This window comes from Emydura macquarii, unplaced genomic scaffold (assembly GCF_026122565.2).
Source record: "Emydura macquarii macquarii isolate MOO-44397 ecotype Brisbane River unplaced genomic scaffold, CSIRO-AGI_Emac_v2 contig_3113, whole genome shotgun sequence".
Classification (NCBI taxonomy): Eukaryota; Metazoa; Chordata; order Testudines; family Chelidae; genus Emydura; species Emydura macquarii.
Genome location: NW_027133250.1, coordinates 6,431,189 through 6,501,355, shown reverse-complemented (window position 1 = coordinate 6,501,355; position 70,167 = coordinate 6,431,189). Strand labels below are relative to the sequence as shown.

Genomic DNA, 70,167 nt, shown 5'->3' with positions numbered 1-70,167 from the left:
ACGCTGAGCATTGAGTCAACCTATTCCAGCTTCGATCCCTGGGTCCTCCTTCCCCAGGCAAACCCACTGGATTTCACTGGGCATTTTGCCTGCATAAAGACGGCAGATTTAGGACCGCACCTGGGGGCAAGGGAAGCCTCTTTCTGTTCCTCGGTGAGTTTGTTGCACTGACGCCGTCGGTCTGCGCTGGAAGAGTTTGGCCGCCTGGGGGTGGCTATCAGGGCCGGCGGGAGGCGCGATCGAGGAGATGTCTCTGCTGGAACGCTGAGGGTTGTTTTGCAATGGCCATTCGTGATGTCCTGCCTTCATCTCCCCGGATCCTTTTCATTCACGGCTATTGAAAAGTGCAGCTCTCCATCCAGGTTGGAGACTCGCAGCTTTGCACAGTGCCGTCCAAAGACGAGCCAGCCGGCCGATTGCGGTGCCCGGAGTGCCCTACTGCCCTCTGGTTACGTGTCATTTGGACAGGAGACCCCCGAGGAAAGCACATGCTAACGCCAGAAGGGGCGGCAGAGATTCAGCAGGTGGCCCTCTTCCTGCCAAGTGGGGAGAGGACAAAGCCCCAGCCGGATGCGAGGTGACACGGTGCTGGGAAGGTGACAGCAGCTCATGTTGCACAGAGACTTTTCACAGCACGGCCGGCTTGGCACGGTACATTCACCGCTGGGGCGCCTCCCAGAGCTGGGGCGGGGGATTGGCTCTCGCTCGGTCTGGCGCCCCGTTCCATCAGTCACCCACAACATGGCCTCAATCTCGCTCAAGACCTCGGGGTGCTCCGCTGTCAGGACTCAGCCCTCTGGCCAGGTCACTCATCCTCCCCTTCCCAGGTCCCACTGGATGGGCTGTCCGTGTGCCATGCCAGGCAGCTCCCATTCCCAGTCCAGAGCCAGTGCCACTTTCCCAGGGACCAGTAGGGGAACCTGGCCTGCCCGCAACTCTGGGTTCCAGCCCAGGGACCCTAGGCCCAGCAACCAAAGTCTGTTCAATCTTGGGTCTTTCCCACCTCACTTCTCCCTCTCCTGGCCCCGCTCTGTTTGCCAGCCTGAGCTTCCTCTACTACTTCACCCCTCTTGGCTTTTCACCAGTCTCTGTAGCCCAGGGCAGGATCCCAGGATTTACTCGTCCCTTAGAACTCCTTGTCCCCCGCCAACTCCCTGTCTCTCTAGGGAGTATCTGGCGAGCTCCTCTGTGCAGCTCACACATCCTGCTTTCAACTTCCTGGCTTGATACAAGCCCGAGCCTGCCTCTGCCCAGCTGGCCTTCATTATCAGTTAGATGTTATCAGGCCCTGGCTCTCCTCCAGGGGCAGCCTACAAGGTTAATTGGCCCTTTTTAACCTGCTCCGGGCTTGTGTGGGGCGCACACTCCATCACACAGCTCTTGCCATTCTATTGCAAGCCTGGTGCTACTTGGAATTTCTCTTCAAGACCCAGCTCCTGGAGTCATGGGATCATGAGACTCTCAGCTTTCTGTCAAAAAAAGGAGGTGTCTAGCTTTCATGTTGGTGGAGAAAAACTGGTAAACACAAACCCCCAGAAGGCCAATTAACCCCCCTCAACATTTATTAGACTACGACAATCTCTTGAGTTCTAAGCCCATCTTTTTTTTTTTTCTTTTGCAGCTTGACTTGTTACTTTTGCATGCTTGGGGGGCCAGCAATCCTGGACTTACACAACCATTTGGGGCAGGACGCAAACAAGAATGCTGCCAAGTGAAGTTTTTGAAGGCATTTTGGGTAGGCAGAAGCGAAGTTACTCAAAATGGAATTTAGGCTGGGGGTTAACATCCGCACTGTTGCAAAAAGTAGGGTGGGATCTAGCTACCTGAGTGCCAGGCCACCGGAGAGCCTGGACACATACTCAGAGGCTTGTCCATGCGGCAAATTGGGCTGCCGCAGCTTCACTGCTAATGGTACTGGAGCCAGCTAGCGCAAAGCTAGTTCACGTATGTCTCCACCTGCAGCAAGCTCACCCCCCCGCTTGCAGTGCAGACCCCCGCTAAGATGCAAGGGTTCTGGCGACACTGGCCAGGATCACTTTTAAAACTGAAACGCAGCCTCTGTCTACCGGGTAGGAAGGAGGGGCAACCATTTTCAACTGCGGGTGAGTGGAACCCACAGTTGATGTTCATTGTCTGCCCTGGATCATCTCCCAGTGTAGACAGGGCTAGCTGGGCCTTCGGCAGCTTTGTGAACCCCAAGGGTCCATTGGCGGAGGGGGGGGGGGAGGGTCACATAACCAGTCTTGAATCTTTTAACCCTTCATTGTCAAAGGAGAGAGCCCGCTTCTGCTCTGACACATGGGTGCACGTCTCACTGCCCTGAAGCCAACAGCAATCTCCACCTGACGGGGCCTGAGGCGTTGAATGGGGGTAGTTTGGGAGGGGCGGGGGGTAGCGTGTGCCCCGCTTTTCCAGTGGCGGTTGGGTTGTTTGTCGCCCAGCTGGTTGCCCCCTTCTGCCACTGTCCGTCAGGACTGCGCTGTTTGGGCATGTGCCCCCTTGAAGGTTCCTCTACGACTGGCAGCTGGGAGGGATTCTGAGCCCCTCACCGTGCCTTAGGGTGGACGACACCTCCCAGAGCCCAGCTATGGGGTGCAAGGGGCTCTGTGCCTGGGTAACTGGGAGGCGCTGCGGGTCCAGGGGAGCACTGGCCTGGCCACCGCTGGGGTTCACACTCCTGCCAGGCAGCCCAGCACCAGCCGAGGTCAGGATTTGGCCCGTAGTGACCACGTGGGGGGAGGAAAACTCCTAGGGGCTCAGGCTGCCCTGGGGCTGCTAGGGGAATAGAGCCCCCTGGCCAGCCAGCTCAGGCTGGGAGAGCAACCCTCGGCCGGTGGCTTCAGAATTCAGTGAATGGGGGGGGGAGGGGGAGGGGACACGGACGACGACGACGACACGCCAGGCAGTGTCTTCCTAGCAGACAGGTGTGAATGTTAAAGAGACACGCGGCATTAAAGGGCCCCCCTGGTTCGTTCGGTTAGCATGCAGCGTGGTCTAGCGGAGAGAGCAGTGGGCTGGGCACCAGGAGACTGAAGTGTTATTCCCGGCTCTGCCAGGGGACTCATTTTCTCTCCTGCCCTTTGTCTGTTCAGTTTGGCTCTCACCCCGGGTCTGAGCAGCACCTAGCGCTCTGGGGCCCTGATTCCTAGGCACGGCTGGAATAGAAATACGAATGAGAGGCCAAGGAGCGAAATGGGCCCCAGCGGCAGAGCCCCCGTGACAATGGTCTGTCTGAGGCACTTGGCAGGGCAGCCCAGAAGCCCCTTGCCCTGGCCTGGCCCACGTTTACAGCTACCGGGCAGCTCCTCTTTGGAGACAAGCCCCCAGCCATCTTCTCAGCATCCGCCTGGCAGCGTCTGGGTTCCTTGATCAGATTGGATCCCTGCAGCACGGCTGGGGAGCAGAGCACCTGTGGGCGAGCGCTAGCTGCCTCAACAGCTTCCTCTGCATGCAGCGTTGGAGGGTTGCTGGTGATGCAATACGCGGCAGTGCTGCGGAGGGGAGGGTGCTTGGGAAGAGGCTGAGAACAGCTGAAATCACCAGCCCCTCGGCCACAGCCGCTTGGGGGATAAGCCAAGGGAGTTACAGCAGGGGAGAATGCAGCCTGCTCCTCACCAGGCCTTGTCACCCTCGGGCCGCGTGAGAAGCAGTGCCTTATTCATCTGCCGTAGCCGCACACGCCCGCTCAGTCACTTGGCGCAGTTTGCCTTGATGTGGTCACCAACTCACAGCCAACTGGGGCTAGCTGGGAGCCAGGCTGGCCTGGAGATACCCGTGACGTCATGGCACGGCTGAAGCACTAGCGGCGCCTTCCCCCGCTGAGCGCTGGCACCAGGCAGCCTGCATTAGCGGTATTTTCAGCGGAAGGTCACCTAGCCACCTCTCCACGGCCCCGATCAGTCCAAAGGGAAATACAGGCAAGGGGTGCACGATGAATAGGGCATAAGAGCACAGCGTGCCCGTTGTTAGATCGCTTTGCTCCATGCTGTAGGCGGAGGTATTGCCCGGCTGTCCCCTAGAAGGTGAGCAGCGGGGGGGAAGTTTTACCACGGAAGCCGGCGGGCTGGGAGTCGAGCGATTTGCGCCCTGCCCCTGACTCACCGTACAATCCTGGGGGGAGTCACGTCGCCGTTCTGTGCCTCAGTTTCCCCATCTGGAGGTGACAGTTATCTGCCCCAGCTGAGCGCTGGGAGGCTGAATTTGTTCGTGCCCACGGTGCACAGTGACAGCCGCAGGAGGAGAGGCCTGCAAAGCCGCTGCTGTTGAGCATTTTGCTAACATGGATTCAATTTCTCCCCCCACCCCCTGACACTCCCCTACGGTTATCCTTTTTAAAATGTACCCTAATTAACGCCCTGCTGGTGCAAAGGGGCTGAGCTGACACGGGAGAGGAAGGGTCCCTCCCCACCCCTAGAGCAGGTACAACCCGGGGGAGAGATTCCCCACACGGGAATAACCAGGAGGGGCCTCTCTAAGCAGGGGAGAGGGCAGCCTGTGTGAGCCCCGTAGGGCTGGGCGGCACGCTGAAGGGCCTCCATGCAAAAGGACCTTCCATAGCCACCCCCCTTCGCAAAAGTATAAGGAGGAGGGAACGCTCCAAAAGAACCGGGAGCAGGGAATTAGAGGAGCAAAGAATGCAAAAAAACAGGCAGGGCAAGGCAGGCAGAGCTTAATATGTGCCAGGGCCGAGCCCCGGCGCCTCTGGGCGTGCTGCGTCACTTACGACAGTTAAAATAACCGCTTGAGCCCTGAGCCTCTTTCATTACAAACTGAGCACCGAGGGCAGGTCACAGGGGCACAACGAGGGCCCAGGGAGGGGACCCGGGGCAGAACCCCGCCCAACGGCCACTGCTTCAAGAAGGAGCCAGCCATTGGTGGATGCTGCCCGGCGCGGGGGGCCCTGGGGAGTTCAGTCCCCCCCTGCCCGCACTCATTCCTTGACCTCCCGGCTAACTGCAGGGAGCCAACTCGCACCCACCGGGGGTGGCGCTGGTCACGTGGCCGCCCGTCCTCCGGCAACTGATGTGACCGGCCACCAGCTTCCTCCCCCCGCCCGTTCCCCCGACGGCCGCGAGCCGGGGAAGAGCTTGCCCCGGCTGGGCCGGATTTGCACTGAGAGGTGACACGATCTCCAGTCTCCCGCGAGGAACCCCCCCGTGGGGCTGCCAACGTAAAGGGGCTGCGTCACACAGGCGCTTCGGCATAGGCCTCGACTGGCCAAGCTCCGAGCGGGAGGAAGGCCCCCCCCCCGCAGTTTCTTAGCCCCCCCCCAAAGCGGCGAGCGCGCTAAGGTGGGCCACTGAGCGAGCATCTGAACTGCTCCGGTTTGAGGACAGGTCGCACGGAAATAAGCGCGCCAGGAAGGGGCGCCGGGGGGGCCGCATGCCGGCTCCACACAGGACGTGAGTGGGCGTCAGCGCCGCGGTGCCGCTAGCCCACTGCGCTAGCAGTAGCCCCGGCAGCTGCTTTCCTGGTAAATGCGGCAGCTGCGCGAGGGCACGTGGGTGGCTGGGGAGCGGCGGGGAGGGGAAGGCCGGGCGTGGGGGGGGGGGGAGGGTGTGGGTCGCGGGCTGGTCCGGCGGCAGGTGAGTGGGAGTGGAGGAACGGGGCTCGGAGGAGCAAACAGGACGCGGCAGAGATCAGATTACTCACCTCCAGCTGCAAAGTGTGGCGCGGCTAATAAAAGACTGAAGCTTCCTGTTGTTCCCTCATTAACACCCTCCCCCCCCCCCCCCCCACCCCCAGCTCCAGTGTACAACACCAGCTGCAGCGACAGAGGCACGAGAGACAGACAGACACACAGCCCCGGGACGGCGCGTGCTGAGCAGGCCTTTCCTTAACACCCACCGCCCGCAGCAGGGCCACGATGCAGTGGCGGAGGACGGCGGGAGCCTGGCACTGGAAAGCGGAGGTCGGAGGGGCTTGGGCCGAGGGGGACGCCCAGGCCTGGAAAAGCTGTGGGTGCTGCGCCGGGAGACCCACGACTCAGGAGAGCTCGAGCCGCATCGGCTGGGCCTGCGCCCGGCTCTGACCGCTGCTGTTTGTTGATCGTCTGCCTCCAGCGCTTTAAACATAATCCCCCCTCCCGCAGGGACTGGCCTTTAAACAACGAAATTCTCCCGGGTCTCCCTGCAGACCCAAAGCCTGCCTCAACTCGCTTGGCCCACGGCAGCTCCAGAGGTGTCTGCGGTGGCCGGGCTGTGGTCACAGTGTCCAAGGGTTGCTCCCTGCTGCATAGCTAGGGCTGAGGTCAGGGGGGCCATTCCTCCAGAAACACAGCACGGGGCTTAGCTGGCCCTTGGGGGCATCCGCGTGTGGGGGAAAAGGGAGAGAGGCCAGATCAATGAGCTGCCCACAGCTACCTTACCAACCTCAGCCGCTGAGCTGAGAGCCAGGTCAGTTATGGGGAGATTCACAAGCACACCCTGAATCACAGCACCTCATAGGACTGGGGAGGGGCCCTTCAAGATTCAGATCCAATGCTGGCCTCATCAGACCATCTCTCATTAATTTGGGAGTAGGTAGAGCTTCCAACCGAGATCGGGCCGCATTGTGCTAGGTGCTGTACATACACATCCTCCCTGCCCCAACTAGCTTACAATTGACAGGCAAGACAGGCAGAGGGTGAAATAAGGCCTACATCTTTAACAGTGAGGGTAACCAATCATTGGAAAAACTTACCAAGGGTCGTGGTGGATTCATCATCCCCGACAATGTTAAAATCAAGACTGGATGTTTCTCTAACAGAACTGTGCTAATAGTTATTTTGGGGACAGTCTCTGGCTTGCGTTCTGCAGGTCAGGCCTGATGATCACACGGGTCCCTTCTAACCAGGAATCTATGGAACAGACACAGAGGGAGGGGGTGACTTTTTCCAAGGTCACAAAGCAGGTCAGAGAACAGAGCCCACTCCTCCTGACTCATAGGTCAGGGCCCTTTCCACTAGGCTACACTGCCTCTCTAGATAGCAACCTGCTGCTAGCATCTCAGCTGAACTCAGGGGAAAGTTTGGCCCCAGCTCAGGGTGGCCCCTCCCTACACACAATCAAACGAACCAGGTGCTCGACCCACCCTCTACAACAGCTACACGCCAGCAGCTCTCCCCATCTCCCCTCCGCGCTGCAGGCTCTGACTCACCCTCCTCCCATCGCTTGCACCTGTCTCTCACACACACACTTCCTGTTGTGAATCACCTGGAGTTTCCAACCAGCCTGGGACATTTGAGCTTCTAACCTCAATTGCCAGGCTGTTTTCCTGGGGCAGGCGCATGCTCTTTTCTTCTTCTAGCCTAGCTTTAATTTAGAGGACAGCCGGCAGCAATTGTTCTGACCCGGTGGCTGGTGCAGAGACACAAGAGGGGAGAGAACCATCAGCTGTTGCCAGTGGGGAAAGGCCAGAGCAACCATGGAGTCTTTTAAAAATGACCCTTTGTAGCTACTGAAGGGAGCTGCCTGGTGCTGGCCCTGGCACTGACGGGGCAGACTGAGCACGGGCAGCTGCGCCCATGAGCCATAAAGCAGGGAGGGCCCAGGGGTTAGGGCAGACCGCAGGAGACATGGATTCAGTTCCCTGTACAGCCATGTGTGGATTTCAATAGAAGTCACTGGCTTAGAGGGGCCAGGTGAGTTCCCCCAGCTGAGCATTCGGCTGGCCTGTAGGACGGTGCTGGGGTTTTTGGCTATGACTGAGGGAGATGAGAGGCCAGGGAAAAGGGGGTTTCAGCTCCTCTCTCATTCTCTGATTAGGGCCTGTCTCACCAGTGCTTAATCCATGTCCCCAGTCACTGCCCTGCTAACAGACACCTGCCCTGCTCTGCTCCACTGCTCGTCCAACCTTCATTTCCCCCAAGGCTTCAAGAACAAGGTCTCACCGTTTCTGATGCCATCATACCCAGCCCGCACATTGGCACCATGGAAGCGTTGGTCAGTGGCCGGAGCCCAGGAGGCTGGGGGTCTGCTCTGCCCTAACTCATGGTGCGACCATGGGCAAGTCCCGTCCTGGCTCTGTGCCTGTTTCCTGGAAAGCCCTTTGGAAGGGCTTTGAGATCCAGCCGAAAGGGGCGGTCGGCAGGCGGGGGGCTCGGAGAATGGGGTGGGGATGGCTGGGGGGGCCCAGCTGATTTACATGGCCTGCCCCAGAGCAGGGGAAACGACGTGAGGCTGTGACCTCGAGCAGGGCATGTAACATGGAGAGCCCGGCGGCTCTGCTAACAAGCTTCACGGCCCCTATTCTGGCGCCGCAGGAACTGAGTCGCTGCAGGTGGGGATGAGGGAGGAAAGCGAGAGCTGTCGCTCTTTCCCCCGGGACCGTGCTTTGATTGCACTAACGCCCCACAGGGGAAGCCACAGACGTTTCAGCAGCCAGGGGAGACAGTCCACCCAGGGCAGGGATGGGAGAGGAAACGGGGCTAGGGCAGACACATGAACTCCAGCAGGTGCAAGGAAATTCCCCAGCCCCGTGGCAGTGAGAGCACCACGTCCCAGCTCTGTCCTGCCTCCCGGGCTCAGGGGCATGGTGGCACATGGGGCAGGCGCTGCCAGACACAGCAAGCTATTTGATTTCCTAGGCGCCGATGACCACTCACTCCCTGCTCCCTTGACGCCTGGAGCTGTGGACATGCAGCAGCGATCCTCGGCCCAGCCTCAGAGGCGGGCGGGCATCCAGGGCTCCCACCTCTTCCAAGAGGCAGGCAGTGGCCCCGAGGGAGTTGGCCGGGAGTCATATGGCTCGAATGGAACTGTGTTTGCATGCACTAGACAGCTGGGGGGGGCGGGGGATCCTGGCCCCCAGGAAGTGGGTGGGGAGTGTCAGCTCTTTGGCACTGACAGAGAAGCCACACTGCTGTGGATACACAAGAGACGCGCACGGGGCCAAATTCACCCCTGCTGTAAGTTCGCTGACTTCAGTGAAGGTGGAGTTTGCTGACTGGTTAAGGGCATTGTCACATATATCAGACAATTTAACTAAAGTCATGTGAAAAACCCTCCCAGGGGCTTTCCAGTCACCACCCTCCCATGGGTTCCCAGGCAGCAAGAGAGGCTGGGATTTTTATCTCTGACAGCTTAAGCCTCTGGTGCGTGAGCCGGGGGAGAAACTCTACTAGCTGGTCACTGTAGTAGGCTCTTATCCTCCCAGGTGAGCAGTCCCTAGAGAGGAACACAAAATACCTAGCCACCCGCCAATCATACAATGGGAATTACAAGCCCCTGCGGCCCTGGCCCTTGCTGGGATAGTTAGGCCAAGATGGGCTATTCTCCAGTGCTTTGGCCAATCCATTGTTCAGCATCCCACGCCCCAGCATGGCCCTGGGACATTCAGCCCCTTCTAAATCTCCTCTCTCCAGTGCTATGTGGCGTCCTTTGTCCCCATCCTAAACTGAGCATCAAGTAGAGAGCCAGGATGCCTCGGTTCTAGTCACCGCCACAGCGCTGTGTGATCTCAGGCAAGTCACATGCTCGCTCTGGGCCTCAGTTTCCCCTCCTGTAAAATGGGGATGGTGATGGAAAACAATCTGAAATGTACAGCCCGCAAAGCAATGTTACTACACTCCCTCGGATACATCTTTTCCCCCACATCGCCTGCTTAGGATGGACACCCTGGAACTACTTAAGCTCAGAAAGACACACAGGTAGGGTGGGATGGGGCAGCGAGTGTGGGAGGAGAAAGTAGAATCAAGAGCCAAGATGAGCTGAGGCAGTTTTTTACTATTCCTATTATAATATGTATTACGGTAGCAGTTGGAGGCTGAGCTGAGGTCAGGGGCCCATTGCGCTAGGTACTTAGCATAGGAGGGCCTCTAGACTCTGATTATGCCCCCAGCGGTACCCAGACACACAGTGCGGGAGGTGTTGGGAGGGTGGGAATCTAAAGGGGAAAGCAAAGAAACCACAAGCACTCACTCCAGGCGGCTGTGTGGCCTAGTGGATAAAGCACCGGACTAGCACGTAGGAGATTCTAGTCCTAGCTCTGCTGCTGGCTGACTTTAGGCAAATCACATCCCTCCCCGTGCCTCGGTTTCCCCATCTGCAAAATGGGGCTGACGATCCTGCCCTCCTTTGTCAAGTGCTTTGAGATCTGCTCTCGGTGGTGCAGCTGCTGGAGCCAGGGAAAAGGGTGCAGGCAAGTGCCACGCAAGCTTCCGTCCTTGTCTAGCCAATGCACTTCCACGCTGCCCTGCTACAACCCTGCCCTTTGTATCCAGAGTCCTTGGGGAGCTGAAACACCCGGCTGTAAGAGGACCACCGCCGGCGGGAAGCCAGGCTGCATCCCACCCAACTCACTGCATGGGTGACTCAAGCTGTAATTCATAGGCGCAGCTGTGACATGCACCAGCACTGATGCAAACTAGCCCACACACCCTGAGCACCTACTCCCCGGGGACTACTGCACCTGCTGAAAGACAAAATAACCTGCTTAACTCTGTAGCGGCTACAGGCCCGGAGATACCGGACCTCCCAGCCTATAAAATGGAAGCATTAAGCACCCTCAGGGGGAGATCTTTTAGAAACGGAGAGTAGTGTAGATGGGCACAAAAATCGGGCTGAGATCGTCCCCCATAGTTCAAAGGCAAGTCTAGATGGAGGAGGGAGTCCCCCTCCCTCCAGACCCATGGCAGAACAATGCAAGTCAATATCATTTTGATGGCGGACATAAAACCTAGGCCTGGGTTCTTGGGCCCCACACGGGTGCCAGGGGCATCTTCCTAATAGCAACAAAAAACACGGCAAGTGGTAATGGAGACGAATTGTGAGCCAGAGGCTTCTGGGCCGATCTCCTATTCGCCTGCACAAAATACAAACAAAGCCACACTCCCCTGCTATATCTGAATTGAACTCAAAGGCCTTTATTAAAAGACCCCTGCCTCTTAGCCATTTTGCCCCTTTGGCCACCTCCTTAGCCTGGTTCCTGGGCAGGGTGAGATCCCGGGAAACACCCGGGTTTTATTTCTAAACCACTCCAATAAATCGTATCACCTACAAATTCCTAGGAGGGTCTGGTTATTCACAAAGAGAGGCGGGGCGGGACTGGCCCGGTTTGCTAGTCTTTGCTGCATGTGGTAGAGTGGCTAGTGTAAGGGCGCCACCTGCTGTCGGTGCACCGACATCACCGCCCCGGGGACGCCAACGCCGGGGCCCAGACTCACAAGAATTCTAGGGCAATGAACGCGGGGGTCCTGCCGCGGGCCGTGAATCAAGAGGCAGACGCCCCAGTTGCCCCTCTTCAAGAGGGACAAGCTCAATTTGAAAACCAGTCACTGCAACGTTCCTCCGCCTCCAAAATAACCCATCCTCATCCCTACTTCTCTCCCCATTAGCAGCCTTTGCACGGAGGAGCAGAACCAGGACGCTCCCCTGCAGACACGACCTTGGAATTTCTGCTGCATTCACAGACAAGGCCTGGAAAGCTGACCTTGGGCAGAGAGGAAGATACAGGGGCCAGCAAAGAGGATGAGATCAACACCGAGGCGCTGATGGCAAAGAGGCCAGTCTCTGGCCTGGGTTGCAGGGGAGGGGGTGTGTGATTGGCCCTATAAATCCCCCACCCTCCTGGAGAGCGGTGCTCTAACTCCAACAGCAGCTGCATTGCAGTGGTGCTGGACGGCTGTCATCTACTAAGTGTGCTCCTGGGATGAAAGGAAGCCAGGGGGAGTCCCCTTTGCTGGGCCCCAGCCAAGGTAACTCCCACAGAGACTCAGGGCAGACAGGCTCCGGCCAGACTTTCGCAGGCGCGTTGGTGGGTGGTCGGTTTATGGCTCTTTTCCTCCTTCCACACACCAGTTTGGCCAAGAATCACAGCTCCTCACTGCTGAAAGGAAGAGCCCCAGGGGAGCAGTCACTGTGCAGGGGCTGTACTGTGATTAGACACTACTGCCCTCTGCTGGAAAGCATCAGACACTTCCACTGGGCATGTCATAGATCCTATACCGCTAACGGGGATTCACCTCTAGCTCCAGTGGCTGGAGTCTGTGCTCTCGGGGCAGGAGGAGCTCTGCTAGTGGCAAAGGGGCACAGATGGCAAGAGCTATGAAGACTCCAGGCAATCAGGGATTTGTTACCTCTGAACCCCCCTTAACTCATCACGTCTCTGCCCCAGGATGAAAGCCACGGGCACTTCGCACTCATGCACTGACCGGTCCAGGTCTTGCCACGGCAACACAAGTGAGCAGGGAGCCAGCCAGCACCTTTGGCTTCTGGAGACTGCCGTGCATCCCCCCTTTTATCTCGATTGAGCTCCTACAACATCACCCCCTCCCCACCCAGCCCCGCCACAGACTAGGAACTGCCTCAAACGCTGAGACACCAACACATCCGTCAGCCCAGACACAACATGCGCCCCGCCGTCGATAAATCAATCCTTTCATTTATTCAGTGCAGCCCAGGAGACGCTGGATCATTTCAGGAGGATCAAAATGGCACGGACCGATTAAGAACAAGTCCAGCCCCCCACCCACGTGAGCATCGGTTTCAAGGCCACCTCTCCGCCCAGGGGGGTTAAAACCACACACACGCCCTCCGGCAGCAGGCACCGCTGGCGCTGGGCCCCGAGGCGCTCGGTTTGTGCCGGGCCCCCTGTTGTGGCATCTGGGTGGCGGAACGACAGACTCTGCCCTGAAGAAAGGACCAGACTGTGGGGGGGAGGAGGGGAGGGGATGGCTACTGCTGTCCCAGGAGGGCTGGCCCTTTAAGGGAGCTGGGCTCAGCCCCACCTGTGCCTACTTAGCTGCCTTCTGGGTGGCGGGTTTGTTTGGGCAAGTGCAGGGACAGCTGGCTGTGTAGGATGTGATGGGAGCTCAGGGCCAGGGTGTCTTGTCAGGGGCAGCCTGCTGGGTGAGAGAGACCTACAGGGGCCGGGCAGAAGTAGGGAAGATGATGATCTCCCACCCAGCTAGAGAGCAAGGCCAGGCTGGACGTTGCTGCACCAAGGGGCAGGAGCAAACTCTTCAAAGGACACCAGAGGAAGGAAACAGACACGTCCACGGAGGGGCTGCAGGTGCCTGGGGAACCGTCGGTGAAATCCGAGGCAGTGGGGTACTGCCCGTGGCCGGGAATCCTGAAGCAGGGATGGGACCGCCTGGACCAGATCAGCAAGGGGCAGCTCCAGCAGGGGGCACAGGCACAGCCCTGGGCTAGCATTGCTCCCCCTTGGCCAGCCTGGGCTTGGGACAAGTCACTCCTCAGTGCTCCCCCCCCCCCCAGGCTGGGGGAGAGCAGAGCGTAAAGGAAAGTGCACCCTCTGCAGACAGCAGCCCAAGATGTGTTTCCTCCTCGCCTCGGGGCCAGGCTGAGCAGAAGGTGGAGCCATGCACGAGGGGGAGCCCATGGACAGCGAGTCATTATTCAGCTGCTGCTTTCCCAGCCCCCTTGGGAGAAAGGGGCCAGAGCCTCCCCCCCCCTCACTGCTGCCCCCAGGGCAAGTTAACAAACCCTCCTGGCCACGGGCAGGGAAGAGGTGCTAGATCCACCAGCCTGGACATGGCCTGTGTCCTTCGCTAGGGGTGTCTTGTTCCCCGGGTCGTACCCACATCAGAGCAGCCAGGATGCAGGAGACCTGGGGAGCAGGGAGAATTGGTGCTTTGGTGTCACTTTGCCAAGGGCTCTTCCCACGAGGGGGAGGCTAGAGGGGCAAGGCAGCTTTCCCAGCGTGGTCTAGCAAAGCCGGCGGGAGAGAGCAGAGCGGCTGGTGCCCGCCCGGAAGACCCTGCATCCCCAGCCCCTGTCCAGAGCCTACCCAAGCCAGTAGCAAAGGAGGCTGAAAACTTAGCGTTGCCTCGCGTTGTGGTGCTGCCGTTGCCCGGGGCCACTGGGTCGGCCCAGTCCTGCTAGCCCAAGGGTCACAGAAGCTGCAGTGAAGGAGGAAGACGGTCTCCCTGCCATGACCACAGAGCGAGGAAATACTCCATGCTGGGAACAAGCACGTTCCCCCTCTCTCCACTGCTCCAGCCTCCCCAGGAACCGAGCTGACCCCAGAAGCCAGCACGCAGGGAAGGGGTGTGTCGGTGCGAGCGGATCAGCACGAGGACCCAGCAGTGGTGCAGGATCAGCTCCAGGAGGCTCGCTCTGCTGGCCTCCCCTTCAAACAGAGCCAAGGGCAGCAGGGACAGGAGGTGACGGCAAAGCGACCAGGACGGAGGGGTGATCTCACAACCCTGGGGCCTCGTGGGGGATCAGCGCCAGAGCAAACCCGGGGGCAGCCCCCCTGCTATGGTGATGGTCCAGCTCTTCTCCCGAAATCCAGGGTGGGAAGGGATTGAAGGGGCCATTTGCCCGGGGCAGAACCCATCACATCTGTAAATCAAGTCGCCCAGCTGGGTCCAGAGATGCCCAGGAAAGGAAAAGCCACCTGCGCTCACTATGGTTGCTTAAAATTAGATACTAGGCTGCTTCCATCCCCATAGCAACCGCTCGCGGCTGTCGATCACCATGGCGGCCAGACACTCTCCCTTCATGACTCTTGTTCGGCTGTTGGGCCGATGGGACAGGCCACTCCGGTCCCCTTTAGGCTGCAGTGTCCCTTGGGGGTCTTGTGCAGGTACTGCTGGTGGTAATCCTCTGCGTAATAGAACTCCCCGGCCTCCTGGATAGCCGTGGTGATGGGCCCCAGCTGCCGTTTGTCCAGCTCCTGGCGAGAGGATACAGGAGGAAAGGATGTGAAGGTTAGCGCTCCTGAGGAGGGAGCGAGGTGGCGTTGCCAGCTGGAGCCAGGCGCCCGGGTTGACGGATCACACGCCCGCCGATGCCCCTCAGTCCGTCCCTGCCGGCCCAGTCCTGGACCTCGGGGCAGAGCTGTGACGTGAGCTGGGGGCTGTGGCTGTAGGGTGCTGCTGCTTTGTGCCAGCGGCGCCCCATAGCGCTTCCTCTGGGACCGCCGCGGGGACGCCAGGGGCAGGGAGCAGGAGAGGGAAGTTAGAACAGCCGCTGCTTCCCCGGCAGCTGTGACCCCAGAGTGGGCAGGCACTGGGCAGACACAGAAGCAGGCGGGGAAGCTGATCTCTGGGGCCCCGGGGGCGGGGGGCAGCGTTTTCTATTCCATCCCATTCAGTGACACTCTTGGCTCCTTTGGCCAAGAAGCCCAATGAGCTCCAGCAGCAATTAAGCCCGCAGCACCCCTGGGAGGTCGGCAGTAGGTCTGAGCCCTGTTTTCTGGTGGCATATGGCCTGGGACAAGTCAGTGGAAGGGCTGGGAATAGAAGCCAGGAGTCTTGACTCGCAGTCGCCTGCTCTGACCGCTAGGAAAGTCCCCCGCCAGGAAAGCCACCTTCAAAACAGAAGCAAGCGCTCGGAGGAGCTGGCCAGGAAGGGACCTGCCAGCCACTGCTAGTCTCACTGGGAGACCCCAGGTGTTCGTATCAAATGGCCCCTTCAGCCAACACAAACCCTCCCCGTCTAGGGCTCCCACAGCACCTGCCCTGCGCACCCAGCCCAGACACTCAGCGATGGGCGCAGCGGGAACATGTAAGAACAATGCAACCGGAGCGGACGAGCACCATCCAAGCAGCTAGAGAATACGTTTTTAGGACTACGGCTGCACGTGCTGCCTGGGGGGTGCCCCACGGGCTGCACCCCCCTTTCCTTAGACAGCCACTCCATCTCCGAGCTGACAGACAAGAGCCTTGTTTCTGGGGGACTCCTCCAACCCCCTGCTAGGCCCATACTGGGTACCAATGGGAGCTGGGCAGGGGTTGCAGTACACCAGACTGGCCACGAGGGGGCCGTGAGAGACCCATTTCCCTCACAGGTTCTAACCCAGTGAAATCTGGCTTTGCGGGTACCCAGCTAACACCCCCCCCAGGCACAAGCATTAAATAAGCAAAGCCCCCCATGCAGATCCGTTGCCCCTGTGTGGATGGGCTGAGACTGGCCTCAGGGGATCCCAGCAGGGCAGGAAAGAGAGAGAGAGGGAAGGCAGGACAGGCTGTGGGGTAGGAAGGGAGCAGTTCATCCCCACCGACGCCCCCCCCCCCCCCCTTGCAGGGTCTGAGCTCAGACCAAGCCACTCTCCTCCACGCACGCTCTGCAAACACCGAGTGTGCTGAGCAGAGAGAGCCGCCCGAAGCAGGCGAGAGAGGGCATCACTGGGGTGGGGGGGTCCCTCTCCAGTCTGCCATGAACAGACCCATTTGTGCATCTCGGCCGGCACGCCCGAAATGCCACCCGGCCTCTCGCCGAATGCCTGCTCCGCTACGCAGACCATTCCCTGCCAGCAGGAGCAGCTCATCCAACAGCATGGAACGGGCAGAAGCAAGGAGCGCGCCAGGGCGGAAATGCCGCTGCTGAAACGGGGCAGGCTAAAAATGCTTCTGCACCCGCCCGGGGAAGGAGAGACAAGTTCTCCCACGCTACCCCATGAACCGATTCCTACAGCGGCCCCAGGTGCCGGGGCGCTCAGGCCCCTGGGATGCGCCCCCTGAAATCCCAGCGCTCAACACGGCCCGCTGAGTAAGCCGTACGTGCAACTGCAACATGGACTCTCGGCGGCCGGCTTCGCTGACTTGTCACCGCACACCTGTGAGCCAGGACAGGGGTATATCCCCAGCGTTAGACTGGCGCACGGAGGCAGGTTCCTTGCCGCGATCGCAGTAACTCAGGGGTGAATGCACACTTCAGAACGGCCCCTCCCCGTCACTGCCTGGGGACCACACGTCACCCGTGGAGCCTGCCCTTCAGTGGCCAGGGGCAGGACCCTGCAGAGCAGCTCCTCGCTGTGCTTAGCAATTTCTGCCCCTCTGCTTTCCATGCGTGATGCTGGGCGTCTGGGGATTTCGCAGCCTGTGTGAGGCTCTGTCTCCCTCTAGTGACTGGACCACGTAAGAGGTTTACGCGTCTATTACTGTTGCTGCTCTTCCAACACAACCGGCCTTGCCCCTAGCAGAAGCAAAATGATTCCAGAGATCCACAGTTCAACCCTGGCTCTGCCCCCCACACTTACTGGGAAGAGCTCAGTTCTCCAGCAAAGGCTTATTTAGGGCAAGGGCTGGAGGGGGGAAAAGATAATGAGAACACGAGCACTGTTTTTCCACTAAGGGAGAAGCATGTCCTAGATCCATAGGGGAGTATTCCCACATTAGATCCCCAGTATTCCAGCTGGCATCCAGGAGAACCAGTAACCCCTCAAGGACCACCAGTCCCGGCTGTGCCACTCTTCATCCTGAATGATTTGCTCTTTGATGGCACCTTTCATCCATGGCCTTCAAAGGCCTCTACGAACAAGTCTCCCAAGCACCCGCTCTCTCTCCAGCCCATGTCACAGCAGCACCTCAACCACCCCTAGGTGGGAGCTGAGGATTGTTTCATTTTACAGAGAGGGAGGCTGACAGAGTCAGGAAAAGGAGAACCCAGGAGTCCCAGTTCTCAGAACCGGGAGCTCTGCTCAAACTCCCTTGCTAGTGCCCACAAGCCCCAATTTCCCAGGCTGCTGCTCTAACCACTAGGTAAAAGTGCCTTCCTGCCAGAGTGATGGGGAGTTTATTTTACTGCAGCAAAAACACACAACAATATCAGAAGATAATTAGTCAGATCAAAGCAGCGTCATTAAGAAGACAAAGGGGCCAGGAGTCTAACCTGGAGACCACTGTTAAATCTATAGCATGCAAATCCTTGTACAGAGCATGTATACATCGAGGTGCAGCGCTGTTCCCCCTGAACTTTCCTGTGCTGCTTGTCTTCACTGAGTATGTCTACACTGACCCAGATTTGAGCCCAAGCGCCACTTCTATCCACACAAAGGTCAGTCTGACTTGGCTAAGCAATCACCTAGGACCCTGCTGGGGGGGGGATCAGAACCCAAATCCCACTGCGACTCAGGTCTAAACCCATCATTTTGCAGTGTGGAACAGGTCAAGCCCCAGCTCTGAGTCACAAGGTCGGCGCAGTGCAGATGTGCTAGCATGGCTGTGAGAGCCGGGGCCAGCAATTGTAAACTCAGGTTTCCAGTGCAGTGTGGACACTTCAGCACGGGCTGGGAAACACCGAGTCCACAAACCCGGGTCCCATAATGCATCTAGACAGATTCTCAGACTGAAAGCTCTTTGGGGCAGGGTCCGTATCTCCCTATATCTATAAAGTACCTGGCACAATAGGGCACCCCTTCCTATCGGCCATTTGCGAAGGCCATTCAGTATCATTATCCCCATTTGGCAGATGAAGGGAAACTGAGGCAGAGAGGTCCCAGAGCCAATTTATGACAGAGACAGAATAGAACCCAGAACTCCAGCCCCCCCGCCCCGTGCTCTAGCTCCCGGACACAGCTACCTCTGAAAGGGCTGAATTGACTGCCCCAAGAAAAGGAGGAACGCCACCTGTTAGAGCCACCAGTGATTAGCCGGTGCTGGGTGGAGCAGTGGGGCTTATGTTAGGGCACAGGAGGACGAGGCTACGGGGGAAGGGAAGGGGCAGATGAGCAGCTGACTTAGAGGAGCGTGGGGTTTGTCTCCCATTGGGGGAGAGCCGCTGTGGCTCCCATCAGCGCTCGCCTGTCAGCCAGCTCTTTAATGCAATTAACGATGCTCCCCACATCAAAGGAGTCGGTGGCTCTGGAGACTTTCCAGTGGATGGTGGCGGGGAGGCGGGGGGAGGGGGAGACATGCGTTTCTCCGAGGCCCAGAACAATGCAGCTTATCGACAGGCAGAGTTAATTCACATGCGGCGGGGATGCCGCGTGCGGGAGCCGATAAGGAGGCCCAGTTAATTAACTGGAACCCAGCACGGCCTGAAGTTGGGGGAGGAGCTGTGGTGGTGAAGCAGAGGCAGGCCCGTTGCTACAGGCCACTGCAAACCAGCGGAGGGGGTTCAAACCCCGGCTGATGGCAGGCAGGCAGGCAGACAAAGAGATGGGGGGCCCTGGAGAGCGACAGCCTCTAGCTACGGCACCAGGGCATGTTCCCTCTCGCCCATGCCTCAGCCCTGCCCTCTAGAGGCAAGGATGGGTCCCACCCCACCCTGGGATCATTGTCCCTTTGGTGCTTTGCCAGATCTTCCCACGTGGTTTCCCTCAACCCACATCAGACCCCAGCTCCTCCCTGCTTGGTTAACCCTCCCTGTGACCAAGGGCAGAGGCCAGCACCTCGCTGCCTAGAGGGGGGCTTTGGGGATTCATGTGGAAGCAATGCAGGATGGGGAGGAGAGCTGAGTTCAGGGGCCAGCGAAGAGACCCCTCAAGCACAAAACCTTGGCTCTTAGCTACCGCTTTTCATCCCCCAAGCTCAGAGGAGAATTACAGAGGTGGGCATGGGCATTACCCCCGTTTTACAGACGGGGAAACCGAGGCACAGAGCAGGGTTGTGACTTGCCCCAGGTCACAGAGCCAGGAACAGAAGCCAGGACTGGGAAACATCATCGGCAGCACATCTGTCGCCACAGCAGCTGAGGAAGATGCCACAGGCTGTCCCTGGAGAGACGGCCAGCGCTGCGCCGGGGGGGAGGTGGTGTCAGGGCAGAGAGCCTCCCTAGCAGGAGGACAATGCTGCTGAGCCCCAGGGAAAGCTCTGGAGACACAGAATCCCAGATCGCATCTGCCAATGATGCTGCTCAGCTCCGTTAATCAATGCCAAGCTGTCGGTGAGTCCAGGACCAGGCAGAGCTGAGCTCCCAGGGCCCTTCCAGGGAACGGGGAGCGCCCGGTATTTTAGGCTCCATGGAGAAAAGGAATGTATAAATAAGAGACCGTTCCTGGGGGCAGCAAGCTGGCGCCCACCACTTGGGAATGAGGCGATGGAATATCCTCCCGCCCACAGAGGATATCTTTGCATGGCTAATAGGCTGTGAGAAGCAGAGTTGTTGGCACAGAGCCTCGTTACATGTCACCAGGGATCCCCCAGACGTGGATGGATTCAGAACTCCGTCCTGCTTCTGGAAATCCACAGTAATCCCCTGGAGATGGAGTGACTCTGGATCCAGGCCAGTGTGACAGCTCAGAGCTGGGGCCACCATCACCGTGGGAACAGAGCAGAATTCAGCCTATCACCACGTAGGAAGGCCTTAAATGCATGGGTTGGATTTTCCCGAGTGCGGAGGATACGCTGAGCAGCCATCCTGAGCTCCTGGCGCTCAGCACCTCGGAGAATCGGGTCCTACGTGGATCAATTTCATGGCAGGTGTCTCTGTGGCTTAGCCGTTAAGGGACCGATGGACAACTCTCTTAGGAGATTTCCCTGCAGAGAACAGCCAGGACTAAGCTGTACAATAGAAAAGGGGAGTTTTTTGTTGGGGGGGGGGGGGGCCGTTAGATGCTGGCAGACCCTGCACTTCCCCGCCTAACACTGGCCAGAGACAGCCCCAATCCTGGACTGGATGAAGCAGTCGTGGAAGGCTGCTGCAGGGAGTAGTATGTGGAAGGCGCGGGCTGAGGGCCATGGCCCGTTCTTTGTCACCCCCATGGGAAGCACCCATAGCGCTGCGTGCGAATGGGAAACGCAACAGAGGCGCCAGATCGTCTGTGCTCAGAAGGATGAGCCCCACGGGCAGATGCGACGGCTCGCTGCGTTCGGGGAGCTGGTAAAATCCCTCGCCTCGTTCTTTCCATCAGTTAGCATGTTAGCTTGTGGGTCAGGATCACCATCCCCTCTTTAGAGATGGGGAAGCAAACACAAAAAAGCAGTAACTTAGGCCTTGTCTACACAGAGGTTTTAACCCCTCATGTAGTTGCACCAGTGCCGGCCCCCAGTGTGGGCATGGTTCACACAGGTTCGGCGCTATCTATAGCAGGGTCTTCCCCAGCATCGATCCGAGGTGAGCTGCAGCCCTGGCACTCGCGGTTGTGCTAAGGTTTGTGCCAGCGGCCAGACAAGTCCTTGCCCAAGGTCCCACAGTAAAACTCAGCTCCCCTGGTTCCCAGCCCGGTGCCCTGCTGTCCCGGGATTTGCTCAACCCACAAGAGTCTGTGGCATCGCCCCAGCAGAGCCGGAGAGGTCGCCGTTGCAAACCAGCCCCTTGTTCTTGCAAGACTGTGGAGCCCATCAGAGATTCGCTCTGTCAGCTCTGCCCGCGACACATCATGCTCCTCCCCCCACCACACACACACACACACGCCACATCTGCCCGGCACGTGCAGGATTTAAGCAGGTCGCCCTTAATTGTCCCAGCGACGGAGGCTGGGGGCAAACCGCTTAAGGCAGTGAATCATTTTCAGGGGATGCTGCACCTGTTTCAGTCAATGACCTTCGCCGCCCCCCCTGAGCTGCCAGTTGCCGTGGCGGCAGGTTGTCAAGGAAACGGGCATCCTCCACCCCCTTCCTCATCAGAGAGGCAGGGAGGGCCTTAACGGGGTAATTCACTAACTAGGCCTCGCCTCCCTTCCCTCTCCATCACAGGACGCAGTTCAGAGGGCAGAGCCTAGCCACAGAAGGGAGGGGGAGCAGTTGGGGATGCACCAACACAGCCAAAGGAGGGGTAACAGCTCCTCACTCCCTCCACCAAGTCAGACTCCCAGCATTCATTGCACCCACACAGCAAGGTTCAAGGCAGCCCCAGCACGAGATGTCTCCTTTGGCACAACAGCAATGGCCCCAGACCCAGCACAGACGCCAGTGCAGGGGGCCGATACAGCTAGCAACGCCGCGCCAGCCGCCCAGCAGGGTTCAGCAGAATGGGAGCGCCCAATGCTTCAACACATTACATTTCTAGGCCTGGCAGCTGCAGACAAAGCTTCTCCAGTCCTTCAGCAGGCAGCCTGAAGCAGCAGCTCCAAGAGGTGCAAACAGCTCCCGAGACACTTGGTGTTAACTCTGGAGCCTACTGATGGTGATATACATGGCAACATGGTTAACTACTTCACCACGCATTTTAGCAGGAACATCTGGATGCTCTGGGATGCTGAGCAGCGTTTGGGATCAAGGTCAGAATTTGGATAGAGAAAGACATTGTGGTTTTCATGCTGGACCCCTGCCTGACCGTGAGCTGTTGATCTTGGGGACAGTAAGTCTGTGAGAAGAGCATCTCGTCTCCTTTACACCTGCAGGTGAGTGGAATACGGAGACCAGCTACCGACTATCAGCTGTCACTCAGCGAGGGACAAGATAATGTGCAAGAGACGCCAAGCAGCCTGGCTTGCCCTTTCTCCATCCCCATCCCCAGCCCAGAGGAACAGCCTCCGCTCCAAACCTGCCTGCTGATACATGGCCTTCGACCTCAGCGCAGCGTCTCTCTGCTGGGCTCCGAACGTGTGGATGACGGAGCGATACTGCGTGCCAACGTCCACCTCCTGCCGCATGCCTGGAAGACAGCAAGACGCACGTGAGGGGACAGCGGGTGTCACGTGTCCGGACACACCGGGAGTGCCCAAAAGAGGCGCCCAAACTTAACCTTCCCCCCCAAAAAAGAGCGTTCACACTGAACCAAAGGGCTAAACCCTTCCCTGCTGGCACAGCCTGTTGGATTCATTTGGCACAGTGTTGGCTGCTGATTTTTATTGGCAGCCTTTTGCGCCACCATTCAAACGAACTGTGACACAGTCTTAGCCGCCTGTGCGGGTTTCCAACCATTATGACGGCACCGAGATCAGGGACCTGACTGCGCTAGGCGCTGTACAGACACGTAATGAGACAGTCTCTGCCCCAGACAGCTTGCAACTAGACAAGACACAGGAAGCTCATTATCCCCATTTTACAGATGGGCAACTGAGGTCCCGAGAAATTTGGCTTGCCCGTGGTCAGCCTGTGGCAGAGTCAGGAATTAAACCCAGATGCCCTGAGTCCCAAGCCAGCCTTCCCCTCTGTGAGGGCTCCCTCAGAAATACAGAGGTTAGCGTAAGTGACTAGAGCACGTTGAGAGGGGCAAGGCGGACACCCTTGCCCATTGTCAGCTATCCACAGAAAAGGGATATGGGCAGAGCTCCCTCCCGCACACTTAACCTGGAGGGCATGGCCAAACAGACCAGACACCGGTCAGCCCTCGTAGCCTGTCCCACCTCATCAACTGAAGAGCCAATCAGGAGCCAGCATGGGGAGGTGGGCAGGACACCACTCAAGTGCTTAACCGACCATTGGGCAGGTCAGCATGGGCCCCGCGGGATGGGGGAGACTGAGGCACGCGGAGGGGAAGCACCTTCCCTGATGCAGTCGATAGACGAGCCAGGATCGGATGTGGGGAGTTCCTGTCTCTCAGGCCCCTAGGCCCTGCCTCTCTGCAAGGGGAGGGGCTGCCCGAGCCAGGCTCGCCATGCCATGAACCCCCTTTTTCCCCAAGGAGCCTTCAAAATGGGCTGCTCGGCTCACAGCGCTAACGAAAGGGGGATGGAGTCAGGCTAACCAGGACCCAGGCCCTCCAAGAGCTTTCCCTCCCCGGCCAGCCCTGCCTTTCCCAGCCATCTCCACCCTCTTCTTCCTCCCAGGTCCCCGCAGGCAGCAAAATATCAGCCATCAGCTCTGCTGCCCCCCGCCTCCAGTTCGGGGAGGGGCCCCAGGTTCTCGGAGGATCCTGCCATAACCCACCTAAAATAGCATCGTCACTGGGACTGGACTCCCAGCTGCTGGGAACCGGCAGAGCTCCCCGGGGAAATCAGTGCAGCCTTCCACCCAACCCCTCCACTGACCAGGAACCCCGGACGGGAGAGCTCTGCCCAGGCCAGGAAATCAAATCAGTGGCGAGTTCCCAGCGTGGCTGACCCTCCTTCCCTCCCCCCCCAGACGCAGCCACTCCAATTACTATTCCTGTCACGGGATGGACTGTTAATCACAGCTGTGTACAAATTTAACGCACCCTCTGAGCTCCCCGGCAGCCCAGCGGCTCCTGCCCGTTATTAATCTGCATAAATTACGGCGCGCAGGTTTGTCACTCACTGGGATGCTGCTCAGTGTGGTCATGGGACGCATTTGGGGGGAGGGAGGAGCTGGGAGTTATGGGGCAGAGGAGGGGTGAGGGGCCCCCATGAGCATCCTCACAGCCAGATGCTCCAGGAAAGAGGGGTTGGACCGGCCTTAGGGGCTTGGGGAAGGCAACACCAGGTCATGCTCCAGCACTGTTGCCAAGCCATGCAGAGCGGGGGGGAGATCTGACCATGGAGCTGTTCCCTGTCCCTGCTCATCCAGCTGACCCAGAGAGAGAGCCCGAATTGCATGGGGAAGGGGGCCAGAGTGGGAGGTGAGCAGGAGGGGCCGACGGTTGGGTGGGTGGTAGCAGGAAGGCTCCTGCCATCACACGCCGAGAGGGATGTGCCGAGCTTCGGACGGGTATTAAACTCTCCCTGTGCTGGAGCATCAGCATCCCATCTCCATGGCGCGGACGGGGGAGAAGATCTGGTTAAACAAGGCAAGTCCAGTTCATTGCAGGGGGGGGAGGGGGAGGAGAGCCGGGGATCCTGGCCCAGGAAGCACCTCAGAGTCAGGATGTGCTGAGAGTCGAGAAGCACCACAGATCAGGTCACTGCGATGGCGTAATGGGGACCGGGGCTCCTGGAGATTTGGCCACCCCAGCAATGTGCCCAGCATGGCTGGCAAACGGGCTCCAGCAGAGCCGCTCAGCAGGCCTGGTACAGCACAAGAGAGCTGGAGAACTCTCCTGCCGTCCTCGCGGGAGGCTACGCTGCCGGCCCCTCCGGCAGGCTGGTTACTCTGGGCTTCAGGGGCCCGTCTTGATGCGCTGCTTGCAGGCTGGTGGCTAGAGCAGTGGACTGGGAGTCAGGACCCGTGGGTTCTATTCCCAGCTCTACCCCTGCGCGACCTTGGGCAAGAAAGGGGCACCCCTCTGTGCCTCAGTTTCCCCATGTATCAGACTGAGGTATGTGCACTTAGTGCTGCAGACGAGCAAGTGTTACAGCAACTGAGGACAGCGCCCAGGGGCACCTGGCAGCAAGGAAGGGCTGGGTGAGGCTAGACGCATCACCACCCCTGCCCCTGCAGACCTGGGAGGCTACTGCATCTTGTGCAAGGGCTTGTAAATCCAGGCCAGGGTCCCTGCGCTCCTGCAGCTCTGAAGGGGTTTAACCACTCTCCTCTCCCCCTCCACCCCAGCGCTGGAGGGCCCCACTGCAGAATCAGTCGCTGGCTACGGGAGCCAGGGTTCGTGAGTGCAGGGGAGAAGCACTGGGCTGCTAGGCGCTATTCCAAGGGCAGCGGTCCATACAGAGAGCACGGGGCCTACAGCCAGGGGGGGCCATGCACAGCTGCATGGGAAACACCCTGAGCTGCCAGGGCACCAGGCAAAGGTAGAGCAGAGGCCAAAGCAGCTGTTTGGTGCCAATGGCCCTGCTCTGCCTGGACCCGCGGACCCCACAGGAACAAGTGCTCAGCCCCTCCCAACTCTGGGAGCGCACGGGGGGCCCTGTCTGCAGAACGCGGGGACGGTGCGGAACCTCAGCCGGCTTGACAGCGGGCAAGAAACACCCCCGCTGATGGCCTCAGCCTCCGGGGGCAGCCAGACTGGGGGCAAAGACACGAGAGGGCACGGGATTTCCCTCTGCAACTGGCCTGCCAGGTGTTTGGGGCCCTGGGGGGGCCGAGGGCCGGGAGCCAGCCTTCTACCAAGATGGCAGGGCCAAAAGTAGGCCATTTACATCAGGAGTCAGAGGGGCTGTGGGGGGACGGTGGGGGTAGAAGACACATCCATCCCCCTCCCCAGGGACATAGCTCAGGGAGACAGCGTGGTCCAGTGGGTAGGGCAGCAGACTGGGATTCAGGAGCACTGGGATCTATTCCCAGCTGTGCCTCGGACCTGCTGTGACACCACGGGCAAGTCTCCCACCCACCCTGCGCCTCCACTTCCCCGCCCCCCCGCGGGTGTTTCGATCCCAAGCTCTCCAGGGCGAGGGCTGGCCCCCGGGCGCTAGCAGAGCACAAACAAGCCAGCCTCTCTGCAGGAGAGTGCGACAATCACCCCGTGTAAACCCGGCTTTCCTTGGGGGGGACTAGGGGGTCCCTCCAATGCCATGGGGTCTGGAGCTGGCTCCAGCCACTCCCCCGCCCCAATACTGCCTGTGTGCAGGGCGGACGCACGTTGCCCGTTAAAACCCAAACCCGCAATTAGGAGCCGGAGGAGCCGCGCATGCAGAGACTGCTAATCTCCTCATTAATATGACACTTTGGTACAGCGGGGCCCAGCGCGGCCGCTGGACGTGAGAGGGGTTTCAAACAGCCCTCCCGCCTGCCCCCGCTTTATTGAATATCCCACCTCCCCACAGCTGAGCTCTTCCCTCCCCCCTCCGGCTTCAGGAGGCCCCTTGTCAACTTGTACCATCCCCGTCCGTTGGAGCCATGTAAAGAGCCAGAAAACCCTTTTGGAGGGAGCAGGGGAAGCTGGAACTGCTGTGCGTGAGACCATAGAAAGACAGACATCAACGGCACGGTCAGAAGAGGGATTAACGACAGCATCCCTTCTCTGTGTGCCCCCACCCCCTAAAACATGGTGACCTGTAGTGGTCAGATTAGATGGTTGTGATGATCCCTTCTGGCCTTAACATCAATGAGCAGCTCTGGATCTCAAAGGGGGGGGAGGTTTGTGGGTCCCAGAGGATCCTGGGCTTCCAACACGGCCCAGAGACGGAGAGCCATGCCTTATAGCTCACGCCAGTCAGGACTAGTAGTTAAGATACTGGACTAGGACTCAGGGGATCCGGGTTCGATTCTCAGCACTGCCCTCAACTCCCCGCGGGAGACCTTGAGCAAGTTACCAAATCCTTCTGTGCCTCAATTTCCCCTAGCTGCAAAATGAGGATAAAAATCCTTCCTTTCAGTCCAAGGAGCTACGACCGAAAACCAGACTCTAGACCACTGGTTCCCAAAGATTTTCCCTGTATGACCCCATTTTCAGCTGTGCGGTTTACACTCCCCCAGACAGCATGGAAGTTGCCGTTTCAAAATGGTGCCCTCCTCACAGCGTGACCTCACCCGAGCTGTACGTACAAGGTCACACCGCAAGGAGGCTGCCCTTTCGCGTTACAAAACGGTGTCCCCTGGATTGCATGACCTCACACACATACGAGGCGTGCGAGGTCATGCTGCATGGAGGGGGCCATTTTGTAGGGCAAAAATCGCTTCCCCCGTGCGAGGTGACCTCGTGCATACGGCGCGCGTGAAGTCACGCCGGGCGGAGGAGGAGGCCGTTTTGTGAAAGGGCGTCCCCGAGCGTGCAGAGATGGTCGTGACCCCATCTGCTGATGAAGCAACCCCACTTGGGGGTCACAACCCACAGTTTGAGTTAGTTACAGGTTAGTTACAGGGGCTGCCTCACTGACCCTAAGGACACAGCCTCCCTAATCTTACCTTGGGTGGGGTCGTGGTTCTCCCAGAAGACTTTGAGGAGGTCCTCGTAGCTGATCTTCCGCGGGTCATACACCACCCTGACCACTTCCGCGTGTCCAGTCAGACCTGGGGGCCAGGGAGAGAGGTTAAATAGCACCGTCAGCCCGGCCCTCTCTGATCAGCAGCAGCTCTGCCCCCTGCCACAGGAACCCATCCGCGAGCCAACACCGTAGGTGCCAGGCTACTGCATGAGACGCTGGCCCGTGAGAAACCAGCCCGAGATGCTGCCCGGCCCCAACGCTCCTTTCACAACGACAGCCTGCACAGGCTTTGGGTTCCAGTGAAACCTGGGTTCGATTCAAACCACGGTTCACAGATTCCACGGCCAACAGGGGACCCCTGTGATCGTCCAGTCTGACCTCCTATGCAAGACAGGCCAGGGAATGCCCCCAGAATAATCCCCCGAGCAGATCTTTGAGCCCAACGTCCAATCTGGATTTAAAAATTGCCGGTGACGGAGAATCCAAATCCACCACGACCCTTGGGAAACTGGGCCAGGGGTTAATGACCGTCCCTGCTGAAACCATACGCCCTCCTTCCGGGCTGTGTTCATCTAGCTTCAGCTTCCTCCCAGAAATCGAGCCCCTCCCTGCTCGAAAGGAGACACTGACCGTGGGGGGAAGGGGCCACTTGCCTTTCACACCACACGCGCACGCCAGTTCTGGCTCTGGTCACATGGAGTCCAGCAGTTCCAGGCCTAGCGCCCCTCACACAGTATGGGTTCATTGCTGCTCAGGAGTGGGGCAGAAGGAGCCAGGCCTGGAATGGCAGGGGACCGGAGGCGCCTGATAGAGCTGTCCAAGGGAAGGGAGTGCAGGACAGAAGGCATGTGAGGATGGGGGTATGGTGTGGGGCACCAAGTCTGCAGGGCAAAAAACGAGGCTGTATCTTGTCCTGCTAGGGAACAGCCGTTCAGATCTTCCTGCCCCAAGCCCCCTTTGTTCCCAACATCACCCTGAGCTTTCCCGCTGCCGCCAACAGCACAGGGCAGCAGACCCCTTCCCCCCCCAATTAACAGCATCACCAGTGGATAGATCACAGAGGCCCTCCCACGCTAGTACCACGCTGCCGCTGTCCAGCGATTACTTTTCACCCTTCTATGGCTCCTTTCATCCCAGACATGGAACCTACTTCACAGCACCGGAGGCAGGAGGGCATCTGTCCCATTTTACAGATGGAGACACTGAGGCACCGAACAGGGGAGCGATTCGCCCAAGGTCACACCCCAAGCCAGTGGCAGAGCCAGAATCATCGCGGACCACAACGCCCCGAGACCCAGTCTCCTGCGCTAACCACTAAACCGCACTCTCCTCAGAGCAGTGACGGGAACCCAGGCGTCCTGATTCCTAACCCCCTGCTGGAGCAGAAAGAGCCCCCTCTCTCTCCGAGGCAGGAATAGAAGCCAACGCCCTCGCCTCCAACCACTGGGCCATGCTCCCTTCCCAGAATTCCCAAGAGTCCTGATCTCTCCTCCTTCAACCACTAGCCTGTACCTCTCCTTCGTGTGGACTGTGCTTGGGACACTTGAGCAGTTCAGAGGGGGACCTGCAGCCAGGGCCGGGATATTTAAAGGTAGCTGAGGCTGCATTGGCTTCCCAGGAGTTGACACTGGGGTCTTTAGTCTCAGCACCCCACAACAGAGGTGGGTGGGGGAGGGGACATGGCATCTAGGGGAGGAAGGAGTAGGTGGGCAACCAAGCGATGGTGCTACATGCGCAGCCGAGTGAGCTGCGCCTGCTGTGAGGCGCCCTACATACAGCCGCCGGGGCGGGGATGAAATGGGGCAGCAGCCATGGCCAGGGGCTGTTCTGCAGCAGCTCCGTGGGAAGGGCACAAGTGCTGGCCCAGGATGGGGTCTGCCGCCACAGCGGGAGCATCAGAAGATTGCAGCTCTCCCTGCTATCCCCCCCGCCCTTTGGCAGCTGCTGCAGGGCAAGGTGAAGAGGCAGCAGCCGAAGCTCCCACAGGCTGCCGTACCCTATTATCCAGTGTAAGGCCCCTCCAAGTGCACAGCCCTGCCTCTGCTCCTGGCTGGGCAAAGCCTGCCGTCCTGCAGCAGAGAGACTGTCTGCTGTGCCCGGAAAAAGGGGCTTCACTTTTGTGCTTTGGTAGTGGCAAGCGTGTCCATGCAACACTGCTCCTGACTGCGTGGAAGCAGCAATGCCCAGCTGTGTGTCATAGGCCCTATAATGATGGAGAGTCTGCTTTAGAGCACTTAACAGGGGCCAGATCCAAAAGGGCAGGCAGTGTGCTCTGCAGGGTAGGGAACTGAACTGGAACTCAGAAGCCCTGAGTTCTCTGCCACTGACCCACTGTGTGACCACAGGCAAATCACCTCCTTGTCTGCTGCTGATTCCCCTTCTGCCCTTTGTCTGTCTTGCCTATTTAGATTGGAAGCTCTTCAGGAACTGTTTGTACAGCACCTCACACAATGGGGCTAGTACAATATAAACTAGAGGGTCACACATTTTGTTGCATAATGTACAGTACAAAACTAAAAAACCTAGAAGCAAAAACAAAACAAACATTCTGATATTGTCCAAACTATTTCCCCCACCCCAAATGTTCTGGTTTTTGCTCCAATTCAGAACTAGGCCAGGTTTCAAAATCTTTGTGAAAAGAAGCTTCCTCCCCCTGCACAGCTCTAGGAAGGCATTAATGCTGGAAGGCATAAATGGCTGCCACCAACCCGTCCTGTGATCTACAGACAGACAATTACCGAGGAGGATGAAGCTGATCGCTGACGGCAGGGGCTCCGTGCACCCCTCATTTTCCCCAATTCGTTTTTCCCTGATTTTCACCCAAATCAATAGGATTCTCCCCATTGATGCCTACAACATTCCCTCAAATTTTGGAATTGAGGAGGTGCAGCGTTCAAAAGTTACTGCATTGCATCCAAACAAACACCCAGAGAAATGCCATCGCATTGAGTGTAATAACACAACAAAAGCCCATTGAAGTCAGCCAGGGCCTTCTCATCCAGCACTTTGGGCTCTGAAGCAGGCCCCGGAAGAAGGAAGGTGCAAGTCCTGTCCCATAATGCAGCATTATGACAGCAGTGTCCCTCCGAGGGGCCCAGATTTCTCTCTCTCACACACATTTAGCTCACTGAGCACAAAGATTCAGCTCCAGGCAACAATTCCCGCACATTGCTACACCAGAGGGGGAAAGCCAGGCGAAGGCGGCAGCAGAGATGTTGTGGCCAGTGTGCAATGGCCTTTTCTGGGGTTTCTGACGCAGTCAGGGCAGCCGGGCTGGTGTTAGCGTTGGCAGCTGAAGCCACAAAAAGCGCTCAGCCGTCTCTCATGTTGTCCATTAACAGGATCTCCCCATTCCCTCGAGCGCTCGCTTTCCCTCACCACCCAGCAGCCAGAAAAGTCCACTTTCAGTAATAAACAGCAGGTAACATTTACAGCTCTTTGCATCCCTGGATCTGAGTAGAGCATCACAAAGCTGACTCACTTTTATTCCCGTACTGCAGATGGGGAAACAGAGGCACAGAACGGTGGTGCGACTCACCTAAAGCAACTCGGCCAGTCGGTGGCAGAGTCAGAAGCAGAACCCAGGCCTCCTGACGCCAAGGGCCCCTGCATTTCACGACAACTTTTTATTCCGTAGCTCCCAGCTGCACAACACGTCCAGCTCATAGTGCAGGTGGAGGGTGTAGGAGCAGAGATGCTAGCACTCCATGGAACAGGTAAGCATTTCTCAGCAGCAGTTCAGGGAGACACAGGCACTGTTCTCTTTGAGCTGGGCCCCCCATCCTTCACATTTGGCTCTTCCACAGAAAATCACCAACATAGCCATTGTCAGGTGGCAGCACAGAGGTGCTGGCACCAATTCTGGGGGGTGGGTTTTAAGCTGTGGATCCTCATCTACTTGGAGCCAGACAGACAACACTGATTTCGCAGGTCACTGAAGAGCTGTCAGATGACGACAGCTTGAGAAGGATGCTCCTGGGGTTAAGAGACTGGACAGGAACTCAGGAGATCTGAATTCAGTTCCGGCCTCTGCCACAGACTCTAAATGTGACCCTGCCCAAGTCACTGAATCACTCTGTGCCTCAGTTTCCCTTCTTCACACCAGGCGCCGGAAGGGTGAAACCCGGGATTCAGGCTGTAATTAGATGCCATTTTTGGCCCAGCACAGAGTGTGCAGAGAGAGGCCTGCACCTTCTGGTATCCTCAGCCCACCAACTGGCAAGAGGAAAAGCATCTCTCAATGCACAGCGGAGCTGTATCAGCGAGCAAGGGACCCGGCCCATGCCACTGAGCAGCAGAGGTTTCCAAGTGTTGCAAAGCCAGGGGAGGAGGGCGGGGGTGGAGAACATCAGTTCTTCCCTCCCCTCCCTGGCCAGCAAGGCCTGTTCTGCTTTGCAAAGGTTTTTCCGAGCCTTGTATCTGGCCGTACCCTTCTCAGGAAATCCCAGAACGCTGCTTCTGCCTCTGTGGGATCAGCCACTAGATCCAGGCCTCCCCCTGGGGCAGAACGATGGGCGGATGCCTCTCCACGCAAGACCACCAGCCTAACCCACCCACCTCAGATCCTGGGCTCTCTGATGAGGCTGTGGCTGGACTCCTGACGGCTCCACCCCTCTTCCCTCATCTCTCTCCTTCGTCCTCCCTGGAGCAGGGCCCAGCATCCCCGCCCGACGGGCAGGAGAGATGTTCTGTTGCACTGCTCCAGTCCTCCGGGCCAGCGGCAGAGCCAGGCACGTCCCCGTTCTTTGGCCACTCTCAAGCACCCAGCAGGGCAGAGGTGGACTCCACTCCCTGCTCCAAGGACGGTGCTGCCGGGGAGGCAATCGAATCACACTCAGAAGAGATCAAAGGTGACCCAGAAGGATGCTGGTGACGGGCCCGCAGGCAGGTCCTAATGAGCCTCCTGCTGCTCTGACAGGGGCACAGAGATGTGCTTCTGAAGAGGGGCAGAAGTGGGGGGACACAGCTCAAGGCAGAGAGCTGCAATTACCGCACGGCAAACGCTCCACGGGCAGGCGCGCTACGCACCATCCTGTTGCCTACTGGAGAGGGTCATGATCCGCTCCCATGAGCCTCAGCTCTCTCTGCTGACCGTGACGGCACAGAGGCCCCTCAAGGTCAGTGGGCCGAGCAAAGCTGGGGTTTCATGGATGAAAGCCCCCGCCTCTATTCCCGGTGCTGCAGCAGTGCAATTAGCAGGGCAGCCGTGCATCTGGCCAGGGACCATTGCACAAGTTCACTGCATTTTGCAGCTGGGAGGCACCGAGATCTTTGGCTAGAACGTGCCAGAGAAGGGGAAGGAATTAGGAGGTGTGTTTTCAGCTTCCACAGCTACGGCTACCGGTACAGACAAAGCCGGAGCTTGGAAGCAGCCTCGTAACTACTGTCCATTTCCTCGTGGCCAGCGCAGCGCTGGCAGGGGCTAGGAGAGAGATGGCTCAGCGTAAATGCCAAGATCTGAGACTCCGGTTTACATAAACCCTTCTGGGAAAGTCCTAACAGACATAAGAGGGGTGAAGTCATTAGGCTGCTGTAGAAATTACTCTAAATGTAATGGACAATGAGATCTTTCCTATAGGCGGTTTCTTTTTTAATCCACCCTGTCGAATTCTAATGTTCTACTCACTTCTGGGGGGGATTTTTCCATAAGGGAACATTCCCTTGGCTGAAATGAACAGGTGAGTGAATTGCAGGGCTGGGGAAAGGTGTTGGATCGACAGCCCTTGTGACGGACGTCCTCTCCTGCAACAAAGCAGGCAGAGCAGGGCAGGGGTTGTTCAAGTTTCCCCTGCCCCACCTCACCCCGCTGTCCCTCAAACCCCAGCATCGTCACCAAACCAGCCTGCCCTGCCACCACCCTTTAAGGCTGCCCTGGATCGTTCGGCCTATTGAACCTTCAGCCCCTCTACCGCCATCAAAGTGTTCAGGGAGCCAGCGGCACCAGCTGCAGTGGCGGTTTTGCAGTCTGAACACTCACCCCACTAGGAACTGGACTGAGAGCCAGCGAACTCATTTCATATGTGCTACCAAAGAGCACCGGAGAACTAAGATTTTCTGACCATCACCAACCTGGGCTGGATTGGAAGCAGCAGCCCTGACCTTCCGCTATGCATTCACGTCAGCTCACCTGAGCTGCCCAGCCCCACCAAACTACCGCCAGCGCCTCTGCACAGACAGAGGCACCCCTGCACGCCGCCTCTGGTCTCCCTGCGCAGCTGTTTAGTCGCTCTTTACACGCAGGGGGATAAGACGCTCCCCCCCCACTGCATTATGTTAATACCCAGAACTGAGACAACAGACGCAGATAATATTTCTTGCAGACAGATAATCCTCTGCACCAGTGTGCGGAATGTTTTTACAGATAAGGCATGAAACCGTCTGTTCAGATTTCTGACGAGTTGAGGTGGGGGAGAAGAGAAGAGGAAGTGGGGGGGATTAGCCTTCCTAATAAATACATTAGCACACTGATGGAAGCTGTGCCATGTCACACTGCAGCACCTCTTGCTGCTCATGAACAAAATCCCCCTCAATTGCATGCTAACAGCTGCTCTGGACAGCCGCTCTAGAATCTAGTGGAGGTTCTGGATAATGCAGGGCTAGGCAACCTACAGCTGGGGAAAGCCATCAGCAAATCAGAGACTGAGGCAGCAGCATCCCCACGTTACAGATGGGGAAACAGACATGGAGAAAATAAGGGACTTGCCCAAGGTCACATGGCGAGTCAGTGGCAGAGCTGGAAGTAGCCCCAGGTTTCTTTAACTTCCTAGCCCTGCTGAGTGGGTGATGCTCAAGGGAGGGGAGAGGAGAAAAGTCACAGAGTTGAATGGGAGGAACGGTCAGATTCCAGCCATTTTGCAAAGGAGACCACTAGAAAGACGTCTCTCTTCCCCATCCTCGCCATGCAAGGAGTTTAGATTCCAGTCAGTCAGCCTCATTCAAAAGCCCAGTCAGTGCTGGGTACCTGCTTCCATGGAATTGATTGGTGGTTCAGAGATCACTGTATACAAGATCTCCATGGCCTTTCCCCGAGCCACCGGCTGACAAACGGGGGAGGAGGGGGGGCACCAAGTCACCCACAGGACACGCTAATCTCAAAGGGAGAGCGCCAAGCAGCCCAGAGCCTGGGGCGTGAATCCTGCACTCGGCTTCTCAATGGCACAGTCCACCCAGTGGGTGCTGACTGTTCAATGAGCTTCAGAAGGTGCTGTCCGAGAAGGGGACCCATGGCTCAGAAGCTGGCAAGTGCCCTGGGAGAGGGGGAGGGTTGATGCTTGTTGTATAGCTCCATGTGCCTTTGAGTCAGGCCCTGGAGCCTATCACCCTGAAGATTTAGGACATGTTGTCATACCCACCCCCAACCCTATGGCTCAGCCCCACCTGGACTGGGACCGATGGTTAACAGTCAGCCAAGAGACACACCCTCGGCTGAAGGTCTCCTCAGCTGTATAATCAGGTGCAGGGGGGAGGGTGGTGCTTGAGTGGCTGCCTCTCCCCAAGACAACTCAGCTCAGCCAGGTATCGCTGGGTCTCTATCCCAATGGGAAGAGTCCTCTCACCCCCAAACTTCAGAGCAAGCTCCAGCAGCTCCAGACCAAGGGTCCTTCCTGTGTCCAAGGCCTTTTTATTCAGGTCACTACATCAGCCCATCTTGAAACGCCCCCCGTAGCCCCATTGGTCTGCATGGCTGGCTTAGCCGGGCATCGGGCCCAGCCTGGCTTCGTGTCTCTTTATTGCATTACCGCATCCCCACTCCTGTTTCCAGAGGGCTGTGTTAGAGGTTGGATCAGCGACTGGGGAAGGAGAGAGAAAAAACCACAAACTGGCCCCGCTGGACTTCACTGAACCGAAGCCAGTGTTTGGAAGATCACTGAGAACGTATCATCCAGCTCAGGGGAGCCTCCTGTTTTGGAAGCCCAGGAGGCACGTCTGCCTCTCCTGCCACCTACACTCCATGCCTGCAGCCTGGGCTCTGACAGCCGGGCGTCACAACTTAAATGTCAGGCTTGTAGTTCTGCCACTCTGCATACTACCTACCTCCCCCATCAGTGCTCAGATGCTCTGCCGCCTTGGAGCAGATCTGAACAGGGATGGCAGATCTCCAAGAGAAGCCAGGTGCTTTAGGAACCAGTGCTGGCGATTCAGCAGATGGCACTCTCCTTCCGAGTCTATGCCCTAACATGGAGATGGCAGTGTGTTGCCATCTTTTGCAGAAGACAAAGCAGAAATCCTGACTTGCCCCCTCCATGCACCCAATGGTCATTTTAAAATCCCGTGACACTTTTCACAAGCCAGGGTACAAACCCCGGTGTCACAACCAAACTGAACTGGTCAATTCCATTCCAACTTTCTAAATTCTCACTGCAATTTCAACTGAATACAGCACTTTACACTTCCTATCCTGAACCGTCCTGTTGCTGCATGCTGTTAACAGCAGCCATGTTCTACCCCAGAAGCAGCTGCAGTTCAGTGGTCGCTGAAGCAGTTACTGTACAGTTTGTAAAGCACTGAGACAGATGGCATTGTATAGACACATGTAGGATCATCAATAAGTCTCGCAACACTGGGGAAGTTCCAGAAGACTGGAAGAAAGCTGATGTCCAATATTTTAAAAGGGTAAATGGAATGACCCTAGTAATAACAGTCCTGTCAGTCAGACATCGATCCCAGGTACAATAATGAAGCAGCTGATATGGGACTCGATTAACAAAGAATTAAAGAAGGGTAATATAATCAATACCATTGAACACTGGTTTATGGAAAATAGCTCTTGTCAAACTAACTTGAGTTTTTTTAATGCAGTCACAAATTTGGTTGGTAAAGGTAGTAGTATTGATGTCATAATTTAGACTTCTATAAAGGCATTTGTCTTGGTATTGCAGGACATTTTGATTAAAATATGAGAAGGATATAAAATTAACACGGCACACATTAAAAACTGGCTAACTGATAGATCTCAAAATGTAACTGTAAATGGGAAATCATCAAGTGGGTGTGCTTCTGGTGGGATCCCACAGGGATTGGTTCTTGGCCCTACACTATTTAACATTTTCATCAGTGACCTGGAAGAAAACATAAAATCATCACTGGTAAAGTTTGCGGAGTACACAAAAATTGGGGCATGAAGAGGATGGGCCACTGATCCTTTGCTGGGCGCAAGCAAACAAAATGTATTTTAATAAAGCTAAATGTAGACGCATACATTTAGGAACACAGAATTAGGCCAAACGGGCATGACGGGTGACTCTGCCCTGGGAAGCAGTGACTGTCGAAAAGATTTGGGGAAGGTGGTAGATAATCAGCTGAACATGATCGCCCAGTGTGACGTTGTGGCCAAAAGAGCTAATGTGATCCGTGGATGCATACACAGGGGAATCTCAAGTAGGAGTGGAGAGGTTATTTTCCCTCTGTATATGGCACTAATGTGACTGCTGCAAGAATCCTGTGTCCAGTTCTGGTGTCCATAATTCAAGAAGGATGTTGACAAATTGGAGAGGTTCAGAAAAGAGCCTCACGGATGATTACAGGATTAGGAGACCTGTCTTAGAGTGACAGACTCGGAGAGCTCAGTGTATTTCGGTGACAAAGAGAAGGTTCAGGGATGGTTTGATTACAGTCTAGAAGTACCTACATGGGGAACAAATATTTGCTAATGGGCTTCTCAATCTAGCAGAGAAATCTAACACGATCCAACGGCTGGAAGCTGAAGCTAGACAATTTCAGACAGGATACAAGGCGTAAATTTTTAACAGGGACAGTAATTAACCAATGGAACCACGGAACAAGGGCTGTGGTGGATTCTCAACCACTGGTCATTTTAAAATCGAGATGGGATATTTTTCTAAAAGATCTGCTCTCGTTTGAACAGGAATTACTGCAGGGAAGTCCCGTGGCCTGTGTTATGGAGGAAGTCACTCTAGATGATCAGACTGGTCCCATCAAATCTATGAATCTCCATGCAATTGGAGATCACCCCCCAATGGTCTGGACAACAGGAACTCTCATGACTAAACAAAACTACAGCTCCCCAAGTAGAAGAGAAGCAAGGTGCTACCTGTACAGATTTCTTTGTAGGTGGGATTTGGGGTGAAGCCTCCTGCATAGCCCACCTGGGTGGAGAAGACGCCCGGCAACTTCCAGAACATTCTCTCAACTCCCCAAAAACATCCCATGCCTGAAAAGAACAAGAGACGGAAGGTGAATTCAATGCAAAGAGTTTAATCTGAAACCAGGGCACTTCAGTTCATCCTTCGCCCAACCCTTCCAGGACACAGCCTGCTTTGGGGCCGCTTCCTTTCCTGCTCTTCAACCCCCCCTGTGCGCAACTGCCACTGACTTCCAAGATCGCTCCACGCCCAGGCATCAGGGCAGCGTTTGGTCCCTAGTCCAGCAGGTGGCTTTTAACACCACAGGCATCTATGGGATGCGGGGAAGAGCTAGAGGGATGCTGTGTGCAACCAGCAAGGCGCTATAGATTCTCAGACCTGATCCAATTCTTCCACTGATCTGAAGGCGGGAGACCCACTTGGCCCTTAATAGCCTTCAGGACTCGGAATGGCAGAGCCCACCATGGAGTGGGCAGGACTGGTGACAGCAGCATAATGAGGGGGGGTGAGGAGAAGCAAGGATGGAGGGGCTGACCAGAGGTGACGGACCGAAACTGAGCAAAGGAGAATTGCCAGCAATAGCTTATCAGCAGGGAGATCTAGGCAACGGAGCAACATCCCAAGGGCAGGGGAGGCAGCTTCAGCTCTTGGGTTGCAGAATAGACTCAGGGGATGGCCAGATTCTGAGCAGGATACGGATTATGGTTGCCCAAAAGCTTCCCCCTGCTGCCAGCTCCAACCTCAGTGGTTTGTCCTACACACGGCTCATTCTGGTCCCAATGGACGGTTGCTGTTCTGGTCCCAACTTTAAGGGGAAGCAGGAGGGGGCAGCCAGCTCTCCCACCCAACCAACGCCCCACTGTCAAGCTAGAGAAAGGAGAGAGAACAATCCACACACCGAAAATGGCCATCTGCATTCCCTCTGGAAATGGTGGGAGCATCGAATTCCCGTTGACGGCATGTTTGGCTGCAGAAGGAGAGACAGACATGCATTAGCCCCTTTGCCATGTCTTCACTAGTCGTAATTCCTAGTTCTTATATAGCGTTCATCAGAAGATCTCAAAGCACTTTACCAAAGGTGGTCAGTATCCTTATCCCCATTTTACAGAGGGGGAAACTGAGGCACAGGGCAGTGAAGTGACTTGCCCATGGTCAATCAGCAGGCCAGGGACAGAGCCGGGAACAGAGCCCAGGTCTCCTGAGATCTAGTCCAGTGCCCTATCCACCTCAAATTATGGAAAACTTGCCACTAAAATGTTAGCTGCCTGCCTGCCCGAGAGGGACACAAGAACATAAGAACGGCCATACTGGGTCAGACCAATCATCTATCTAGCCCAGAATCCTGTCTTCCCACAATGGCCACTGCCAGGTGCTTCAGAGGGAATGAACAGAACAGGTAATCATCAAGTAATCCATCCCCCGTCACCCATTCCCAACTTCTGGCAAACAGGTTTGGGACACTTCAGAGCATAGTTTTGCATCCCTGACCATCCTGGCTAATAGCCATTAATGGACCTATCCTCCATGAACTTATCTAGATCTTTTTTTAACCCTGTTATAATCTTGGCCTTCACAACATCCTCTGGCAAGGAGTTCCATAGATTGACTGTGCGTTGTGTGAAGAAATACTTCCTTTTGTTCATTTTAAACCTGCTGCCTATTAATTTTATTTATTGACCCCCTAGTTCTTGTGTTATGAGAAGTAAATAACACTTATTTACTTTCTCCATACCAGTCATGATTTTACAGACCTCTATCATATCCCCCCTTAGTCATCTATTTTCCAAGATGAAAAGTCCCAGTCTTATTAATCACTTTACAAATGGAATCTGTATCATATCCCTATCCATATTCCTATCATCTTTGTTGCCCTTTTCTGTAACTTTTCCAATTCCAATACATCTTTTTTGAGATCGGGTGACCAGATCTGTATGCAGTTTTCAAGATGTGGGCGTACCATGGATTTATAAAGGAATCCCCACTCCCCAAGTAGATCCGAGAGTCATTCCAATCTGGGACGCCAAGCCCAGCAGTGGCCGATCCCAGACCCGTCAGCACCACCTGCCAGGAGAGACTTCATTGTGCTGCATATGGGGTGCTCAGGCTTCTCCCACGGTGCTGATCACACCTTAACGCAGATGGTCTCGTTGACACCGTTCGGCCTCGCACACCCTCCCACTGCACAACCACGTTGGAGAGACGTTTGGGGCCTGGCTCATCGCGACTGACCCACTGCCTAAACAGCCCCATTACTTAGCTGTTTCCATACAGTTTCCGGTGCCCTTGTGCTCTCTGCGTCTGGGTCAGCCGGCAGGAGGGAAAGGGCCAGGGCTCTCCACTCTGCCCCAGCCCTGCTTCCTGGTGGGGCGGATCTGAGAGGTAGACTGCCTGCGCTCAGATCCGCTCCACCAGGAAATCCCAGCTCTTTTCCAGCACCTGGCTCTCAGGGAGAGCCCCCAATTCCCGGCCCCCGCCCCCTTTCTCCAGCTTTCACAAGGCCAAGGAACTCTCCCTCCTCCAGCATCACACACAGTGCATCAGTCACTCAGCTAGGAGATACCTTTGTTACAGCGGCCAGACCAAACAGGCTGCCTGCTCCACACACAGGCCGTCCATACACAACGAAAACCCAGGACACGCAGCACGGGGCCCTGGAGCAGATTCTCTTTGCCGGTCGCCGGTCCATTGGCCTGTCCATTGCACACATGATCAGACCCTCGGGCAGCATGAAACTCACCCCTCAAGCCCTATTCGGAAGCCTTAAGGTGGACTCAAGATCTGTGCGCTCCCCAGCCTCCCGCTGCAGAGGGATGAATTTCATGCTCATAACTCAGCCGTTCCTATAAGGCCGGCGCCATGGAATAAGCACAAGCAAGCACAGAAACCGCAGCCCTTCAGAGTCATCTAAACCCCAGAATCCCAGGGGCTAAACTGCTGGATCCAGGCCAGAACGTCCGGAGACCCTGCGTGGGGACGGCACAGGCTGTATTAGCCAAGAGCCTTCGGGTCCCTCTGGGTCCAGCAGCCTCAGTCATGAATCCTCTTTCCATTCATTCCAACAGAACCCTGGCTCAGTGGCGCAGGGAGGGTCTCCAGCGTCCGGGGGCTAAGCCTACATTTGTGCTCGTGCCTCCTCCCCCCCGCGTAGGGAAGGAGGGGTCCCAGCGCTGCCCCCCAGCTGCCCTGGGACGGGGGAGTCTGTATCTGTGGAGGGGAGGGGAGGGGAGGGGAGGGGAGAGGAGGGAATGGGGGGGGTGGGGGGGTGGAAATGCAGGCTTGGCTCTGCCACTCCCTGCACATACCGGGCGCCCGCCTCCCCCGCTGCAGCCCCACAGTCCAGTGCCCGCTCAGATGGGGCAGCCTCCCCCCTCTCCTGGGGAGGGGGGCTGGGCCAGCCCTTCACAACACGCGGGGGAGGAGGTACTGAAGGGCGCCCCTCAGAGCCTCCTGCGCCCCCTGCCTCCCACCCGTCACGAAGGGCTAGCCCGGCGCCCCGCACTTACCCCCACAGCAGCCTCACAGCCTGGCACTGGCTTGGATGGGGGGGCAGCTTCACCCCCTGGCTTGGAGGGGACTGGGCCAGCCCTTCACAATGTGTGGGGCGGGGGTGCAGGAGTGGGAGTCGCTGCCCCGCAGCCTCCTGCCCCCTCTGCTGGTCACAGAAGGCTGTCCCAGCGCCCCCCCACACACATTTACCTGCTACTCCAGCCCTGCACTGGCTCGGACGGGGCGCTGGGTCTGCCCTTCATGATGGGTGGAGGACGGGGGGGGAGAGGGGTGTGTGAGCCCGCCCCATCTGAGCCAGCACTGGGCTGGAGAGGGGGTATGTGCGCTCCGGGACAGCCCTTCACAGCCTCCCTCCTCCCGCAGGCCGGCGCCCAGGGGCCCGCCCCCCATATCTACTACAGGGGCAGCCCTGCCAGAAATGCGCTCTGCTGCCAAAGGGTCTGAGTTCACAGGCACTGGGGGTCAGAGAAGGTGGTTGGAAGCACAGGACTGGAAGGGACTTCCTGGGTCACAGAACCCAGTCCCCTGCCGCGGCAGGGCATCCCGTCTGTAACAGTATCACGCTCCATCTTAGAACCAGTTCGGTTGTTTTGCCCGGATGCTGCCGCACGGCGCATCAGCCCCGTGACCCCGACCGCCTGCTAATCCCCAGCCCAGGAGCTGCTGTCACAAGCGGACGTGTAATAGGGTTATCCAACGCCCCCACCGCCAGCTGGGGATTAGGCCTGCATGACCCTGATCTGCTCCTTTGTTTCTTCCCCAGGTCTCTATTTTTAAGCCTTTGTATCTGCCTGGGGCCTCGTGCTCGGGACAGCTTGTGCAGAGAGCACTCCCCCAGACAGATGGGAGAATCTCTGTTCACAGACAGCCTGGGAGAGATCAGCTGAGCAGCACAGCCTCAATGCTCCTGCCCCGGCCTCCCTGGGTGATAAGCTGGAAGCTCCTCCTCGCAGGCAGGCAGATCACCATGCTTAATGGCCTCGAGCGCCCCGATCCCTTTTAATAGAGGGGCTGCTTCCAGAGGCAGCAGGGTGGCGGATGTCCAGCAGAGGAATGGGGAGAAGGGCGTGTCTATGGGGTTGCGTGGGAGGCAGAACCAGCTTCTCTCCCCAGGCCCCGGGGGGCAGGTCACTTCTTGGGAGCGGATTGAAGGATGCTCCGATTTGTTTGGGGGTACGTACGACGGAGCGAAGGATCGAGCTGCTTGGCACTAGATGATGCTGGCCGTGGACGGGCACCGTGCTGGCTTCCCCCACACAGCTCTCCTCAGTTCTGACCCACAGCCCCGCCAACCCCCAGCTATTCCAGCGCTAGCCCCCATCCCTCCCCCACCATCACCTTCACAGCTCTGCCCACGTCCCCCATTCCCAGCCTGCTGCACCGGTTATGCCAGTCCTGTGCCCCCGCTCCCCCAGCACTGCCGAGGCCCCGCAATCCTGACCCGAGCCTCTTTCTTCTCCAGTCCTGGCTCCCCAGCTATGCCGGTGACCCTCAATCCCGACCCGCAGCTTTCCCCCCCCACACACACACCATGCTAGTCCAGTCCCAGGCTCCTCACGCAGGCAACTCTGCAGCAATCGCTTTCCCCCAGCCCCTCCCACCTTCCCAGCAATGCTCCTTCATAGAGGTTTGTGTGTGTTCGGTTTGGTTTGTTCAAAGATCTGCTCTAGTTCCAAAGGAATGATTTTGAGGCCGTTCTCTGGCCTGTGTCATAGACGAGGGCCGACAAGACGATCACAGTGGGCCTCTCTGACCTTGGGAGCTATGCAGAGCACCCTGCCATTCTCGCCGCATGGACGCACCTGGTTCGGTGACGGGGCGAAACGCCGAGCACCATCCAACTGGTTTCACTTGCGTCCTAGACTTTGATGCGGAGCAAGGTCTGCGGAGGCTCACGACCGGAGCGTGAAGCCCCACAGAGCTTTCTTGGGTGGAGACTCCTCCTCCCCCCTCCGGCAAAAGGATCAATACATCAGGCACCGAGCTGCTGCCGTCACAAGGCAGAGCAGCCTTCTCCTAGACTTCGGTGTCCTTTTGCTCCAGCAGCAATAGCCCTGCTCCACACCCAAACCCCTTGAGTGGGTCACGCCTTCACTAAGGGACGGACCGTCTCTCGCCAGAGCCTTGCCCCCCCGAGAACGAGATCTGCAGGCAGCAGCGTGCACGGTACAGGTGCGGTCCCTGCCAGGCCCCTGCTCCACCTGCGCTGCTTTGTGGGCGCCAGCCGAAGGGGAGGGGGGGGGGCTCTTTCAAGGAATGGAGCAAAGGGGTCACCCCTGGGAACAGGCAGCCTGGCCTGGTGCCTGCCTTGGTCTGTGCGCCACCATCAATTCCAGCTCCACCCCCATCCCCCACACTCCTGATCCGTTTTGGCCAGAACACCTTGCCTCCCCCATCCCATCGCTTCCCTGACTCTAGTCCAATACGCCTCTGACCTCTGACCCCACTTCTCCCGCCCGCACCAGGGTTTAACACCACAGCCGGACAGGTCAGGGCACCACAAGAGGCAGGGTCATCTCCACACAGAGGCTTTCCTCACCCCGCCCCACCCTCCCTGCATCGTCTGGGTGGTGGGGGAGGTCTAGGAGGCAGAGAGCCGGTCTTATTGATCTGCAAGGCACCTGCCACGCTGTTGGCACGATAAGCAGGAAAAAACTGGAGCCTCTGGCGTCACAGTTCTCTCCCGAATGATCGCTCGGAGGCAGATCCTCAGCCAGCATTTATACCAGCTGGGAGGATCTGCCCTCCCTCACCCCCCAGTCCTACCGAGAGCTGGCGGGCGCAAGAGGGCAGCCCATGGAAACTACCAGGTGAAGAGACGTTGAACACACAGCAAAGCGATCAGAGATCCTTCGACTGCCGGTGGGTGAAGATGGATGAATGGGATCCTGCCACATCAGTGGAAAGAGCACACATGTTTGCATGTTACAGGAGGGCCATATTTCTGTAGTTACATGGGTCTGGACCTCCATATACGTCAGGGGCCCCTTTTACTGTACGAGCCCACGTTTGAGTTCACAGCTGAGGAATACATAAAATGCAGGCTGCTCATCTAGCATTCACACCGCATGTATTTTGTCTTCCATGGGCCCTTGGTGGGTGGGGGACAATATTAGATGGAGAAACTGAGGCACGGAGAGATCAAGGCCAACACTTTCACAGGCGTCCCACTGGTTTCAGTGCCTGCCGTGAGATAGTTGGGCCTGATTTTTCATCTCGTGCTGAGCAGCCATTGAAGCTGCTGGAAGCAGCAGGTACTCAGAAGTCAGGCCCAAGGGGCGCGCGAAATGAAGAGGCGCGTTTGGAGAGAGGGGGCTGATGCGACCTGCCCGCGCTCGGACAGCGAGTCAGCGGTAAAGCTGGGAGCACACCCCTCAGATGCCCGCCTCCTGATGCGGCGTGTTCCCCTCAGGCCCGCCCATCCTTCTTTACACCGGCAAGGGTTGAAAGAAAAGACCTTTGCCTTCAGCCGCCTCCTTCCCCGCCGTCTCGCATTTACACACCCGCACAGACGGACGGACGGACGGACAGAGCTCCGAACGACCTAGCAGCTACGCCACCAATTCCGCACGATGGGGAGAGCTCTGCCAGCAGTCCCTTTGCACCAGATACAGTCTTACTCTGTATCCGCCGCAGCCTCACCTGCTCTCCTAACGGAGACCCTCAGACTGAACCTAGGAGCCAAGGGGGGTGGTCTAGAGACCCTCCCCTCCAGCCAATCATCACTAAGGGAGCCCTGATGCCCTCCCAAGCGCCCACATTCAGTGAGGTGTCGCTGCGGGGTAGTAACAGCCAGCGCCGCCACGCAGTCCGGCCCCAAGGGAATAACCCAATCACACCCCCTTCCTCCACCAGACCCCGAACGGCCAGACGGATTCAGCAGCGAGAGGGGAATGGCTCAGACCATCTCTGCATGGAGGGGGCCCTACCGGGAGGCAGGCAGGGAACGTCGAGCTCTCGATTGACCTGAAAAGTCCCCTGCACCGGCCGCTCCTAGACGGACTGATCAGACTCTTCCTTCCCTGCTAATTGCGGCGCCTATTCCTGCCCTGGCTCCCCCTCCCCCCAAGGCTATCCCGATGGGCCAAGTGTCTATATATTCCCCCAATTGCCCAGGCAGGGGAACAAGGGCCATTCACGGTCCTCATCCCACGTTAGCAGGCTCCAGCAGACAGAATTCTTCCTGGTTCTAGCCACGGCCCCCCCACGTGCCACCAGTGCCGCTCCCAGTCCTGCGTGCCCGCCCATCCCAGGGCCAGGGCGGGTCCAGGGACCTTACGGCCAGGGCGTGTAATCACCACCCATCGCCAACCCCTTCGAATCAGGGACCGGGGAACACCCACCAAATCTAAGGAAGAACCTGACTTCACGCAACCCCGCCCCTCAGCAGTGAGGCCCACGCCCCATTCCCCAGCCCGAACCCCAACACCCCCGATCACATACCCGGACTGCAGCCATTTTATTCTGCTTCCAAAATACATAGACGCAGCGGAGGTGGGGAGGTCTGGTCCCGATTTTCCTAGCTGCCCTGGGCTACCTGCTAAAGACGTCGAAGGTTTAGTAGCCAAATGTGAATGGGCTGCAGAGAGTTGGGGGCCAGGGAGGGGAACAGACACAAAAGCACAGAGTTGGGCTCGGATCCGCGAGGCGTTTCGCTGGCAGCGCAGCCAGCCGGCTTGGCAGCTCCCAGACGATTCCTTCCCTGGCTCTGATGCTCTCCCCTTTTCTGAGGAGGACAGGCAGGCTACATAATTTCCTTGGCCCGGATTCAATTCAATCAGGGCAGGAGTGGGCTGCGTTCCCCAAACACCACTCCCGGCTCCGCGAGAAGAAAAAACAAAAAAACCACACACACAGCCACCGACAATACGTAGGAAGGCGAGATTTGTTTGTACCATCTCCCAAAAAAGCCAGGGCTTTGAGCCCCCTCTCCTCCCCCCTTCCTACCCTCGACCTCTGCTCCCCCTGCATTACCCCCACCCGCACACACCGCACCATCAGCTCCATGCCACCCTAGCCTTCCCTGGCATTGCTGCCAAACAGCCTTGGCAACCCTCCAGCCTGTGCCAGCTTTATTCTCTCGCTCTCTCTCTCTCTCACCCTCTGTCTCACGCCTTCCTTGCCAACCGCCATCCCAAATCCTAGTGTCTCTCTGTCCCCCCAACCCCCCTCCTTCCCCCTCCCCCTCTCTCGCTGGCTGTTTCCCCTGGTTTGCGGATCCAGGGACTGAGCCAACAAAGTAGGAAGAATCAAAAATTCACAGGAACTAGTTTTTGTTTGGTTTTAAAAGTAGAGAGAGAAAGGCAGCAACTTACCAACCTCGGAGGACGGGCTTCCCCCCTCCGCACGGGCCGATGCCCGTCTGACCCCTCCGAGATGCCCGCCTTGTGCCCACTGCCTCCAGGAGCTTCCGAATGTGGGGAAGGGGGCAAAGGGAGAGGGTGGGGCAGGAAGAAAGAAGGCGACAGAAGACCAGGCAAGGAAGAGGCTGACAGGCGCTGGAGATCTCGCATCTGAGCGGTGCCAGGCTCGTCTCCCCCCTGCCATCATGAGAACAACCGCGGGCAGAAAAAGCACCCACTATTTTATATGGCACCAGCCTGCTGAGGTGCAGAGCATCATGGGACAGGGAGAGGAAGAAAAAAGGAGGGGGGGTGGAAGAGGGAGACAGAGAAGGAATGAAAAATGACATGCAAGTTTCACCTCCTAGGCAGGCCACTCAGTGACTTCTGACAACAGGCTCAGACCTACCCAAGGGAACTGGAGAGAGGAAAAGCCAAGCTGCTGCCCGCCCCTCCTGGATGAAAGGAGACCAAGGCAGGCGCCCGAGATCTCCACAAAAGCCTGCCACCGGAGCTCACTTCATAGCAGCCTTGTCCTGCTGCAGCCCCACTCGCCCCCAGTTTGGAACTGGTGCTCGCAGATTCCCCCTTCTCCCACGAAGAGGGCTGCAGACACACGGCAGACAGAGGCGGAAGCGATTGGGCCCAGACACCGAACCCCTCATTCCCCCCGCAGCTCCCATTGCGAGCTCCTCTCTAAGCACCAGGCCATACACCTCTGCGTGTTGGTAGCCCCCGCCAAGGGCAGAAACAATAAAAGGCCCCATTTGATGCACACACGCACCCTGAGGGGAACGTAGCAGCTTTTTGGAAGAAAAAAATAGCACCAAGTCCAACTCACCTGCGATTCATCTGAGGAGGGACACGGTTTGTGACAGCATCAGTACCGCTATCCATTTACTATCTTCCTGCCCTTATTAATAGCATCGTCTGTTATTAACTAACAAAGGATTGTAGCAAAAAATCCAAACAGGGCCTGCTTTTCCAGCTCTGATGTTTGCTTGTATTTCACTGAACTTAGAAGTAGCCTGGTCAGTTTCACCCTGATTGCTAGTTAGTTTCACTCACCTGAGAAGAAGGCAGGTCCAGAAGCCCATTTCCCCAAAAGTTAAAAATCAGGAAAGCTTTTGCATTCATCGAGGGCCTGTGAGTTCAGCGCTTATGCTTTGGCTTTGTAGTACTTGGCAGTGTCCTTTCAACCCCTGCCTTCCTGCATTTTCACCTATCAGCCATGTTACCCAGCACCTTTCACTTTCCCATCTCTCAGTGGCTTTTGGTTGCAGTGTTGACAACTCTGTTGCAAGACATTAGGTGTTTCTTCATAAACCTCCAGCTTCTGGAGTCCTGTGATGATGTCAGACTCTCAGCTCTCTCCAAAAAAGATGTTTCTAGTCCTCAGAGGTGTGGAGAAACCCCCACCCCCCCCACCCCCACCCACACACTCACTCACTCCAGTGCTGGAAGGCAAATAAAGAGAACTCCACCATTTATTGGATTTTAAATATCAAGATTTTTAAAGCCTAGCTCATGATTCTGGAGCGGCCTGACTCATGCTTCTTCAATGCTCGGAGCTGGTAATGCTGCAACTGCTAAAGTGCAAGATTGAGTTGGCAGCGGGCTGGAATAAAGACTAGGAAAGCCAACTGACCAAAAAGGGGCAGAAATGGACATTTATGTGGATTACTAATAATGATCGCTCTGGATATTTTTTAGGAGGATAAAATTTGATGAAGGGACATTAGACCTCACACTCAGGGCTCCAACTGATCTCCAGTTACTAGGGATTAGGATGAGATTTAGTGGGGGTGGGGGGCAGATTATCTCACACCTGCCTGTTGTGGGGTGTTTATACTTTCTTCTGAAGCATCTGGTGCTGGCCACTATTGGAGACAGGACAATGGGCTAGGTGAACCCGGGGTCTGATCCATTTTGGCAGTTCCTGTGTTCCTGGAAATGCATTGGGTAATGGGACAGAGCGACAGTGACAAAGAGTCTGTGTTGGGGGAAGGGGAGAAAGCAATCCACTCCCCCCCCACCCCATTGCCAGGGATACAGTTATTAGAGCATCACCAGGACTCCACCAATCGACATCTGCTGACAACCAATCCAGAGCCCAAGTAAGACATGAGGCAGCTACCGACCATGGCAAACTCAGCCTTGGAGAGAGACAGCCAGAAGGGTAATGCCCTCACTGCCCCCTGCTGGCCAGTAATGGCAGGGTTAGGGCTTCACATTTAGGACGCCAGACACCACCACCACACCCACACTCACCTACCTTCCCATGGCTGAGGAGATTCCCCAGCGCATCTGGCAGCAGGAATGGGGGAGCTGTGGTTTTCCGACATGGGCAAACATCTGCGAGGCAAAGGGGCTGTGTTACAGCTGCCTGGGTCTGGAGAGAGTCCCATGTGAAGCCCCTCCAGCCTCGCCATAGGAGTAGGATCCAGCCTCCGGGAAGGGGGTGGGGGCCACCAACCACATTTCCCCTGGTGATCCGGAGAGCATGGCAACGGAAGTCTCCAGGGATGGAAGGCCCCCACCTCCAGCCCCATTCACTCGGATGGCCAAGCATGCACAAGTCCCCAGTCTGCGATGCACTGAATGGGCCTTGGAACCCACCAGTCAGAGGCCATTAGTCACTGGGGAAAGGTGTGGGGAAAAAGGTCACAAGGAAACACCAGCTGCAAAGGACTCTGGGCCACCGTCTGGTCTCATCCCTCATGTCAGGGAGCAGGGGGCGGAGATGCTGTCTTTGTTTGCCTCATCCTGCCTCCCTCACCCTCCACTCACTTCCAGCCCCCGGAAGCAGCCATAACCCATCTGACCAGAGGGTCGCCCCAACTCCCCTCCTCCACCGCATGGAGACACCCGGCCCACTGCCTAGGGCTGAGGCAGCCGTGCTTTCCTCCTGCCCCATTCCCCACTCAGGCCAGCAGTTCCCAGCCTGAAGCATAAACTAGGAGACTCCAGAGCTTAGCCGGCACCTTGCGCTGGGAAGCACAGACCAGTTGCACCCCTGCTTAAGCTGAGCCTTTCCCAAATCTCATCTGTACTGGTTATATGACAGTAGCCCCAGCAGGAAAAAAATCAAGGCTCCATTACGGCGGGCCCTGGCCATACACACTAGAGTTAATCTGACTCTCCGTGGGATGCCCAACCCTGACCACAGAGGTAGGGGGATCAGCCGGGTTTTGCATGGGGGGGCACGGGGAGGAGCCATTTCCCCCTCCCTTCTGATTGAAGGAAAGGGGGAGAGTAGGAAGAGCACATGGAGAGAGAAGAGGGTGTGGGGACCGGGTCACAGGGGACTGGAGACACTGGCAATGACTCTCTCTAAGACTGAGCCAGGCTGACACTAGTCCAGCCCCAACGCTGCTGCTCTCTTGTCATTGGCCAGGGCAGAGGTGGGCAAACCTTTTGGCCTGAGGGCCACATCTGCGTATAGAAATTGTATGGCGGGCCATACACAGGGATGGGTGGGGGGAACGGACAGGGTTGTGCGGCGGGGGAGCGGCCGCCATGCGGCATTGCTTGGGGTCAGGAGCAGCTCCGGCCAGGGCACTGCTGGGCCCACGTGGTGGGAGAAGGGTGGGGAGGGGGGGGGAAAATGTGGGGCTGGGAGGGGGGACTGGCCACCGCCGCGCCGCACAGCTTGTTCCACAACTTTTCCGCAGACCACCCATTGAGCTGCAGGGCCTGATGAAAAGCTCAGACGGGCCGGGCGTGGTTTGCCCACCCCTCTGTAGATTCCCTCCCACTCCAGGAAGCACCCTAGATGCCACAACATGCCCCGGCCACTGGTAGTGCAAGAGACCAAGGGCAAAAATCAGGCTACGATCTACCATCACTGCATATACCAGTCTGTCTGCCCCGTGTCAGCCCCTGCTGCCAGCTGAAAGGAGGAAACCATTTTAATACCCCACTACAGACCACACAGCAGGCAGGCCTGGCTTGCCCACTGCCACTCAAGACCTTCTGCTCAGCTCCATGATACACCTACCTGACCCTGCCTGCCCTGCCCAGCCTGGGCATGCCCAGGTGGGTCCTTCTGCATCCACACACAGCTGGGTGGGAAGGGGCTTTGACACATGCAGGGGTGGGGCTCCTGGCCGAGGCTCTTTAGCATAGTTAAGGGTCAGATGCTACCCCAGTTGGTTCCCTCTTTGGGGCTGTAGGTGGAAGATTTTGCACAGCCAGCTCAATGGAGTTTAAGAAGAAGACTAGTGCCCTCCAGCCCATTCCCCTCCTGCAGAGGTAGGGCAGAGCGTTATCTGCCTAACACCAAAGCACTTTGCAAAAGAGGCCAGTATCATTATCCCCATTTTACTGATGGGGAAACTGAGAGGCACCAAGAAGTGGGGCCGTGACTTGCCCAAGGTCTCCCTGCAGACCAGTGGCAGAGCCAAGAGCAGAACCCAGGTCTCCTGAGACCCCATCCAATGCTCTATTCACCAGGCCACACTGCCCCTCCATTGATAATGTATATGTTATTAATAAGCTCACCAACTACCTAAGACCGCTTTATACACCAGCCAGGTAAAGCCTGGCTTATCTCTTGGGAGGAGATGTGGGGTGAGAAGTGAGGGCGGCAGGAAGCTCAGAATCCCCACTGGCAGTTGGGCAAACTCAGGCACGGAAAGTGATAGAGCAACACGGCCAACGGCCCCCCCCGCAAGGCAGTGGCGGAGCTGAGAAGAGAGGCCAGGAACCCAGCCTCCTCCTCTAATCCCTCAGGTCAACACGCCCTCAGGTCTGTCTTGACCAGGCTTGAGGGGGGACGCGTTAGTGAGTACATTTGAACTAGCGCTCGTGTAACTCCCGAGCATCCTAACGTGCAGCGTAGCAGCACCGACGTGAAGCTTCACCTTGACCGGCTCTGCGCGCGTCAGAGTCGATGCGGCTTCACCTATTGTTTTAGAATATGCTTGCCACCCCTCTAAATCCTAGTCACGCCAGACCCTGGCACAATTTCCCAATGGTTTGTTTCCTTATGCTCCCCTGCCTGTCTGTCTGCACCTGCTGTCTCTGGTCTCACACGTATAGTGTAAGCTTCTTGGGGCAGGGACTGTGGTTTGGTTCTGTGTTTGTACGGCCCTAGTACAATGGGCGCCTCCGTCCATGACTGGAGCTGCTAGGCGCTTGGGCACTACACCTAATATATAATGTACAGCACCTTGCACAATGAGGTCCAGGTGTCCAAGACTGGCGTTTCTAGGCGCTCCTGCAATACCTAGGGGGGTAGGAGGCCAAGTGCTCACACATCTGGGACGGAGACACAATCCCAGGGTGCGTCGCCAACATCGCAAGCAAAGAAATCAAAGCTGTGTCCTTTCCAAGGGGGGCAGAGCTCATCCAGGGCCTAGGATACGCGTCCTGACGCTTTGGGGAGGGGGGGTCACGGTTTTAGAACCGCAGCCTGACGCTTTAGGAATGTCCTCTGGGAAGCATAAACCTGAAATCCCCCACCCTCCGGGGACACTGCCAAGCTCCAGCACTCCACCGCAGGGAGCACCCATTTAAGGCACCGCCCGGACCCGCATGCCACATGGGGCCGTTCCCCCAGAAAGCCACAATGATAGGGCTCCATGGGCACCGGAGGGGGGTGCTCCCTTGGGGCTCTCTCGTACACACCCCAGAGAGAGGATCACAGGCAGCCAGGTCTGCGGCCCAGCCCCCCTGCGTGCGCCCGCCACCCCTCGGCCTGGCGGGGTGCAGCCCGTCACCTGAGCGTGCCAAGTCTCCTGAATAATCTTCTTCCACAGACCCTTGGGAAGCGCTGGGGAGGAGGCAACGAGGGGGTAGGGGAGGAAAGCTTCTGGGCCTCCCTCTCATCCTTTCATTCCTCTGCTGTATCCTAGCAACACCATCTGTTGCCATGGCGAGCACAGCCCAACCTCCCTCCCCCCCCCCATCAGCACAATGGGAGCCCCACTGGCAGCAGGGCCTCATTACGCAGCACAGCCCCCGGCCTGCACCCAGAATACAAACAGGGGGCGACCCCTCGTCCTGAGAGGACCAGCTGGGAATTCAGCAGTCCCGAACCCCGCCCCCTTTTCCTCCAGAGCACGAGGGGGAGGGGAGGAAGGGAGGCAGCCTCTCTCGCATGGATGCTCGGCACACGGGGCCAGCTAACAGCACCAGGCACATTGGACGGGCCCCAGCGGGGGACACACTCTGGGACTCGGCTGCGCTGGGGGCCTCCTGCCAGTTCCTTCCCCCCAGGCCCGCTCCCTCGACAAGCCACTGCAAGAGCAGGTCCCTGAGCTCCCTGGCTCATGGAGGTACAGACGTGGGGGACAGCCCCGTCCCCCCGCTTCCATACCGCCAGGGAGGGGACCGTAGATAGGGCCAAAGAACCACCTCTGGCCACGTCCTCGCTCCTCCCGCCCTGCTCTGCCCTTGACCCCGGCCTTACTTGCCCATGGGGCTAACGGGTGTGGGGGGGAGGGCCCGGTGGAGCAGCTAACAGGATGTGGAGCTGTTCAGATGGCTTGGGGCCCCGGCCCACTGCACGCAGGATCCAGTGGAGAGCGTCCCCAGCACAGGAGGAATGGAAGGCTGCGTAAATGGCCCTGCACTCGGCGGGGGGTGGCTCTGGGCACGCCAGTGGCGCTGCGGGCTGCAGAGCCACCCCCAGGGAAGCTGCTGGAAGTTAGAGGTGGCCCAGGGACTCTCTCACTTCCAGCAGGGTCACACTGGCCCCCGGCCCAGGCAGAATCTGGGCGCAGCACCACCTTGGCCCTCGCCTCCTGCACCGCCGCTCTCAGGAGACGCCACGGCCCCTCTCCGAATCACCAGCTCATCAGCAGCCCAGGCGGTTACCAGCCAATGGTGGCTATACATTAAATGAGTTTCGGTGGGTCTCAGCCCGTTTCCAGCAGCCACCCACTCCCCGCGCAGAACCCTCGGTCCTAACTGAGCACCTCAGCATCAGCTCCGGGGGAGGGCCCAGCCGCAGAGCAATGAACGCGGGCCCTGGCCCATGCCACACAGGGATCAGCCTTTGCTATTTGACTTTCTTCAGGGAGGTGAAGGGGAGGTGGCTCTTATGGCCACAGCAGGGCTTTTGGTCTCTAATCAGGCCTTTCGTTAAGACTCGTTAGATCTCTGGCTGCCTCCCGGGGTGCCAGTGCTGGGAGCAGGACCCTGGCAGCTCTGATGTGGGCAATGCTGCAGGCAAAGGAACAGTGGCGGGGGAAACTCCCAGCTACAGCCCTGCCCTGGAGAGGAGGGTTGTTCTGGGCGACATGCGGGGAGGAGAAAGGGAAAGCCTCTGCCTCTGGCGCTCGGGGTCCAAGCAGATCCTAGCGCTGGGAAGGGAGCTCTTTGCTGTGGGGATAACCAGAGCCGAGGGACTCAGCCAGGCCTGGATTCCTTGCCTGCCAGCCCGCTTCCTCACATTGCCCCCTAGAGAGACGGAGACTGGCCGCTGCGGGGGGCAGCATCTTCCCTGCCAGGCACGTGGTCCAAACAAGACTCATCACCCTCACGTTGTCGCCAAAAGCATCAGCAGGGCTGCATGGCTCTCCCCCTCCTGCCCAGCGACGAGGAGTTCACACAGTGCCTTTCCCCTACAGCTCTGGCATAGAAACAGAGCCCAGGCATCACCTCCTATCCCCCCCATCCCCATGGCAGCAGCAACCTGACACTTTAGGACAGGAAGCAAAGGATGCCGCAGCCAAGCCACACGGCGAAGGGCATTTCGGGAACAAGGACAGCGTGCCAGCCTGGGCATTTTGGGGAGAGCCTGTGAAAATGAGTGTTCGTGAGTGTCCCCTCCAATGAACATGAAAGGTGGGCTTGTGGTGAAGGCACTGGACTGGCACTCAGGAGAGCCAGGTTTAATTCCCAGCTCTGCCAGTCTCATTGTGTGACTGTGGGCAAGTCACTGAATTCCCCCGTCTGTAAGTGGAGCTAATACCCCTTCCTTCCTCCCACTTTTTGTCTGTCTTGCCTATTTCCACTGTAGTCTCTTTGGGGATTCTCTCCGGTCTTTTGAAGGAGCCCCTCTCTTAATTTCTATGTACAGCACCTAGCACAACAGGACCCACCTCAGCTGGACCTCTAGATGCCACTGGAATACAAAGAACAGATAATACCGGTTCGTGTCTGCCATGATCACAGGGCTGCCCAGAAGATTTTGCGGGGGAGGTGTCAGCGAGATGATTCTATCGCGAACACACCAAATGCAACTGCCTCGTTTTATGTAAGCAGAGCGTGTTTCAAACCTTCAGGTCTCTCCCTGCCCCAGTCACTTGCTGCTAAATCAGAGCCCCACTGCTTGATCCTTTCAGCCATATGATCCATTTGAGTTCCCAATGCTCTTCAGGAGAAAAATGCCTAGAAGCTGGGTCAGGAGGCACTGGGGTGAATGAAGGAAGGGGGTAACGGGGAACCCTTTCCCCCCCCACAGTTCGTTGCATGGCAGTCTTACTGGCCAGTGGCTCACAGTGCCCAGGCCTATGGGGCGTTTCTTAAAGGGGCCCTGCAAAGAAAGTTATATGGCCTTGTGCCCCTGTTTCGCTTCATGTTGGAAGCAGTCCGAGTTGTTCTTTTAAAAAAAAAAAAAAAAAAAGTTTTTTCTTTCCTGCCTGCTTGCTTAGTTTCTAGCCTAGAAATATCAGGAAGACTCACATGATGTTTGAGTTAAACACAATATTGTCACAAGACTCTAAACAAACAACTCGCATCCCCTCTCTGGAGATCTTGTGCCTCATGCAAGTCATCCATAGAGTGTTTGTGGAGTAGGCAACACCTGAATTTTTAGTGATTAAAAAAACAAAAACAACACCACCACAAAAAACAGAACAAAATCTCCGTTGCAGGCCTTCTTTATACATTGTCAGGAAAAGAGCAGGGGTGGGGGCATTGGAGGAGAGAAGGGGCTGGATTGTCTGAGCTGACACACAGCAGACCCAGAGTTAGGTCACAACAGGAACAGTGATAATTAAAGCACAACACTCCTGCAGGAGAGACTCCCCCATCTGGGAGTACACGCTCAACTGCAAGCTCATTGGGGCAGGGACTGTCTCTTTGTACAACACTACTGATGTAGCGGATTGATTGACTGCACTCGTGGTTCGCTAATAAAAATGTTCAAGAGACCAAATAACCAAGCTTAGCCAATGTATTGCCTGAAGACAAAACAGTGCAGTACAAAAAGGAGATGTGTATACCCTGCCTCTCAGGAAGCAATTCCGATCTCGCAGTATGTTCACCTCACACAGGAGATGTGCTTCGAAGATACACCCTCAGAATTACTTTTATTTACAGTAGGGTTGTTTACAAGCTAAAAGCACCTTATACTTCACCTAAGATCCAACCCACCAGTTCGTAACATTTCCTTCTCTCTCATTTACCCCCATTCCAAACCAGCTGGGTGTAGAGGTACTTCCCAGCCGGTGCAAGGACACACCATTCATGCATCTCGTCTTTTGACAGGTTTCCTATTTTCCAATGCCAAAGCTGACTTCAGCTTTGCAAAGTGTTGTGAGATACGGGGCATGGGTGAGAGCAGGACTGTGGGAAAAGCATACAACATTCAGTCAACCCAATTTCCCAACACCTACGTATATATATCTCTCATATTAATACCATGTGCATAATACCTATTAATGTGGTGTATACTACGCCTACCTATATGTATTGGCTAACAGCGGCATCCTGGTCCATGCCCGGTGCTCCTAGGCACTCTCGTGGTCCCAGTAATAAATAATGATAATAAAAAAGGGAGTGCTACCTGGGGTGCATCTATGCAGCAAAAAAACAAACTCCAAAACATGGCTGCGAGTCTCAGAGCCCGGGTCAACTGATTGCAGCATTAGTCTCAGAGCTAAGAATTGCAGCGTCGAGGTTCAGGCTCCTGGAGCCTCGGCTCTAAGACCGTCTCCTCCTTCACCGGGTTTCCAGCCTGAGCCCGGACGTCTACGCTATTAGTTTTCACCTGGCAGCAGGAGCCCGGGTCAGCAGAGTCAGGCTCTGAGACTCACTGCTGCAGGATTAAATGGTGTGGTTTGGCTTTCACCATTCAGGGCTATCCCTAAACAGTAACGAGACCTCTGCGACAGAGCGCACAGGGCTGGGTCTCCAATCCGACCCGTGCGGGCAGAGCCTGAGAAGCCCGTGGGATGTGCCTGGGTTCAGAGACCCAATTGCACAATCTGGGCCCTAGTTATTTTCAAGTCACCTTTTAACCAGAGAACATGAGACGTGTTGCTAAGATCCTGGCCCACACCTTGGGCAGTGGAGGGGGCTCTGAAACCCCACCTCTTAGCAGAAGAGCAGTGATGTCTCCCCGGGCCCCGGCAAACATTATCTGGCCCATCAGCTGAGGCTCTGAAACTCAGTGCACTTGTTATACGTTTGCTTCCAAAGATTAAACAGGTTGCACAAAGTTACACCTCATATTCTCCTCTCACCTGCTCCCCAAAGACAAAGGGGAAATCTGGAGCTGCCTGTAAACATAAATGTGTGCACACGAGCACCACAGCCCTGCAATAAATGGGAGAGAGAGAGAGAGAGAGAGTGTGTGTGTGTGTGTGTGTGTTGGGGGGAAAGAGGGCTTGCTGGGGAAGGGCAGTGTCTCTTTAAAACAAGATCACAAGCACCCCCACCTCCCTCCACCCAGGACTGGGCTGACTGAATCAGAGGGGGTGGGGGGAAAGGAGGGGACTGGAGGGAAACCTCTGCTCCCCAAGACCCACTTTCCAGCTCCAGAATCTGAACTTGAGACGACAAGGCCTTTAGCACGTAGCGTAGTGACTCCAACCAGCCCTGCCTTGGACTTTACACTCCCCATCCATCCACTCCGGCCTCCCTCTCGGAGATCACGTCCCTTGCTGGGTCACAGCCTGCACCCCCTTATTACACCCCAAAGGGCCCAGTCTTGCAAGACTGGGGGAGGTGGAGAATTTCCTTCCCCACCCTCCTTCACATGCAGCTGGCCCCCAAACTTACACCAGCCCCCCCCCCCCAGCAGCCCACGTGGTAAGTACCTGACACCGTGAGGCTCTGCGATCTGCCTGGCAGGGCTTCCTCCCGGCTGGGGAGCACGGTTTTGCCCGGCATGGTTGCAGCAACAACAAACAAAACCAGCTGGGCAAAGCCAAGAGACGCTGCGCGCAGGTGAGATCAGGCGGCGGCCCCTTGTCCAGCCTCCGCGTGCTGCAACTAACTAACTAGCCAGCAACTTAACTTCCTACCACAGTGGGCGGGGCCAGAAGGGAGGAGCTAGAGCAGGGGGCGGGGCTAGGGGACAGTGGCTCTCTTCCCCTCCCCATGGAAAACTCTTGGGGAAGAAGCATCCCTTCTCAGAATGAATCCTGCACTGGTGGGTTGGGTTTTCTCCCCCTTAAGGTGTGTCACTGTGGAAGCTATTTGCAATGATGCTGGACAATTCCTGCCCGGCTCTGGTCACCACTTCCCTCCTTCAGAAAGGGGAGGAATTTCCAGGCCCACAAGTCCATGGGATCAGATGAGACTTTCAAAAAAGTCTAGTAACATTTGCAGCCTCAGTGTTTGGACGGCCAACTTGAGACACATGAAAGGGGCCAGATTTTCAGAGGCGGATGCCCAGTGCTGTTTAAAAATCTGTTTGAAGAGTCTCAAGTTGACACCCACCCCCCCAAATCATTAGTTAGTCAGGAGCATCTCAGCCTGAAGAGCCTTAGATTCTAATCTATTCTCTTGTTTTTCATTGTTCTATTCTTTTGATTGCATGGAGGATTATTAGTAGCAGCTAAGAATGATAGTGGGATGGCTGCCTTCCTAGCCAGCCCACTGGCAACCTCCAAAGCTAAAAGCATGAGCTACTACAGCAAGAGCCAAAGCTCTGTAGCTAGGGACTGAAAAAACTCATATCCTCTGTGGGTTAGCACAGAGTGGGACTCGTATCACCCCCTCGCCAGAGAGTTAGAACAGCACCGATGCAGAGCGTCATGTGGTGGCGGGAGGGTTACGAGCATCATTTAATTAGTCCTCACAAAGCAGGCCAGCGGGATCCGTATTTCCATTTCACAGATGATGCAACTGAGGCATAAAGAGGGCATGTGATCTGCCCCAGCTCACACAGCAAGTCAGCACCAGAGCCATCAGGGGAACTCAGACAGTGTTTTTGCCTCTCGACCATAAATCTGTGCCTCTTCCTGACATTTGTATCATACAGCATCATCTCAGGGTATTTAATCATATATTCTGCAATGTATCGCTCTCTTGGGAGATGGATATAGAGATGTTAGATTGCACAGGAAGACATGACATAAACCTGCTTCCATCCTGGTTATTTTTAAGGCATGCTCTGAGAATGGTTGAGTGGTATAAAATCCACACACTGTCCCTAACCCAGGAGAAGGGCTTATGCTTAGATGTCCAATTTTAAATGAGCCTGTCTGCTCTGGCTGCTTACTGAAGTAATCATAATCCTCTGTTGGTGACATAATCATCTCCATGGCAGCCAACAGTGATGTCACCAGCAGAGGATTATGATGTGAGGTGGAGGAAAAAGCGGCAGGAGTTGCACATAGACTCTTAAAGAACAAAGAGCTTGCTTGACATGCACATATTCGCCCTGGGAAGAGGCAGGGAAGGGAAGGTGCAGAAGACAGATATACTGCTTAGCACTTTCACAAGCAATTTATTAGCAAGCTGCTCAAACAGTGGTAGACCTGCCCTAGCAACTGAACAGAGAGGCAGCGTTGTCAACTGGTTAGAGCAAGGAGCCAGGACTCCGGTGTTCTTTCCTTCGCCTCTTCCACTGTCTTGCTGTTTGGCCTGGGGCAAGTCACTTCTCTCTGGGCCTCAGCTTCTCCCATGTAAAATGGGGATAACATACTCAGGCCCAGTGATCTATGGGTAGATTAGAACTAATCTAGATTCTTTGCAAGGGATTAGATCAGCTACCTACCTCCTGGGGTAGTGTGAGTTTAATTCATGTTTGTGAAGCACTTTGGGCCTTCTGCATGGAAGGCACTTACAATTAATGTTTTCCCCTCTGGCATGTCAGAATAAACGTGGCCTTAATTTAATTCCTAGCCCATGTATCAAATTCCAGATGAGAGCTCGTCAAAATAAACAGTGATTCATTGGTGTTTTGGTGGAAAAGAAACAGCTCTCTTTTAACACCCATTCCCAACAGAAGAGGTACCAGGGACTCCTGAATCTATAAAGAACCAACAATTGGTGGATCCTGGCATAATTTCAGTGCACCACGATTATCCCAGAAAAATTTACTTTAATGATGTATTTAAGGCAAGTAAGTGTTAGGATTCTGTTTCTGTGTCCTGCACCTTTAAACTACTAAGATCTCTGCTGGCAGCAGAGGCCGGCAACTGTGTTGCATTCACTTCAATTCAGTTATAGAAGAGAAGCCTACACTGTGCTCTCTCTTTCATGGAGACTTTATAATTGTTCTTTCTTGTGATGTTGTTCTTTTAATCTAATTAAAAGCCAGTAAAACTAAAGGCATCTGTTTACTCTTTGCCCTAATGCCAACCCTACCAGGATATTCCTATATCCTTGATTCAAATTCTTTAAAAGCAGATAAACCAAATCAAATTAAAATAAAAATACATTGGTCCTGCTGCGTTTTTTTTAAATGTAATTTTCCCAGCTCAAATTTCACCCCCACCAAATAATTTTGGTGTGTAATTTTTCCCCTAAAAAGCAATATCTTCTCAATATTAGCAACTCATTTCCAGTGAGTCTGGCTGGCTCAAAAGCACCAATATAGCTCAGATAAGTCGTGAGCAAAAATCATGCCCATCTGACGCCTGGTTGATGGCTGATGTGAAACAAGTTGGGTGGGTCTCAGTTGAGTTTCTGCTAGGCAGGTGTCCACCCCACAAAATGACAACAGTTCTAAGGGCTTGATCCTGTAGGGGGCTGAGCACCTCTCAGTTCCCAGTGGGGCACTCAGCACCTCTGGCCACCAGGTCTACCCAGGTGTTGTAAGGGGAGTGCTGAGCCCTGAGAACCAGGCCTGGCCTGAAGTGCCACTTTTTGTGCCGATGGGATCTCAGCATCTTGATCAATTCCTATCTGGTATCCCTTGGTGGCAGTTTCAGCACCTAGTGCCAAGGAGTGACTGGGGGCTGAGCTCCGCTCTTATCCGTGGGAATGCTCCCTCCAGCCCCACTGTGGGGAAGATGCAGCATCTCACAGAATGGACCAGCCAGGTGCAGTTTTCGGGGGAGGAGTCAGGAGTGGGGAGGATTTAGTGTTTCTCTGATGGGGGAGGGCTTGAGTCCCACCTCAGCCTCACCCCACTGATTATATCAGGAGGGGCACCAGCAGCTGTTCAACTTCACTGCCCAACAGTGTGACCAGGTAGCAAGTGTGAAAAATGGGGGGTGGGGCGGAATAGGTGTCAATATAAGACAAAGTCCCAAATATCGGGCCTGTCCCTATAAAATCGGGACATCTGGTCACCCTTCTGGCCAGCGAGCAAAAACGAGGGTGACCACAGAGCCCTGGAGACTCAAGAACCACCCACAGGCTCTTTTCAACCATTAACCAGGTCGTGACCCAAACTGGCAGGGCTGAGCTCCCCGATGCTGACTCAGCAACTTGGCCAGACAGAGGCTGCCCTTGGACTTTAGTGTCAGCGGTTTGGTTTCCTTCTCTGGGTTGCGTAACCCATTAATTCCCAGTCGGGTTCAAACTCCTTCTCCGCCTCTAGCCCTTTTCCTTTCCCAGTCTTCAGCCTCCGTGTCAGTCACTGCTGCTGGCTTCCTTATCTTACCATTAAAGCCCTATTGCTTTCTCCCATCGCCCCACCCCCCCCATGCATGGTCTTTTTTTCTACTAGCCATCACTGGTACCAAGAAGGATTTTAATTGAACACCAGGTCCCCCATGACAGTATCCTGCCAATGCCCTGGTGTGGTGAGCTGCCTCCCAGCAGTGCCATGCCAACAACTGTCCTAAGCATTGTGAGCTTTGTCACAGCAGTACCCTACCGATGTGGTGAACTTCACTCCAGCAGTGCCCTGATGGGTGAGCTTCCTCTCAGCATTTGCCATGTTCGTGCCATCCCTGCCTCACTTTCCCCTCCCTTCTTTCAGCCCTGGGGCTTATTGTTGCTCAGACAAGAGCCTTTGAATCCAGACTGCTGAATAAACCTGGCCATCTTTTTCTCTCCTCTTTGTTGAACTTCCCCACCACGATCGCGCCTGGTGGCCCGGGCTCGATTGTCACCTGAATGAGTAAGTGTAACTGTGTCCTCTAATTTCCTACTTGATGTCGAAAGGCGATTAATAGGGGTTCTTTGCGAGTGCTTAATAACACTCTGCTGATGGAGAGAGAGAGAGAGAGAGAGAGAGAGAGAGCCCTTCTCCGCTCATCTCTTTGTTCCCCTTTCTTTTCCAGGCGCTCCATTAATTGCACATGGAACTCCTTTGTTTCTTTTTTTTTAAATTAAATGGAATCTTGGAGGAGAAGCCCAAGGTCTTGAAAAGACAAATCCCAGCTGGTGCATGGGGATAGCGGGCCAAACACAAACACCTGGTGTAAACGGGAGCAATCGCTTAGGTTGCCATGAGGGATGCGCGGGGCGCCGCAGGGCTGAGTGATGGGGGCTGATTCCAATATTCCTGCTGAGAGATTCAGTAGCAGAACATAGAAGAGGAAGAACTGACATCAGATCTCCCCTCCAGCCACCTCTTGCACTCTGGGCTCCCCCCACTACGCTCCAGCCCCAGAGAGCTGGTGGCTGGAGAGGGAATGAAAATGGGGACGCTCGCTATTAACACACACACACACACACACACGGCGATAGAGACGCTCACGATGTGCGTACCTCCCACACAGGCACCCAGCCACACACACAGGCACGTGCAAACCCTCCGACACAGTCAGAGAAACACACACAAACCCGGCAGCTACACACAACAGACTCAGTCATACACCCACCCCCAGACACACGCACAGGGCAAGCAATGCCACACACATGAACCCAGCGACGCCCTCCCCTCTGCACGTCAGATGGGCTGGATTTAGCCTGAGGACCTGATCCAAAGCCATTGAATTCAGTGGGCGTCTTTCCATTGACTCCAATGGGCTTTGGATCAGCTCACAAGGGGAGTGTGCCTGTCATTAGTGGTGCTTCAGACCCAGTGTAAGAGGATGCAGAGGGCATTAAAAATGTATTTGCTGACTGCAGGCTTGGGTTGCAATGCCCAGGGGAGAAGGGAGGAGCAGCAGAACAGCTGAAAGGGCTGGGCTATTTATACCGGCATCTGGGCTTTATCCTGCACTATAGCTGGCCCTCAAAAGTCAGGGTGCAAAATAGAAGCCACGTGGGCCATCGGCACACGCTTTTGTGGGAATCCATGCAGCTGCCTCAAGGGAGTCCAGCACGATCTAATCAATCCTTACTAGAAACACGGGGCTGCAGATTGGAGGAGACTGATCCTGGTGTCAATCCGGAATGCCTCCATTGAGTTTACTCTGGATTGAGACCAGCAAGACTGAGAGCTGAACCCGGCTCAACCCCCCTCTGCAGCAGGAATTTTGGGATGCAGAGGTGGATCTCAGAGGGCCTTAAATGTACTGAGCTTCCTATCTTCCTTTGTAACCACTTCCTCTTTGCCTCGCTCCCTCCCACCCCACGTTGTGATAACCGAACGGCAGAGAAAGAAAGGAGGAAAAGAAGCAGATAAATAACATCGGGGTGGGTGGGTGCCTATAAATCAATTTAAAATGAAAAGAAGGAAAGACAAAGAGGTAGAGGAGAAGGGGGATGAAGGAAAACGGAGCAGCGAAGCCCTTGTTCGTGCCCGCACACAATGGAAACCAAGCCAGACAGCTCCAAGTTCATTAGATTCTCCAATAATATTGAAATGACATGAAAAGCATAAAGGCCGCTCTGTGGGGGGGTGTGGGGCAAAGCGGCGTAGTGGGAGAAACTGTGTCATTAAAGGAGCCATCAATGGGAAATTGCATTGTGGATTAAATTGCAGGGTAAAAGTGTGTGTTGGATGGGGGGAGAAGAATCTTAAATTCAAGTGATTATCGCAGCTGAGAATGAATTAAAATCCCAGTGCAAGCAATTTAGGTCACAAACAATGTGCTCAGAAAGTAACAGAGGAGGAGAAAATGTATGTCAGGCTCAGAGGAGCATATATATTGCAGGGCTGGCAGGCTCTGGGTGCTGCACGGTGATTTAGGGCCTTTATCAACCTGCCCTCTTGTGCCTCGGACTTTTTTCCATTCTCTCTCTGCCTTCTTTCCTTTTCTTTATCATCTTTTCTTTCTTCCTTTCCATTCCCCTTCTGCCTTCCCCGGATACCTTCCCTCCACCCCCCGTGTCTCCATAGAGTTATGGGAGAGGGGAGCAAATCCAGAATGAATGGGAGGTGGGATGCATTTGGATCTGGTTCTACATTTTCCCCAGAGGCAGGTTTTTCTGATCTATGGCTGTCGTTCAGCTGTTCTGGAGAAAGCACAATGCTGAAGCTGGGATCAGGTTTCACATTACCCTACAGTAGGGGCATTTGATTCAGCTCCCTCTTTCAATAAAACTAAGAGTAGACCAGGAACTTCCCGGGAAAACCTGAACCAAACCCATGCTCAGGATCCATCAAAGCCCAGAAATGTTAATTTTTTCTGCTGGCCCCTTTGCTTCCTGCTGAGGCCAGGAGTGACCAGGAGAGGGGCATGGGCCTGTATTCCTGGCCTGGGTGGGTGCAGAATGGAGAGATCACGTCTCCAGCCTCAGGAGGGTTCTCAAAAACAGGCCTCCAAATTCCAGGGCATCTACCCCAGAGCAAACATCTGAGCTTTGTGATAACAGCCCATCTCTACTTCTCTGGACAGGGGGACCTGTCGAAGTGGATGCAGAACAGGCTCCCTCTTCTGTTCGTAGAGGCGGTGCCCAAAGAGCAGGGTTAAGCACAGACAGGGAGCTGGCTCTGGCCTCGATCAGGGTTGAGCTTCTGAGACTGTTCCCAGGAAGGTCAGGGGAAAGACGTGTTGATTTCACTGGGCTCTGGGTCAGTGCCTAAACCAGGGCGCTGTTGCAGAGACAGTGACAGCACAACGGGATTGAATTTCTTGCTTCCCTTGGTGCTGGTTTAGCTGGTCTCCCCCGACAGGCTCTGACGGAGCCATCCGGGCACATCCCTACGCCAAGGGCCACAGCGGTGCATTCTGGGACGCCTGACCTACCGCATCTGCCATTGGCAGAAGGAGCAGGGACTCTTGGGTGATTTCCAAAGACAGGGCACTGCGCTGGGGGGTGGCGTTCAGGGGAGCTGCTGACCAGTGGCTGCCGTGATATTTGTGGCTTCCGGCTCCTTGCAGAGGACAAAGGCTCAGCTGGCTCAGAGACACAAGGGCTCAATCCTCAGCTGGTAGAAATCAGCGTGGCTCTGATTTACACCCAGCCCACTGACGCTAGAGCAATGAACCAACATGATCTCAGAGGTACCTGAGCCAAGGCCCACTGAATTCAATGGAAAGACACCCAGTCACTTCAGTGGCCTACAGATCAGGCCCCAAATGATCTAGTCCGCCCACTTACAGTTCAGTATTATTCCCTATTGTATAGGACAGATATTGTGTGTCTCCCCCTCAACCCTTTTGAGGGTAGACATAACCCAGTGGCCAGAGTACAGCACTGAGCACCAGGAGACCCGTGTTCTACTCTTAGCTGTGCCACTGATCAGCTGTGTGACCTTGGGTGAGTCACTGCACCTCTCGGCATCAGTTTCCCCTCCCACCCTCTGGCTATCTAAACTGTAAGCTCTTCAGGGCAAGGACGGTCGCGCTCTGTGTTTGTACAGCACCTAGCACAATGGGGCACAAATCTTGGCTGTGGCCTGTGGGTGAGGATAATAAATAATATAATAAATACAAATAGAATATAAGTCACCACGTCTCACAAGGACAAGCTCATTAAAAACGTAGTCCCCTGCTAAACAGGGATATACCCCCAACTCCTACCCATACAGGGAGAATACACTATCCCATGGAGTCTGAGCAGAGACCTGGGAAACTCGTGCTGCTCATGAGCCTACACAGATTTCAGCAGCCTCTTTGCTTTTCCTCCCCCTGCCTTCGGGGCCCATATTCTGCAGCCTCTGCCTTGCTTGGCACGAGAGAAAAAGACGAGACGCTGCCTGCAGCAGCTTGTCACTAACAGGTTAAATTTAAACACACATCAGGCGGGGGGGGGGAACCCAACCACCTACAGTGTTGGCCTCATTCTGGTTCGAAAGGCGACATTGACACCCCCGTATGTCACCCATCAGCTCACCGCTCAGATCACTCTCTCACTTGGGTTTTATTTGTCTGCGCGCCAGCCTCCTCCCTCTCTCCTGCTCTCGCCTTCCCTCTCCCCCTCGCCGCAGAAAGCAGCAGCTCGGAGAGTTCTGCAGTTCAAACATTAAGGTAATTATGATGCAGTGGGCGTTTGGAAGGGGGAGTGGGTGGGGAGCTTGCAGGGGGGGGGAATGGCAATACACTGTCCTGCAATGCCCTATTGTTTCAACTACTAGATGGGGAATTTGGAAAGTGGGGTGGGGATGTGTGCGTGGGGGGGAGGGGGGGTTGGATGGATTTTCCTAGGAAGGGGCTGACGCAGGTGGGGCTCTGAGCTGGCTTCAAGTGGCAAACGGGTACATGGTGGCTATAGAGCTCTCCATACGGGCAGGGGCAGCTGCATACCTATAGACACACCTATAGCTCCCTGTACAGACAGGCATGTCAGCAATTGCTTTGGTAGCCCAAGGGAAACGGCTCTCTCAGTGTGTGTGTCTTGTTGGCACTGGATGTTATTCCTCCGTGTGCTCGGTAATTTATTGGATCCTTCGCCATCCCCCTGCTATTCACTGCCTCTTTTGCCTGCTCGGCCTATTTCTATATATTCTCTTTATGGCCCATTGTGCATTCTGCCCTGCCCTGCTCTGATGCCGACACATCCTCTTTGCAAGCCTATACACATTGTTCCCCTTCTCCTGCCCCTCCATTGTTCGACTATGCCTTGCCCCCCTATACATCCCTCCCATAGGCTTATCCATTCGGTGAAGCCTAATCTACCTCCATGCTCCTCTCCCAGCCTTCTAGCTGTATAGGATCTTTCAAGGGGGAGAGGAAAGAAACCTATTGTAAGACCATCCCCCCCTGCAATGTCTTGCTGATCCTATTGTTCAGCTGAACAATACCCATCCATCTTTCCATATTCATACTACACCTCTAAGTCTCTGTATACACCCTGTCCCTATAGATCCTATTCTGCCTAAACACAGATATTACTGGAAAGGCTATTGTTCTAGATAGCTCACCTTACACCAATACCTATACATTCAGCACCACTATATCCTATTCTGTCAGCGACATTGGGAATAGCATCATGGAGCTGGGGATTCAGGGAAAATACGTTATTGCTCAGGATTTCTTCTGCAGCAGTTTGAAGGCGAGACAAAGACCCAAGGTTCCCCTTAAGAAAACGCCCCTGCTTTGTAAGTTACCTCTAAGGCGAAGCTGGTTGTGAATTTGCCTCAGTGGGATTTTATCCTACTTCTGACATGCAAGAAAGGGGCCAAGGCAGGGAATGAGTCATGAAGATCTGGCTTTGCAGATGAGAATCAATTCCTTTCTTCTGCCATCTCGTTAGCTATGCTTTGTTCAGGCAGTGGCAGGTCAACTTAAAGGAACAGATTTGTGAAGGAAAAGAAAAACCGGTGCAAAGAATGCATCAAAACCTATAGCAGAAGAATGCTCTGTGACCCAGGAATAAACCTCTAGGTACTATTATTATTAATAATACTCCAGTAGCACTTAGAAGCCACAGTGGAGATTGGAGCCCATTATACGAGATGCTGCATGTCACACCCCGAGAGATAGTCCCCAAAGAATTTACAGGCTAAACAGAAAAAAGAAGGATGATAATCATCATTGTCCGCATTTTATAGATGAGGAAAACTGAGGCCCAGAGACTTGCCCAAGTTGATACATGGAGTCTGTGGAGAGCTGGGAATTGAACCAGGGTCTACTGGGTCCCACTCCAATGCCTTAGCCACAAACTGATTGCTCCAGCAGAGCTTATTTGGGGTCATTTCCAGACCCCTGAATCTCATGGGGCTAGGACAGCTGTTCCCAACCTTCTCGCGTGTGCGGACTCCTTTTCAACCTCCCAATATTTCCCAGACCACCACATGCTACTAGTTTTATTTGAAATTGTACATTTCCTTGGTGAAGATTTTATTTTTCTTTTCCGCGGACCCTCTGTAGTAGCCTCGTGGACCACCAGGGGTCCGCAGACCACAGGTTGGGAACCGCTGGTCTAGGCCTTGGGTTGTCGCGCTTGTGAGATCAGGTTGTCTAGCCCGGTATCGGGTACTTTCTGTCTCCAGGGGGATCACGCAGAGGTGACCCCAGGCAGGCCTTTGCCTTTGTGTTTGGGCACTTCCTGGCCAGGCACCAAGACATACAGAAGCAGCCGCAAAACTAAAAAGCAACCCAGAAAGAAATGAACCCAACTCTCTGGTGCCTCCATGACGCTTAGTGCGGCTCAGCCATGCGCATTGTGGGTGCTCTTTCCAACCCCTCCCCAGGGCTTCCCATCCCCAGGGGCAGGATCTGACACCCCCCCCATGTCATGCCCCCCAGACCGCTCCCTCATCACACACCATGGGTTCAGAACCTGAGCCTCCCTTAGGTCTCCTACCACCACCCCGGGCAGGGAAGGTGGAGGCCTCCAATTTCCATAGTGCCCAGAGCCCCACAGTTCTTTAACCTGGCCCTGGGAGCAGGGAAGCAGTACATGCCAGCTTCCTTCATTGCAGGGAGCGGGCAGAGACCTACACAGGAGGTGAGCAAGGGCCTGGATCCTAGGGGGGAAATGGGCCCCTTAGACCGAAAAAGACAAAATGCCAATAGAATTGGCCAGGACGGTTGAAACCAGGACCCATTTGGAGCTTCTTGCTTCCCCCTTTGCTGCCTATCCATTAACCTGTGCGCCTCCCCAGGGCTCTTCCCCATCTCTGGCCCCCCCTTGCAATGGGCATCCCCCAGATGCCTACCCGCTTGCTGCCCCCACACAGTCTCAGCCCCTCTGCCTCAGGCAGAGAGAGATGGAGGTCGTTATGCACCCTGATGAGCTGAGCCGGGCGTGTATCACCACTGCTGGCTCCCTTGTGACCGGCTCTGCTTCAGGAACGGCCCAGCCATCCCAGCACCATGGAGAGCGCCTGGCCTGGCAGGGACCGTGGAGATTAGATTTAAGGAGCTATTCATTTTTCTGCAGTCAGAGCCCCAGGCACCACCTCTTCTGACTCCTCTTCCTCCTCCACCAGCCCTAGGAGCGCTGGGTGGAGGCAAGTGAGGTGGACACAGGCCTCCTGAAAGCCTTGCCACAAAGACACAGCTGGGCTTCTGTCAACCCTCCTCCCTCCAGCCTCTGCTAGTCCAGCTCTGGGCTTCTCACACCCACTTCTGCTGATGCCCCTAAGTCCTGACCCCCAGCAGTCCTGCTACTCCTGCCCTGGATGCCGCCAACAGAGCCTGCCGATCAAACCAAATCGTCCCAAATTCTACAGCACTGTTTTAGGGATACGGACAAACTCTCACTAAGAACTAGGCTGAGACCACCAAACTCGCATCATATGTTTCCCCTCCATACAACAGTGATAATGCTATCTCCCCTGCTTTGAGATCCATGGATGAAAAGCCCTCTGTCCTATTCCTTCCACTGCTCACAGCAAAAAGGATTTTTTTTCCCCCATGTATTTTAGTCTATTTTTAGCTCTGACCTTGAGATTCACCTGAAGGCTTCTCTTTCCCCATCACCAATCCAAGCGGGTTTTGATTTGCACACAGTCAGCACAAGACAGACAGCACATGTCACATTCACTGTCCTCGGGGAACATTAAAAAAAAACAACCACACACAACTAACTGAAAACCCACTGAAAACAGGGCTGGCAAATGAGATGGTTAAAGGTGAAAAGTTGACTGGCAAATTAGAAAGATCCATTTGTTCCTAGAGTTTTGCTGACGTGGGGAATAATTCTTCTCCCCAGAAAATCTTGCAGCCTGATTTTCTGCCATTTCCTGCCCCAGATAGTCTCTGTGAAGTGCAATTAACGTTGCCAGTTTGCTGCAGAAATTCCAATGTTTAAAATGCTGAAGCCAGAGAGATGGAAATAGGGTAACCGGAGACAGCGGAGTGGCAGGGGATGGGGAATTGGGAGAAAAAGGGTAGGAGGCGAGTCTGAGGGAAAGGATGAGGGGGAAGGGGACAGAGGGAGGGGCAGCCTCATTGCTTCATAGGTGACTCCTTCACCCTGACATTCACAGCTTCATTCCACGGCCATCATTAACGTGCAAGGGTGGACATGCCTCTGCCCCTTCTGTGAGGTGTAATTAAAGCCAGCAGGAGTCAGAGAGAAGAGGGAGTGGGGTACTGGCCTGAAGGGAGACAAAGGAGTCTCTGCAGAGCCTCCTGTTCTCGTCAGAGCCATTATTGACATTCAGCTAATGATTCAGAGAGTCCAGGAGAACAAACTCCAAGCCACTCGCCACTCAGGGTTTGTCTACACAGGAAAGTAGGCTTGCAGTTTAAACCACTATGGTTTTACTGGCATATCTCCCCCTGTGGACACTTTCCTTCTGGCCTAAGACGGCCTTGCTCTGGTTTAGCTTATGGTGCTTTGGAAGTGGTTTAAGCTAAGCTGAAGGAAAAGTCACTTTTACACTGGCATAAAAGGGCCCACAGGGGAAGCTCTAGGGGATAAACTCTACTGGTGTAACTGGAAAAAATGTCCCATGTAGACAATGCCTTAGGCAAGAGATCTGGCCTCACCAAGCCAGCAAGATCCAAGCAAGCAGGATTGCCCCCACCCCTGTGACGTGCCCCGCCGCTAGCCCTATCCTTCTCCTCCCGCCCTCCCTCATGTCCGCCATGCAGGGCTTTGCACAGAGCAGTGAAAGCCTGAACTGGATGCAGAGGGAAAAGCTCCCTTCCAGTTTAGAGGGGAGAGCAGCACTGGGCCTCGGCCTGGGTCACTGGTCA

At 55.9% G+C, this 70,167-nt stretch overlaps 1 protein-coding gene across 3 annotated transcripts; it reads right to left on the bottom strand.

Moving 5' to 3' along the window:
* Positions 1-11,614: 11,614 nt before the first annotated feature.
* Positions 11,615-57,320, bottom strand: LOC137141733 (mitochondrial peptide methionine sulfoxide reductase-like). 3 transcript variants are annotated; one of them, XM_067530793.1, is made up of 7 exons: positions 57,154-57,267; positions 48,435-48,514; positions 38,209-38,277; positions 37,259-37,378; positions 27,188-27,292; positions 22,095-22,205; positions 11,615-14,619 (listed from the first exon to the last, which is right to left on the bottom strand). In XM_067530793.1, exons 2-7 carry the CDS (start codon positions 48,502-48,504, stop codon positions 14,366-14,368), a joined length of 729 nt encoding a protein of 242 aa, XP_067386894.1. In that variant the 5' UTR covers positions 48,505-48,514; positions 57,154-57,267; the 3' UTR covers positions 11,615-14,365. The 3 variants fall into 3 exon arrangements, with proteins under 3 accessions (XP_067386894.1, XP_067386893.1, XP_067386896.1); XM_067530792.1 differs by lacking the exon at positions 48,435-48,514 and having other exon boundaries at positions 57,154-57,320; XM_067530795.1 differs by lacking the exon at positions 48,435-48,514 and having other exon boundaries at positions 22,099-22,205; positions 57,154-57,320.
* Positions 57,321-70,167: the final 12,847 nt, after the last annotated feature.

Bases quoted from the DNA above. Each gene is read 5' to 3' on its own strand.
- LOC137141733 (XM_067530792.1), bottom strand. From the start codon at position 57,226: ATGCCGGGCAAAACCGTGCTCCCCAGCCGGGAGGAAGCCCTGCCAGGC. The intron at 37,379-38,208 runs GTGTGTGGATTG...TGTTCTTTTCAG, and splicing joins AATGCAGATGGCCATTTTCG to GCATGGGATGTTTTTGGGGA. The intron at 27,293-37,258 runs GTAGCACCTTGC...CCTGGCCCCCAG, and splicing joins CTACAAAGAAATCTGTACAG to GTCTGACTGGACACGCGGAA.